This window comes from Panicum virgatum, chromosome 2N, assembly GCF_016808335.1.
Source record: "Panicum virgatum strain AP13 chromosome 2N, P.virgatum_v5, whole genome shotgun sequence".
Lineage (NCBI taxonomy): Eukaryota > Viridiplantae > Streptophyta > Magnoliopsida > Poales > Poaceae > Panicum > Panicum virgatum.
In genome coordinates, this window is record NC_053146.1 from 23,686,503 (window position 1) to 23,758,591 (window position 72,089).

The window sequence follows — 72,089 nt, forward strand, 5'->3', positions numbered from 1 at the left end:
TTCTATAACAAATGAATATGTTGATTTGCTCCCTCCATCACCAAAATAGTATAACTCTTGCTTACCGAGGAGTCAAAGAATTGAGGAGTTAAACAATTATAAATTTAATCAAATTTGTAAAAAAATTATGTTACTAATATTTATATTACAAAATAAATATTATTGTATTACTTACGTAATATATTTTCATACTAAATCTATTTGTAGATATAAATATTAATATTTTTATAATAAATTTGGTAAAGTTTGAAATATTTAGCTCCTCGTGAAACTTGAGTTGCATTTTCTTTATGGAGGGAGCAGCTTTCAAGAATCGAATTAAAAAGCCACGGGCACCGATATAAAGATCGAAAATAATTGAAAATATTTCTCAACCATATTGGACCCGCTGCACCCGGACACCCACCTGTCAGGGTTGAGAAGGTAGGAGCAAGTGTAGATTTGTAGAAATCGCAAATTGAGGGATGTTTCTACCCAAAATCTAATTTTTTTTTCAACAATCGTTGTCCTACCCGCCCACTTGCATGCGTCGCGGCATATCCTCCAGCCCTCCAAAGCCACTGAAGCCACGCAAGGCACAACCGTATCTACAGGTGCTTTGATTGGGTGAGCTGAAAAGAATAAATGTCTCACCGTGGTGGATATATGACGATGATGCATAGCAAATTGTGTTTGGACATGTGTTACTGTGAGGTAGCGTGCTTGGCAAGCTTTTGAGTACATGTGCTTATTTGGTTTAGTTGCTAGTTAAAAACTTATACATGAGTCACATCAATGTTTGGAGACATGCCAGGCGTATTAAAGTAGACGAAAAAAATTAGTTTTCACGGATTGACTGTAAATTGCGAGAAGAATTTAATGAGCCTAATTAGTCCGTGATTAGATAATAAATTGCTGCAGTAAATATGTGCTAATGATGAATTAATTAGTCTTAATAAATTCGTCTCGTACAGACGAGTTCTGTAATTAGTTTTGTGATTAGTCTATATTTAATACTTCAAATATGAAAAGAGTTCCTTTCAAAAATTTTACTAAATTTTACTGAGAGCAACTAAACATGATCTTAGTTATTTGTTACATACGGTAACTAATAGCTGAATGTGGATGGCATGTATCAGTCATCGGCTCCAATCCGTATTGAAATCAGCTTTAGTTCTTTTAATTCCAGGTTTAGATATATTTAGTACTATTATTCTATATAGATTCCTTCTCTTTTTTCAATTAACGTATGAATTTTTAGACCCTTTCGGCGAACGTAATGGTATCTCTAAGTGGGCCTCACGGTTTGGAACGCAATGCCACAGTGTAACGAGGCTAGGCAAGCGGGCAAGGCAGTCATGGCTAGGTGGGGCCGCCGTAGCCGATCAAGGCGGCGCGGCAGGACAGAGCCGCTGGCGTCGGGTGAGATGGCCTCAGGCGACCGGGGTGAGATGGCCTCAGGCGACCGGGGTGAGGTGGTGCGCGGAGCTGCGGGCGCCAAAAGAGACGGCTGTGATGGCGCGGATGAGCGGTTGAGCAAGGCGAGGCGGACTACTACAATTCTAGATTTTGCGAGACACTTGAAAAAGGCCTCTGGGGTGGGCACAAAAAGCAAACATCTCTGTTAATGCCCAGCATTAATAGTGGCAGTCGTTTTCTATTATCAGAAATGGTTATGAAAATCGCCTCAGAAAATTGATTAACAGAGGCGGTTACGTTATATATGTCAGCCTCAAGAAATACTTCTATTTTCTGAGACGGTTACATTATACATGTCCGTCTCAGTTAAGAGGTCGGGCCCAATAAAAATACAAAGAAGCCCGATTCACAAACCCTAACTATTTCTCTCAGCTCACTCTTTACTCTCTTCCTCACTCCCGCGCCGCTCTCTCTCCTCCCTCCATCCCCTCACGGCGCGCAGTTGGAGGGGCGGCTGCGCGGGGGATGGCCGGATCCGGGGGTGCCAAGCCCAGATCCGTTTGAGAGGCGCATCCGGTGGCCGCGCGCGTCCCGGAGCGACGGCGTGGCGCGGGCAAACGGCGGCGGCGGGCGGCCATCGGAGCGGCGGCGGCCATCGGCGCGGCGGCTCCCAACCGGATCTGGCAGCGGCGGCGGACCGCGGGCTGCGGCGCATCGGCCCAGGCTAGATCTGGCGGCGGCGGCACGGCCCGCGAGCGACCGCGAACCCTAGCGACGGCGGGGCCGAGCAGCAGCGGCGCGATGCGGCCCCGAGCAGCGGCAGCTCGACACGGCCCTCAGCGCGCGGCGGTGCGGTCCGGGCTCGAGAGTGCGGTGGGCGGCGGGCGGCATCGCGACAAGTGGCCGGCCGGCCGCTCAGATGGGCTTGCCGGGCCTAGATGGGCTCGGCAGGTTCGCCTATTTATTTATTTATTTATTTATTTTGATTAATAGAAACGGACCAAAAACGCTTCTGAAAATGTTGTATTAACACTGACTATAGCTCTGAGGCGTTTTAACGCCTCAGAAAATAAAAAATACACGTCTCTGAAAATAAAAAATGTAGTAGTGGCGGCGCGATATGCTAAGAAAGCCATCATTGAGCAAGGCTGCAGTGGCAGGGCTACGAAGCCGCCGCGGCGGGGCGAGGAGCCATCGGCTTGGCGCCGCGGCGGCGGCTTGGTCAAGTGGCCGGCGGTCGGGCGCGGCGGGTAAGGTGGCTAGAGGCTGAGCGGGGTCGTTGGTGACTGCTCGTCCTATGGATCCCGTCAGACATATGACGAAGGCGAACATGCGAGATAAGTACATTTTTAAAATTACATGTGTGTCGTATGTGCGTCTATGCTAAGAGCCGCATTATCGCACAACTAATCGCTCTCATGCAGAACGCACAACCCCTTCCTCCAGGGTGACAAGACCTGCAAGAGGTACGGTGGTGTGCAGGTCGCTTTCCAAAATGGCATCATCACTTTACGTGTGTAGTGGAAATTAGTTGCATTCTCTTCCAATGAACATTATTCTCTCATCAAGCATCTTTTTTAAATCTGTTTTCACCATTGTGTTCTCTGGAAAGAGATCTATAAAACAAGATCCACATTAAGTATGTTTTGAATATGTATTATACAACTGTCAACTTATGTTAATCTATAGTAGTAACTTATAACTATGTTGTATATTACTTATATTTTTGAACTAGTGACCTATGTGACAGCATGCTCTTTTTCTATAGCAACTTATGTGTATATCATCTAATTGTGGTGACAACTTATGTGTATAGCAACTTTTGTTTTGTGTCAACTTATGTGTATGAGTGTATGATTGATTTTTTTTTGTGTTAACCTATATTTTATACTAGATGATTCCTCGTCTGTTGCTGCGGGATCTGAGAGAGCTTTTCTATAAACTATGATAAAGAATATAATAATTTTTGAAATAAATGCTACGGAGAGCATGTAGTAAGACAAATAAGCACTTAGATCGAGTTTGCTCAAAAACAAAAAAAATGATAGATTTTTAACAAAGAAAAACTCGTATAAATGGTGCATTTGTGGAGATTATGTTGAAAGACATATAAGAACCTCTTGGATGAAAATAATAGATTATTGATTTTTTTTTGTTAGAGAAGAAAGAAACAAATACGACATGCATTTCATGGATAGAAAATATGCACAAAATTAATTCGATTTACATTTATGAAAGTGATGTGGCTGATTCAGAGAACAGAGACATAGTAATAAATCCTTATGGATCCCAATAGTGATGCACATGTTGACGTGGCAGATTGAAATAATTATATATTTTTTAATTATTTTTATAAATGAATAAACTGGTATAAATTAATGCTAGTGGATTGCATGACATGTTGATGTGGATAACAAAATGCTAGTATAGTAGGTTTTAATTGCATGTGATAGTGCATTGCTGAGGTGGACAACTTGCATGTTAAGAAAAATCTCTAGTGGGGACCAACTACATATATGCGACAACTAATGTGTATAGTAGATTCTATTCTGTGGCAATTTTTATTTAACATGTGTGAAAACCTTTATTTTTATGATAATTTGTATATTAACGTATACACTAGTAGTGATTTATGTGCAAATTTAGGTTTAACATTATTGAAGTAGTTGCTACAATATACACATATAAGTTTCAGCATGTAAGTATCAACTTACGTGTATAACATGTAAATACAAAAGTTATCATAAACTATAATCTATTATATAGGTAGCAACTTATATATGTATATCGTAGCAACTTCTTCTATAATATCGAAGCTCAAATTTATACATAAGTTGCTACTCATTTAAAACATCTTCAAAATATATGTAAGTGGGATCTAGTTTTTTTCGTCTCGTCACGTAGAACACAATGGTGCAATCGGTATTCAAAACGGAGCTCGTACGAGAAAGATAAAAACATTTTTATGGATAAACTTGATTCATAAACAAAGACATATTAGAAGAGGAAAGGAAGAGAATTGTTGGAGGCGGAGGACATGGAGATATTGGCCGCATGTATAGCAGGCCATCACTGGACGGTTGCACGGTCCTGTGTTGGCGCGATCCATCGCCAAATAAACTTCTTCTATACTAGTACTAGTGGAGATGCACGTGTCACAGACACGTATTTAAATTTAAATTATTTAAAAATATTTGGAATGCATAGAACTAGTATAAAAAATCTCATTAGTAAGTAACAAAGGTTGTTCCACCAAGATTTGAATGACTAACATATGTAAAACCCCTGTTGACATAGAATCGCGCCAACACACTCGAGTGCGCTAGAATGCACGAGAGATCGTCAAAACGATCAGAACCAGCGAAGCCCTGGCAGACCAATCTGGCCAGTTTCACCGACCGGTCTGATCGGTGTGGAGCAGGACACTGCGTAGACCTAGGAGAACGAGCTTGGGAGGGACCCCGTCGAAGCTTGCACAGCTAGGGTTGCCCTGATATTGGCAAGGCCACTCAAAACACCTTCAAACACCGTAGAGACGCAGGAAGAACATCAATTAGGGTTTGGAAAAGGCTAGGGTTTAAGAGAACAAAAGTAGATATAAATTATGTTGATTTGATTGAGAATAAGCTCAATCAGCCTTAGCCTTTATATTTATAGACCGGGAAAGTTATACCCCTTTCCAAGTCAGTTTCCACAAGAATTACAGAAATATAACGAAGCATACTCAGACTAGAACTGGACAGACCGGTCTGACCGGTCGGCCTCTGGGCCTGCCAATTTTGCCCGTCAACATATGCCCCCCTGCTTTTTGGTGAGTTTCACAAGCCAAAAAGCAAGAACTAGCCTGATATACTTTTTACACAGATTACATAGGCCTAAAAAATAAACTAAGGGCGATATCCAATACCGGCCATCTTCGTCTTCATGCACTTTGCCACACACTGGGATAATATTTCTTCAAGTATCTCCCATTGATAGCTCTTGGTAGACGCTCACCTTGCACCGTCTCCATCATATATGAATTCCCGGAGATAACCTTGATAATCCTGTACGGTCCTTCCCAACTTGGCGACCATTTGCCAAACTTATTGCTTTTCATCCCAAGATGCAAAATTGTCTTCCAAACCAGATCCCCAACCTGAAAAGATTTAATTTTTACATTCTTGTTGTAAGCTCTGGCCACCCAAAGCTTGTCCTTCTCAATTTTCTTTAAAGCCTCCATCTGCTTATCGGTCACCTCATCAATGTTATCCATCATCAAGTCATGGTAATCAACAGCGGAAAGGTCGTTTTGTTTAGCCAATCTATAAGCATCCAGATTTATCTCAACAGGTAAAATGGCCTCTTGACCATACACAAACTCAAAAGGAGTAACCTTAGTAGCACCATGCCGAGATATACGATGAGCTCATAATGCTTCGGATAACACTTCATGCCACCTCCTGAGATTTTCTTCTATCTTTTTCTTGATAAGCTTAATCAAAATCTTATTACTAGACTCGGCCTGTCCATTGGCCTGAGCATAGTATGGAGATGAATTGAGCAACTTAATCTTTTAAGATTCGGCAAAGGCACACACCTCCTTGGATATGAATGAAGAACCTTGATCCGCTGTCAAAGTTTGTGGAATGCCGAATCTATGAATAATATGCTTAGTAATAAACTCAATTACCTCCTTATGTGTCATATTTTTCAAAGGAACTCCTTCGGTCCACTTAGTAAAATAATCCGTAGCAACCAACACGAAGCGACACCCCTTTGAAGATGGAGGATTATTTGTCCAATGAAGTCTGACCCCCAACCTCGGAACGGCCATGGTTTAATAATAGGATGCATCAACGCAGTGGGCACCAATTGCAAATTACTAAACTGCTGACATTCTTCACACTCTTAATAATACTTGAAGCAATCGGACATCATGGTAGGTCAGTAAAAACCGGCTCTTCTAAGTAACCACTTCATCTTAGGAGACGATTGATGAGTATCACAAATGCCTTCATGAACCTCACCCATAGCAACTTTGGTCTGATCCGAGTCCAAACACTTGAGAAGCAAATCTTTGGCAGTTCGATGATAAAGCTCATCATCAATCAAAACAAATTCGAAAGCCAAACACCGAATATTTCTTTCTGCACCACGACCATGATCTCTAAAATAAGATATAAGAGGAATCCTCCAATACTGACCATCGGCCGTGACGATTAAATCACCTTTTAAGGCCGAATTGGGATCAATAGCAGCATCACCGTTCAGACCGGTGTCACTGACCAGTCGAACCAGTTCATCCAGAACCAGGAACTCGGCTTTCGTTTGCATCGGCTTGCAAATGTTAAATATTTTTTTCGTAACATTATAGCCAGATGCTTGCTGAGGTAGAGTATTTGCCTTTCCATTCTCTTCCCTCGGAATATGTTTTAAGATATTCATCGAAGGAAGAAATAATATCAAGGCATTTATCAAGATATGCATTTAGAGAACCATTATAGCATTGGCATACCTTGGATACTTACTGCACCACCAAAAGAGAATCTCCAAAGGCTTCAATATGTTTCACGCCCATGGATTGCATGAATTCCAAGCCAAATAGAAGTGCTTCTTACTCAACTTGGTTATTTGTGCATTCTTCTTCGAATCGGTTTGAAAACTCAAAAACGGCATCATTCGGAGAAGTAAGAATAGCACCAATTCCTTGACCATCATCACAGACCGATCCATCAAAGTACAACTTCTATAGTGTGCAAGTAATATAGCCGACTTCTGGATCATGCTTGTCATTAATCCGATGCTCAACAATAAAATCCGCTACAATTTGACCTCTCATAGATTTCAAGGGTTCACAAGCCAAATCATATTCAACCAAAGCATAAGCCCACTTGCCGATTCTACCACTCAAAATCGGCTTTTGCAACATATGCTTGATCACATCGGTTTGACATACCACTATGAAAGTACTAGATAGTAGATAATGCCTCAATTTGGTACAAGCATAATAAAGAGACAAACATAACTTATCAATGAAGGTATACCTTGTTTCCGCATCATTAAGTCATCGGCTTAAGTATGTAATAATGTACTCCTTGCCTTCGGTTTCTTGAGTCAAAACAGCCCCAATTACTTTGTCTTCAGCAGCCACATAAAGTCTAAAAGGTACTCCTCTCCTAGGCGCCTTGAGCACAGGTGGTGAAGACAAATAAACTTTGATTTTCTCAAACGCTTCTTGCTGTTTTGCCCCCAAGTAAATTTGGTCTCATCCTTTAACTGAAGAATAGGAGTAAAAGCATCAATCTTTCTGGACAAGTTGGATATAAACCTTCTCAAGAAATTTACCTTGTCCAAGAACTTCTGTAAGTCTTTCTTGCAAGCAGGAGCTTCAACCTTCTTCATGGCTTCAATTCTCTTGGGATCGATCTCTATACCTTTCTCATGAATAATGAAGCCAAGAAACTTCCCAGCCGATACACCAAAAGCACATTTGAGTGGATTCATCTTCAAACCATACCGGCGTATCCTTTCAAGAGCAAGTCTCAAATCGGCTAAATGATGATCTAAACCAGCCGATTTAATGACAATATCATCAATGTACACTTCCAAGATGATCCCAAGCAAATCATGGAAGATTAAATTCATAGCCCTTTGATAAGTTGCAACCGGATTTTTCAAAACAAAAGTCATAACAACCCACTCAAACAAGCCGACAAATCCAGGACATCTAAAGGCCGTTTTAGACGTATCTTCTTCGGCGATAAATATTTGATTGTAATCGGCATTACCATTAAGAAAGCTAATAACACGATGTCCGAAAGCTTCATTAATCAATATATCGGCTATGGGCATATGATATTCATCCTTGGGAGTAGCTTTATTAAAATCTCTAAAATCAATGCACACTCTAATTTTCCCCGAATTCTTTTTCTCAACAGGCACAATATTAGAGATCCAATCAGCATAACGACAAGACCGAATAAATCCAGCATCAAGTAAATGATTAATCTCAAGTTTGATTCGGTCATACATAACGGGATTGAAACGCCTACCTGGTTGCTTATAAGGTCTAAAACCGGCTTTGATCGGTAAATGATGTTCAACAAGATCACGATTTAAACCAGGCATTTCATGATACTCCCAAGCAAAGCAATCAACATATTCTTTCAATAAATTAATCAAATCGGCTTTATATTCAGCTGATAAATTTTTGTTTACAAATGTCGGCCTAGGAATAGTCCCATCACCAATGTCTACCTTTTCTAAAGGATCAGCCGACGTAAAACTTTGGCCCAGCTTGTCCAAATCATCAAAATCTTCAATGGCTTCACACATATCATTCGTACGCGCTCGATATTGATCTAGCCTCTGCTACAACCATTCTGAATCGGACCGGTCTGACCGGTCGGCTCTATGCGCCGATCTGAGTTAGACCGGTCTGACCAGTCGATGCGGGCGGTTTGACCAGTCGCTTCTAGTTTTTCTGCTGAACTCATTTGATTTACATTAAATGATTTAGTCGATTGTCCATCAACTTTAGTATAGCAGAAACAAAACCATCTTTAGTGCAACTGATCAAATCATAATCGGACAGATCTAGGCCCGATAAACACTTGACGTTGTCATGTGCACTAATAGAATCGGAATCAGCCAAAGTAACAAAAGATTAAGTGTCTCCATGGACTACCTCAACCTCATCGCCGATCCACTGAATAAGAAGTTGGTGCAAGGTAGAGGGAACACACTGATTTTCATGATTTGCATCGATTGATAACCGTACTAGCTTTATCGACCAACTGACTAGACGGGGGTAAGCCAGATAGGTAGTGAGATTAATGCCCAGGCAATGACCGAGTGACACACGGAGATGCTAAACCTTAGAGAGGTAGAGCTAGGAGGACAACGAGCGAGATAAGACGCCTGATACACTTCTGAACTATCGAGCTAGACTCTCTAGATCAGACTAAGCACCTAACTAGCTCTCTGGAAAGCAGAGCTTACTTCGGCGGCTGGAAGAGAAAGGACTTCAGAAAGGGATGAGAGGGGAGTCCAAAGGCAACCTGCACTACTGCTATGAAAACACCCGAACGTGGTGGACTACAAAGGACGGATAGGACTGTCACCACCTACCGACTACCACAACGGTTCCGTGGGGTGGAACACACTTTCTAGCTAACACTAAGGTCAGACACCACGTCTGCACTCGGTGTTAGGATTTCTCTCGAGGCCTTCGAGAGAAATCCCCCTCAACCTAGAGTACTAACTTGAGATACTCTAGTCCGGGCGAGAAAACCCGTAAGATAAGTTCCCGATTACTAAGAGAGATAACTTATCCTAAGCTAAAGGAAAACTTCCGTGCTCAAGCTAAACCTCAGACTTGAGTAAATAAAAGACTACGGAAAGTAAAGCTGAATTCAGAAAAGTAAAGAAGATAACTTATATTAATAAAGTCAAAAGAAATATACAAGAGCTATACCAGACTTCCGACGACTCCGGAGTCCCGAGCAAGCTCGACTCGACTATAACTCCCAAGCTACTAACCTACCCAAGAAATTACAAGTGGAAGAGAAGAGCTCCAAATGGTGTGTTTCTTAAGTGAGGGGTGGTGCCTCCATTTATAGCCTTCTGAGGTCGGTTCTGGCGGTTACTGTAGGTAGCGTCGGTTGGAAGCAGGTAATCTCGTTGAGCTTATCTTCCATGCCAAACTTCAGCCTGAGAAGCTTCCATGTGGGGCCGGCTGGCCTCCTCCAGGCCGGCCGGCCTGGGGATGCTGCCACGCATCCACCGCCTTTCAGACATTGGCTCAAATCTTCTCCTAGAGTCAGTTGACAGTTGGTTTCTATTGACGGTTGTGATTGCTAGGCCGGCCGGCCTGGGGGAGGCTGGCCGGCCTCCCTCTGGCCCATCTCGGCCTCTAACTTGGCCGAGGCCTTGCTCTGCTCTTGAACATCATCCAGGGAAGTGGGTTCCTGCAATCTTTGTGCTCTTGGGCGGCCTTGTGGATCTTTGGATGAGTGTTGAGGCTTTTCGGTGTTTCCAGTTGAACCAAGGCTTAACCCTCGACTTAGGGCCTCTTGATTGTGTCACATTGTCACTGGTTCAAAGCCAGGGCCTTGCCTGTGGAGGTGCCAGGCCGGCTGACCTAGGAGAGGTCGGTCGGCCTGGGATTTTCCCCTTTTCTGCTCAATTTTGGCACACTTAGTTCTGAAATCAAAACTCATCCAAAACTCGTGGAACTCGTTAGAATTAAACAAAATATGAATGGAACATAGTGCAAAGCTCATGTTATTTCTGAGAAGTTGACGGCTTAGAATGTGAATTTATGGCCGTCATCACCCCCAAGCTTAAACTTTTGCTCGTCCTCGAGCAAAGCTTAAACTGAGGCTCGGTGGATCAGGAGTTGCATCAATGTTTACCCCCTTGCAGGTACCTTGTGCACAACATATTACTCTTCCCATATGTACTTATGAAAAGTTGGCACATACCTAAGGTTTTGGAAGATGGGGCGTATTTGTTTTTCATCCCTCGGTCTTGAGCGGTTGTTGGACTGAACAACCTTCACCGGAATGTTCCCTGCTACCTGTTCAGGTTCCTAACTTAGATTTTTGCAAGAGTTTTCAAAAGAGGTTCAGGTTTCCTAATGGTACTCTCGAGTCGCTCAAAGTGTATGATCCTCACATATGGTCGAGGAATATGACCATCTTCTTCCTATCTCTATAGCTGATATATGGAGTTCATGGGTAGGAAGATGTATGCATACCTTGGTTACCTGTATTGCTGAGCCTAAGGGTGATCCAAGCCGGGGTCGATACTTTGCCAAATCCAGGTCTTATGGAACATGGGGTTTTTGGAGGGTATGGAGTGGATGGCATGAATGGCTTCCCATTTGAATTCATTTGAACTCTATAATTTGCAACTTGAAATGGAGAGTGGACTTCTCTTTTCTTTTCTTCTCTCTCTCTCTCTCTTTTTTAGAGAAGATAACTCCAGTCTCCTTTGCTGGAATATCTTGAATTTCTTTGGAGTTTTTGAATGGGGAAGCTTTTGTGGAATGAACTTGTGGTATATGAGATGGTGATTGCGGGGGTACATAACTGGCAAGAGTGGATGTCAATACTCGGAGTGAGTGACTGACAGGTTAGCTATGTTTGGGCTAGCAAATGGTGGATTTCTGTGGGATAAAGACCTGTAAGTGGAAAGTACCATTCCCGAAGTGGATGCACCATTCGACAAAGCTCAAAGTAACTTCAGATAGCTCAAATGGTTTATGCAATATAAGGCTCTGGATGGGTCATTTTTACCATGGGAAACCTTCTCCAAAATTTCAGTTTTAAAAGAATTCCGAGGGGTTCCCTACTAGAGCAGCAGTTTAAATTCCGGTTTGGGCTATCTCGAATCCTGCAACAACTTAGACATTTAGAAATTAAATTCATGCCTCCACTCAACCAAATTTTCAGTGGAACTATTATATGCCAACCAGTTCAGGTACTAGGAGAGTAAAAAGCTGTAAACGAGACACATACAGAGTTTAAACAGAGCAACTATTCATCATTTCCAAAGTGAGAGCTTACACTGATTTCCACTCATATATTTTATTCAAAGCATGTAAATATTTTTGGGATTTTTGTTAAGAGATTATCTATTCATTACTACTACTACTACTATTTTTATTTTTTTGGCATGGCTACTGAATGAAAGAACGGGTGTGATGACTTACCTGGCGGTATGACTCCCCCCCAAGCTTCGATGAAGCTCAGTCCTCCTCATCGGAGTCATGCTTTCCCTCGTCGGGGTCCTCATCATCGTCATCCTTGTTCTCCTCGTCGTTGTTGTTGTTGTTCTCCTCCTCGTTGTCGTTGTTCTCCTGCTAGTATGGCTGGTGCTGCTGGTACGGCTGGGACTATTGATAGCCCAGCCCAAGGTGGATGAAGATGTTCAAGACGTCGTATTGCAAGGCGGAGGTCAACCCCCAGCTCTCCTGGGTGAGCTGGGTGTTGTGTGTCATTGTGTCCTGCATCTCCTGCTGCTGCGTCCCAACCTTGCTGATGCGGTTCGAGAGATCCGCGATGCTCTGGAGGATCGGGTCCTCATAGTTGAAGCATGCTAAGGATGAGGGACCCATCTGTGGACCATAAGACGAATGCATACCTGCGGGGTGGTACGGTCCTTGTCCACCGGCGAATCTACTGCTCCCGGCCTGGTACGGGTCATAGTTGTAGTTCTCGTACGCCTCGTCGAAGCTCATGTTCTCCGTGGACGGCCCTGGCTGGGCTGAGGCATGTCGTGAAGGACATGCTTTAGCTTGTGCGTGCCGTGTCCTGCTCCTCGTCTGTGGACCTACAACACTCCATCGTGCGGGTTCTCTTTTCTCCATCTGCAATGTTAGACTTTTCATCGAGTAGAGAGAGAGTCTCGGGCATGGAAGCTCGATCTCCTTATCATACCCGGGGTAACACATAAAGATAGAATTTCCTGGCCCTTCCCGCATCATGTGCCCTTGCACAAAATGCTCAAGACCAACCTCGTATCTGTACGCCTCCATCTCTGGCAAGAAAGCGAGTTCGGCGCCCTCCATTGCTTTGACATACCTCTCCACACGGGTGACCAGTGGGGTTATGTCGATGGGGCCTTTGGCCGTAATCATCTTCTGCCAATGAGCAAGCATGATCCGGACGGGCGAGAAGTGAATCTTGTTCGCCATAGCATACAAACACTGCAACTCAGGTGAGCTGCAGAGGCGAAGGTCTGTGCGTGAGTGCACAACCATGGCGAGCCACTTTGCAAGAAACCTCAAAGTAGGATTATGAATTGAAACTATGCTGTTTTTACTACTCACGGGTTCATTAGAAATTTCACTCCACCAAGAGCTACAGTCATACTGATAGTGCTCAACAAGTGTGTTGGGATCTAGGATGCATCTTCTATTAAAGCCTAGTGCAACACTAAATTGTTGGAGAGTCATTTCAAATTGTTCGTCGAAGAACCGGAAATAAACTTTAGTTTCAGTGGTGATTTCTTCAACGGTAAGAGACATAAGAAATTCCATGGTCAAGAGGTACGAACCTGGCTCAACGATGTTGGCAAAGTTCTCCCATCCGATGGCGGTGAAGGCATGGTTCATGTCTTGCAGAAGCCCCGTCATGATGAGGAAGCAGGTTTCGAACCTCTTGGCATGGGCATAGGTCTGCCTCTTCAGTAGCTCGAGTGCTTGCCGCTCGTAGTTGTTCTTGTAGACGATCTACTCGACCATCGTCAAGATCCTGATGCGGAAGCGGCTGCGTGGGACTGCTGGAATTTCTTCTTCTTCCCGGGATACATGCGAGCGGTGACCGGAGTCGACCGACATGTTATCCCGAGAGGAAGATGAACTCCGCGAGCTTCTCGACCTTCTCGAGAACGCCTTCTTGACCTTCTCTTTTGCTTGGGTCAGCATGATGCCTGCAAAAGGTTAGCGTGAGCAATACCCAAAGGAAACAAGAGGTTAAGAGGAGGGTTAGCGTTAGTCGTTAGTCGTTAGGTGTTAGTCGTTCTTGTGGGGCGTTAAACCACCACAAACGTTCAATGTTCAGTGTGCCATGAATTTATTACGAAGGGAAATATTTTTGTGTTTTCTGGTTTATGAACTTCACTAATTACTACTCAAATTTTGTTTTAAGGCGAGCTAGCACTTGAGTTCTTCTCCTAATCAACTCAAAAGAGCTCAATTAGGCAAGAAACTCAAGGAAGGGAGAAGAGATTAAGGAGCTCGGGCTGGATCATGAGTACTTGAGCTTCTGGTGCACTGAGGAACGTCGGGCTCGCTGGGTTTTATAGCCGCGCGCAGAGGCCAGGCCGGCCGGTCGGCCCCCCTGAGCAGCGTCCATTGCTCCACGTCGATGCTCTAGCACTTAGGCATGCAGGTATGGTGCTCCCCGTCGGTGGTGATGGGACGTGGGTGGATGACAGAGGCCGACCGGCCCGGTTGAGGTCGCTCGGCGTACCACTGCACGTTCCCATGCTCCCCCCTTTTGCCTTTGTTTTGTTGTTAATCAAAGCCTCCATCCCCTGCTGGTTCTTGACAGAAGCAAAAGAGGTGGGGCCGGCCGGTCTAGAGCTCGGCCAAAAAATTTTGAAATTTTTTGTGAAGTTCTACTGATGCAAAACTTTCAAATTTTAAACGTGGGTTGGTTAAAATTCAAACATGATTACGCAAGTTGAAATGAAAATTATGCAAAGAGAAAATTAAACTATCCTATATGCAATGCAAATGATGGATAAGTACCACGTACCTCATGGCGAGGACTCGGGTTTTGAGTCCGGAGCCGGACTCTCCATTCCTTCAGTTCATTTGTCTTCGTAGGATGGAGTCTTGGGCGATGACACCTTCTTTCGCCACACCTTCTTGGGTGTGGGTTGTGCTTCGACCATTACTTCCTGTGATGCCAGAAATTTCTTACGCTGGATTCGACGTTTGGCATTCTTCTAATTGTGAAGCTTAATTTGCTTCGCATCCTCTTGAAGTTGTAGCTCCTCCTGAATCTGTAGATTCTCCACGAATGCAATGAGGGCTTCAATATTTGGAAGCGATGGTTTCTTTATCTCTTTCTCGGGTTTCTTCTTCCTTCGGACCTCTTTGACTTGGTTGCATTGTTCGACCTTCGGTTTGAAGGCGAACTTCTCCTGCTGGCCATTGATGTTGAGCTGGATTTCTCCGGCCCCGACATCAATATGGGCGTTTGTTGTACTCAAGAATGGCCTGCCTAGGATGAGCGGCGTCTTGGCGTCGACTTCCATGTCGAGTACGATGAAGTCGACGGGAATAAAGAAATTCTGGATTTTCATTGGGAGATTCTCTGCTATTCCCGCGGGATAGCGGACCGTTTGATCCGCTAGCTGCAAACACATGGCAGTAGGGGCAAGTGCATGATGGTTAAGTTTATCATAAACTACCTTGGGCATGACACTGATGCTTGCTCCCAAGTCGCAGAGGGCGTTGGAGAAATGTTGAGCCCCGATCGAGCAAGTGATGGTGGGGCAACCTGGGTCTTTCTTCTTCACCAGGAGAGGATCGAGTATAGCGGCGCTACACTCTTCCATTAACTGCACGACCTCAGTGGTGGGCAGCATCCGCTTGTTTCCAAGAATATCCTTGATATACTTGGCATATGTGGGTACCTGCATAGCATCAAGAAGTGGTATATTGACATATAACTTCTTGATTACCTCAACGAACTTGCCGAATTGTTCGTCGGCCACTGGCTTCCTTATCCGCTCCGGAAACGGTAAGGTAGTTGTGTCGTGATAGTCCTGCGAAGTTCTCGGGGGTTCCACGGGGTCTTCCTAGGTAGCAGTGTGTTGGAGTCGACGGCCTCTTCCTGCTCTTCGTCTTCAACATTGGTACCGCTAGCAGTTACGGTCTTCCGCTGCTTTCTTGCATCCTTTGGGAAAGGTGGTTCTTGCGTGGACTTACCACCACGCGTGGTCACCGCACTAACATTTTCCTTCGAGGGAACTTCTGGTTGCCCGGGCAGTTTCCCCGCGTTGGTGTTAGGGCATGAAGATGCAAGCTGAGCTACTTGAGTCTCTATCATCTTGTTAAAGCTCAGTTGATTCTTGATAGCAGAATTAAATCCCTCTAGTTGTGCAGCCATAGATTCTAAGATCTCGTCATTAGCAAGGAATTTCCTACTAATGTTATCATTGATTTGTTTCTGGCCGTACACTAGGTCTTTTAAAGTGGGCTGAAAACTATTATTGAAATTCGTACCTTGTTGTTGACCGAAGGGGAGGTTGGGCTTGGAGTTCCAACCCTGCTGAGGACGAAATCCTGAGTTGGGATTGTTGTTGCTCCCAACGAAGTTTGCATCCTCTTGAGTTAAGGGGCACGAAGTGCCCGAGTGCCCAGTCTCGCCACATGTTTCGCAAGTCATACGAGACTCCGAAACTTGATTAATGTAACACCCGGTTTATAAAAGAACATAAACCGAGCAATCATATACGTGCCAGGATCAAGTCACACGTATATACAACAGAATGAACAGTATATCACAGCACATATCACGTAAAAAGATATAATAAAGCGAATACGAATGTTATTTATTACATTAATGACAAAATGTCTGATACAGCGGAAGCGAAGTGCAAAATACGATAAACTCTCCGAAGCTGAGCAGGGCGCCACAGGGACGTCGACTGGGAGACGAACACCTAGAAGTCCTCGTAGTCCTGGTAGCGCTGAACGAACTCCCTCATGTCGGCAGGAACTGAGCAGCAGTAGCGTATCCAAGAGGAAAAAGTAGAGAAGAGGCAAGAGTGAGTACACAACTTGTACTCAACAAGTATAACACAAACTATGAGGCTCTAAGCTGGCTGACTGACTGCATTAGCTTTTAAGTCTTGGCAAATTTTTATTTAAGCTATTTACTACAAGTTGATGAATTACCCTTAACCCAGTTACATAGCAATTAATCAGAATTAATTAAGAAACTATTGAGAACCAAACCGAACCAAGCCACTCGAGGAAACCTGCCTCGTCAAAGGAAGATAACCCCACTAATCAAAAGGAGGATCTGGGCTGCTCATGACCGTGAGCACGGCTAGTATACCAGTTTTACACTCTGCAGAGGTTGCACATCTTTACCCACAAGTTGTGAGCTACGCTAGTTGTTCATCACACTTCCTTAGGTGAGATGGCTAGCAAACTCACTACGAGGCCTTTACAAAGAATCTCGTTGGTAGGGAGTAACCGCGAGGGTGGATCGGCGACTATGGAGCAGGTCTAGTGGGCATCAAGACACGAAGCACAGACGAGGCCACTCAGCACGAGGGCCATAGAAGCTTACCGCCCCTGCCCCGCAGGTAAGTTACTCCAAACCAAAAAGACCTAATTATTACGCCAAGACCGTCCCATTCCAGTCTTGTGGTAGCGCTGTTGTCCCAGGTTGTCGCTCTATGAACCGGTCCTTATGGAGAGTGGCCAACCAAGCACTAAGCACCGTGCTGGCCCCCTAAACCATGTTTCTAACAAAACCAATTTTAACGAGAAGTAAGCCACTCAAGCCACACAGAGTGCCACTCTCAGAATTAAGTTGCATATACCATTAATCAAATTAATTAAAAAGGACCATTATGTGTTATAGCGCGGCACCTAGCACAACTAACCAAAATGCAACCCCAAAGGATATATATAAAGGATATAAAGTGGCTAGGAAATCCTTATAGCCATACAGTATTAAATGCAGTATGAAAATGTATTTAAAAGTGATAGGTTGTTCATGTTATACTTGCCTTCCTCGTACTGCTCCTACTACTGCTCAAAGTGGTCAGAAGATGGCTGCTCCGGGTACTGGTACTGGGGCTCCTCAACTGGATTAGCGTCTACTCACGAACACATGGCCAAAACAATGCACAACAATAAGCATACAAGCAAACACTAGTAAAGGCTAAGAAACAGTACATCAACATATAAAAACAGCACACTAAAAGAGTCTAAAACTATTCTACACGTTACAACGATCGCGTGGACATAAAGAACGCCTAAAACGGAGCTAAAACGCATATTCTAGGCTAAAAACAAGTTCCAGGGACCTAATTGTAAGAAAACTGAAGTTCCAGGGGGTTTCTGGGCAAAACCGAGGACTAAAACATAATTAAACCTTAGTTTCAGGGGCTAACCTGCAAAAATGTTAAGTGTGGACTGCGGGTTCTATTCTGTGAAAAGCCAGAGGGTTATCTGCTAAAAGCTGGGCCCAACTGTAAATATTTTTGAACGCGCTTGGACTGCGGGTTGAATAGCAAATATTCCAGGGACTCTTTAACAAAAAGGCCAGGCGAAGGGGTACGTTTAGATCTCGGCCGTAGGATTTGGATCTGAGGGTTAGGAATCGATGGGTTATGGATCTAATCGTGGCCGTCCATCCGAGATCGGGCGGCCAAGGCGGTTCGGAAGCGTGGGGGCGGCGGCGGGCGGCCGGAGAAGGGGAACTGGGGGCTGCCGGACTCGGTTTGGGCCCCGGTTTGGCCGTGGGGCATGAGGCATGCGTAATCCACTGGAGTGGAAACCGTGGTGCTGCGGGGGACGGAGCAGGGTGCACGGCGTGGAGGCGGCTCGGCGCGGCGGCATCGCCGGCGGGAGGTGTTCGGGCCGTGCCGGCGCTGGGTTCAGCGGGAAAAAGGGTCTGCGCACACGCGCAAGACGCGACACGCCCTAAGATACGCCTTGCGGGGCCTAATGCGCAGCGCAGAGGGGCTCGCCATGGCGCGGCGGCGCTAGGTCGCCGGCGCGCGGGGTCTGGGCCAAAAGGGTGCACCGCGGCCTACTCTATCGTGCCAAAAAGGACGAGCGGGCGGAGTAGGTCCTCACCGAGCTTTGGATTGAAGAGAAGGCCGCGCAGAGTGCTCGGCGACGGAGACCGGCGGCGGAGGTGGGAAGAAGCTCGTGGAGGAGTTGACGCAGCGATGCTCCGGGCTCCGGATCTCCTCGGATCGATGCGGGGTCGCGTTGCGAACGAGAACCTGGGGTCAGGACAGTACGGGGCTCACCGGCGGCAATGAATTGACCGAGGTCGGTTCTTACCGGAGTTTGGGGGCTCAGCGCGATTCGGCTGCTGCAGAGGTTGGGGATCGGAAACGGTGCTTCGGGAGGCTCCCTGGGGTCGATTAGAAACCGAACAGAGGCTGGTGGGGGGCTGGGATGCCACAGGGCGGCGTGGCCGCAGCGGAGCAGCGACTCTGCATCGGCGGCACGATGGGGCGTGGCATCTTAGGGTTAGGGGCGGCGATAGTGTGGAGGATGGGGTGCAGGGGGCCGTGGGGAGCCAATTAAAGGCCGGCGGGGATCCTGGGGAGGCGTGCCCAGGGGATGGTCGCGTGCGGGGATTGCGGGCGTGATTACGGCAGGGAAAGCGGATCACTGCAACGACCATTGCTCGATCCCGGGGTTCGGGTCGGGAAAGGTTCTGGAGGAGGGGGCTCCGGTGAGGCTGGCCGGTGGGACCTGCGTGAGCGCGGGGTGGAGCGGGGCTACGGTTTAGCGAGGGACCGCGGCGAGCGCAGAACAGGGGAGTGCGGCGCGGGGAAGGGGACGGGACTGCCAGGTGGGGACGGCGTGGCAGTGAGCTCGGGTGAGCGGCGACGAGAAGCAGTGCGGCTGGGCTGCGGGGCTAGCGCGCGCGGTGACAGGCCGAACGGGAGAGGAGAGGAGCTGGGCCCAGGAACGCGGGGTGAGGCTGGGCCGGCACAGGGAAAGGGAGAGGGGAGAGGGGGAAGCCGGGTTGGGCCGCTGTGCGCCAGACAGGCCAAGAGGGGAGCTGGGCTGGGTTGGGAAAAGGGGAGGTTGGGCTGGGCCTGAGTTGAGTTAGGAGAGGGGTTGGGCTGGGTCTGGTTTTCCTTTTCTATTTCTATTCCTCTCTCTTTTCTATTTCTAATTCAAACAAAGTTTGAATTCAAATACAAATTTGAATTCAAACCACACTCAAATAATTAAAACTATGAACCAGCATGAATGCAACATCAAAATTTAAACCTATGATAAAATTTTAATTACTTGAACAAAACTTTAGATTAAATGCAAGTCTAACACAATAAACCTTAGAAAATTAAATAAAGCCAATTAAATTTATTATTAAATGCTGAAATTTAAATTAGGGTGTTACAATTAACCTCCTGATGCGGAGATTCCAGCTTCTTCATCAGAAGTTCCAATTTGGCAGCTAACATATCGAGCGTGTCGATTTGGTGCATGCCCCTGGGATGGGCTGGCTGCCATTCTCCTTTCCAACTTTAGTTGGAAGCTATCTTGTCAATCAGCGCCTTTTTCTCCCGCAACATCGAGAGAAAGGAAAGAACCACCCGCAGCTGCGTCAATGTGGTCCTGGGCTTGCTGATTCAGGCCATGGAAGAAGTTCTGAATGATCAGCCATTCTTATATGCCGTGATGTGGGCATGCTTGTATGTACTCCTGGAGACGCTCCCAGACTTCCAGGATGGTCTCATCCGGCAATTGCTGGATTCCGGTGATCCTGTTCCTGAGGGCATTGGTCTTGCCCACTGGAAAGTACTTGGTTAGGAATGCATTTGAACAAGCTTCCCATGTCGTGAAAGATTCCTTGTTGGAGTAGAACCACGTCTTGGCTTTCCCGAGCAGTGAGAACGGGAACAGGCGAAGACGGACATCATCCAGAGTAGTTCCTCTAGGGTTGATGGTGTTACTCACCTCCAGGAAGTTCTGGAGATGGGCGTTGGCATCCTCGGATGCCTTTCCACAGAATGGACTTGCTTGGACCAGGTTCACGAGTCCAGTCTTCAGCTCAAAGCCGTCATTGCCGGCTTGGTTGACATTCAGTCCAGTAGGAATGTGGCTGCTGGACGGGGCAGAAAACTGACAAAGAGTCTTTGCCATGGATAAGGATTCTGAGGTGGAAGGTGAACTGATAGGCCAAGTGAGTCTCTTCTGAGGTGGGATGACACGGCGTCTCACAACTCTCCCAATTCTTTCTGGATTTGGGTAGAAATTACTTGGTAGGTTGAAACCGGTCATGCACTGCTCTGCATCGATCAAAAGATAGAGAGAGCAATGGTAAGACTGCTAGGGTTAGCGGCGACAAACTAGTGTGGTTTATAAAACTATCTACAATATCTTTAGCCAATTGCTTCCCCGGTAACGGAGCCAGAAATGCTTGTTGGCGCTTCTTATGCCCAATTAGAATAGATATTCTGCAAGCGCATAGAATCACCGCTGTAGCACTTCACCTTGGAGTATTCAAGGGTATCGTATTTTATCCTCAGGGAAGCACTATGGTAAAGAGTATTGTAAATCGATTGATAACCGTACTAGCTTTATCGACCGACTGACTAGACGGGGGTATGCCAGATAGGTAGTGCGATAAATGGCCAGGCAATGACCGAGTGACACACGGAGATTCTAAACCTTAGAGAGGTAGAGCTAGGAGGACAACGAGCGAGATAAGACACCTAATACACTTCTGAACTATCGAGCTAGACTTTCTAGATCAGACCAAGTACCTAACTAGCTCTCGGGAAAGCAGAGCTTACTTCGGTGGCTGGAAGAGAAAGGACTTCAGAAAGGGATGAGAGGGGAGTCCAAAGGCAACCTACACTACTGCTATGAAAACACCCGAACGTGGTGGACTACAAAGGACGGATAGGACTGTCACCACCTACCGACTACCACAACGGTTCCGTGGGGTGGAACACACTTTCTAGCTAACACTAAGGTCAGACACCACGTCTGCACTCGGTGTTAGGATTTCTCTCGAGGCCTTCGAGAGAAATCCCCCTCAACCTAGAGTACTAACTTGAGATACTCTAGTCCGGGCGAGAAAACCCGTAAGATAAGTTCCCGATTACTAAGAGAGATAACTTAGCCTAAGCTAAAGGAAAACTTCCGTGCTCAAGCTAAGCCTCAGACTTGAGTAAATAAAAGACTACAGAAAGTAAAGCTGAACTCAGAAAAGTAAAGAAGATAACTTATATTAATAAAGTCAAAAGAAAGATACAAGAGCTATACCAAACTTCCGACGACTCCGGAGTCCCGAGCAAGCTCGACTCGACTATAACTCCCAAGCTACTAACCTACCCTAGAAAGTACAAGTGGAAGAGAAGAGCTCCAAATGGTGTGTGTCTTAAGTGAGGGGTGGAGCCTCCTTTTATAGCCTTCTGAGGTCGGTTCTGGCGGTTACTGCAGGTAGCATCGGTTGGAAGCAGGTAATCTCGTTGAGCTTAACTTCCACGCCAAACTTCAGCCTGAGAAGCTTCCACGTGGGGCCGGCAGGCCTCCCCTAGGCCGGCCGGCCTGGGGATGCTGCCACGCATCCACCACCTTTCAGACATTGGCTCAGATCTTCTCCTGGAGTCGGTTGACAGTTGGTTTCTATTGACGGTTGTGATTCCTAGGCCGGTCGGCCTCCCTCTTGCCCATCTTGGCCTCTAACTTGGCCGAGGCCTTGCTCTGCTCTTGAACATCATCCAGGGAAGTGGGTTCCTACAATCTTTGTGCTCTTGGGCTGTCGTGTGGATCTTTGGATGGGTGTTGAGGCTTTTTGGTGTTTCCAGTTGAACCAAGGCTTAACCCTCAACTTAGGGCCTCTTGATTGTGTCACATTGTCTCTGGTTCGATGCCGGGGTCATGCCTGTGGAGGTACCAGGCCAGCCGGCCTAGGAGAGGCCGGTCGGCCAGGGATTTTCCCCTGTTCTGCTCAATTTTGGCTCACTTAGTCCTGAAATCAAAACTCATCCAAAACTTGTGGAACTCGTTAGAATTAAACAAAATATGAATGGAACATAGTGCAAAGCTCATGTTATTTCCGAGAAGTTAATGGCTTAGAGTGTGAATTTATGGCCGTCGTCATCCACTAATTCCTCTTCTTCTGTTACCGGAGGAACTGCTGGAGCTTCATCAACAGAAGAAACCAAAAAAGGCGCTGCTCATTCGGCTACTGGCTCTACACTGGGCTCAGCCGGTCTAACCGGTTGGTCAGAGCGGTCAGACCGGTCTAGCTCACTGGTCTGACCGATCGGAAGCGGCGGTCCGACCAGTCCTGCTGGCTGATCAGCTATTTTGATCTGCCAAACCTTGCCTTGAGGGATCACTGGTCTATACTTGTTGAAGTGCTCATCCCTCAACTTCTCTGCCTCCTGTTCCTTCTTTTCCTTGTTGTGAAACCACTGCAGCTTCCTCTTTTGTGTGTGAGTCAAGCCTGAAGGACACCACCTAGGCTGGTGGTACTTGTCTGCTGCGCTCTTGCTGCTACCGGCCTCATGATAATTGGCCATGACCGGCTTTTGCACATGAAGATCAACCTATTTCTCAATATCCATCGGTTCTTTACCTGCATCCTTGATAGCCACCTTGATATTGCCGATCCGAATAACAGCATCGGCTTTACTCTTCTCTGCATCAGGCTTTGACTCCTCTTTCTTCCCCTTGATGCGGTACTCCATCCTCGGAATAGGAGCTTTGCCCGGCCTCTGGTCTGATCGGTGCTGTCGGCTGCATTGGACCCGATTGGTATGGTCCCAATCGGTCATGTACTGGCCTCCTGGAACTTTCCCCTTGATAATTTGGAGGATAAGGCATTGGGAAACACTGCATCCAGATCCCCTCATGCTCCAACGTCGGATTTGTAGCATTTGACACTTGCAGCACCCATGGCATGGTAGCATACACCTTCTGGGGAGGAAACAATGTAACAATATCACCCCTACGCCTGCTGGATTCCCTCCTCGGGGATACTGGATGATCTTGGAGCGGCAGTGACCGTAGTCTCTTTTTTAACGACCGATCCTTCTGAACAGCCTTTGTGTACGTGTTCAACAAATGGTTGAAGGTAGGCTTCTGATTAGCAGCTCTTCTCTGCACCTTCACCTCATTAGTCTTCTAAGTACCCACTTCCGGACGCTTCGACTTGAAAGTCCGGGGTCGGTCACTAGACCGGTCTGACCGGTTGGAGACACCGGTCTGACCAGTTGGAGACACCGGTCTGACCAGTCGTGCCTGAGAAGTAGACCGATTTTCTGGTGGAGAGCTTCCTTGCCCCCCGAGTCTTGAAGTTCTGATGGTGATCTTCAGAGTGTCTTTGCCGTCATCAGTTTTCTCCTTGACAACTTCTCTGACCAGAATCTTGTCATTAACATTCATCGGCCTTGGATCACCAATGAAAACGTTCTTCCCCTTAGCTCCTTCGGCTTGATCCGACCGAATGAGCACATTCGGATTGTTCAATTCCACCGTATGAACAGAGAAAGGAGCCTTGCCAATTTGCATCTCAGAAAGTACCAATCGTCCTTCATTAATGGTTGATTGTACCTATCGACGGAAAACATTACAATCATTAGTAACATGAGATGTAGAGTTATGCCACTTACAATATGCATGTCGTTTAAGCTCCTCGGGCGATGGCATAGCATGTGATAATCGTATGTTCCCATTTTTAAGCAATTCATCAAAGATCTGATCACATTTAGAGACATCAAAAGTAAATTTCAGCTCCTCCTGTCGATTCTTTTGAAACGGCTTAAGAGATGGAACTGAATCAGGTTTGGCCTTTGATGGCCAAACAAATTCAGCGGCGTACACTTCCTTGCTCTCATCGTTCGAACTATCGGAATCATGATCAAGAATATGAGTATTGGACAGATGAGGCTTGTAAGTGTCTTTGGCATTTTTAAGCTTAAATTCCAAACCTATGACTTTAATTTGCAAATAATTAATTGTATGATACTCAAAGCCCTCGAGTTTCTCTTTCAAATAAGAACGCAAGCCATTAAATGCCAAATCCGCCAAATCTTTTTCAGAAATTGTCAAACTGAAGCATCAGTTTTTAATTTCTTTAAATCTCTTAAAATAATCAGAAGCAGGCTCATCTCGGCCTTGCCTAACCGATGTCAAATCCGACAATTTTGCTTCAGTTTCCCCACTAAAGAAGTGATCATGAAACTTATGCTCCAACTGATTCCAATTGCGAATAGAATTTGGAGTAAGCGAGGAAAACTAAGAGAAAGCCGTTCCAGTTAAAGATAGAGAAAACAAATGCACACACAAAGCATCATTGAAACCGGCTTCTCCCAACTGTAAGATATATTGACTCACATGTTCCAAAGTTGTACGAGAATCATCACCATTAAATTTAGTGAACTCAGGAACACGCCAACCAGCAGGATAAGAAATAAAGTCAAACTCAGCAGGATAAGACTTTTGATACAAATGTGAAGTACCCATATCCATCCCAAGTTTACTCTTAATTGCATTAGCCAGATCTTCTTTGACCTTACGAGATCAGCCTGGTAGTGCTGGCTGGTATAAAACTCAGAATATTGACGATGTGCATTAGAATTTCTATGTGTCATCGTCTGTCTAGAAGTTGGGAACGGTCCTTGGTTAGGTCCAGATCCTCGTGATCCACCTGCTACAGTAGTAGTGCGAGGTAAAGTGTATATAGACAACTCATTGGTTCGGCCAAGGGCAGCCAAACCTGGGATTGTCTCTAGAGGCGTCGGTGACGGCACTGTCCCTTAGTAACTGGTCTGGCCGGTTGTGTAACCAGTTTGACCGGTCGGACCAGTCTGACCGGTTGGTGAGGCCTGTCCAGCTGGTGCCGTGTACACGGACGACAGTAGTGGGGTTTGCCCTGGAAATGAGTTCGGTGGCATACCATAAAATTGTTCAGATGTAAACTCAAGAGTAGCCGAACTCGGATCTGATGAGTTTGGATCTACCACAGGTTTTTTACCCTTAAGTGCATCAATATCACTACTCATCTTAGATAAAACATCGCCTGCGACAGTTTGTGCAGCAATAAGTTTCTGATCTACCATGAGTGACATCTTCTCAAACATGTCAGAGGGAGAGGGGCTTACATTGGGGATCTCTTCAATCTTATCCTTGTTAAGCTTGAGAGATGGCAGCACGAACTCCACGACCCTCTTGACGAGTGTTGACGGTCCTTAAGTCAGAAATAAAGCCGTCAACTCCTGCATCTTTTCATAACTTTCAAACACCAAAAGTAGTTATAGGACTTATTTCTAACCATTTCCACGAGTTTTGGTGATTCTTGGATTGCAGGCACCCATATACGGAATAAGGCAAAAACAGACAAAAGACGCAACACAATTGCACAGAATATCCAACGCTGCGTCATACCTACAAAGAGGGCCCACAAACCAGACCAAACCGACCAACCAAGCCCCGGCACCGACTATCTGATGTTAGGACCCACCTAGCAGTGTACCAGAGAAAGGCGGTGGCCAGAGATGACACAAGGGGGTCGGCCGACCCCACTTGGAAGCCAGTCACGATGATTTTTGGCGGGAAGGCTGATCTTATCCTCTAGAAGGCGGTTGTCAATGTTCCCATATTTGTTGAGGGTGGGAACCGACCTTTGGAGCTATAAAATGAGCCTCCACACACCCTCTCAAGTATTCAACCATTCACAACAACTTTCATTCATTCCACAAGGAGAAGGAGTAGTAGTAGGACTCCACTTGTATCATTAGAGTAGAGGGAGTGTGCGAGGTGGAGGATCGGAGAAGAGCCGGACGTGTCGGCCTCTCTTCGTCTTGTACCTCGACGGGTACGAATCACTTAAGTATCCGGAGTTCATCATCTATTAAGTTTTTGGTTCGGTATTCTTAAGTTATTCATTTGTTTACGGGTTCATCGTCCGTTCTCGTAACAGTTGCTCTGGTAGAGGGCCCCTGATAAAGACAGGTAACCCTGCGCAACGCTAGAGTAAGTAGTCAAAGGCTTAAGCATGGTGCTTAGGTCCCAGATTGCCTTTGTTTGCCTCGTGCTCTACAGTATTGTGGGGTAGACCGCAGGTGGTGACAGCCCTGTCGGTTCGCTATGAAGCTGCTTCGTGGTTAGTGCACCCCCCCCCCCCTGTCCGAGTATGGCGTAGAGCCACAAGCCGGAGGTCCCTAACAGTACCTCGGTCAGACTGGTGCCCGAAGTAAATGAGTGACGAGCCTAAGTTTACCTTGCCTTGATCCTTAACCTTAGATAAACCACACTACCCAAAGCTCTCCTACTTCTTGTTCTCCTGGGTTAAACTAGCTAGAAGGTCGTTACACCTCCGTTCCCTATGAAATCTTGATACCCTGAATACTCTCTGGGTGAAGTGCTAAAACGGTATCTTCTGTGCGCTTGCGGATTAGTCTGTGATCGTTAAGAAATACCACCAAGCATTTCTGGAGCCGTTGCCGGGGAACGGTTGCTGTAGTTATCTTCGAACCTAGTTTACCGGTGTATCTTCTCTTTTACCTTTTCTTTTTCTTTTCTTTTACCATGGAAAACCTTTCTATCCAAAACCTTTCTGCTCCCAAGGGCGAGTTCATAGAGCCACCACAATCGTCAAAGCCAATCACAGCTTGCAGCTTTGAACTCCGTCCTGGCTTTATAGCCATGGTGCGAGAACAAACCTTCTCGGGATATGATAATGAAAATCCCTGTCACCACCTATGAGAGTTCGAGCAGTTGTGCTCATGCCTGTCAATCGTAGGCATGGCACAAGAAACACTTCGGTGGAAGTTGTTTCCCTTCTCTCTCAATGAGAGGGCGAGGCAATGGTATGCCCACAATGTAGGAAAGGTAAACGGAGAATGGGAAGAACTACGGGATAGATTCTGTCTCGTGTTCTTCCCCATTTCTCGCATCGCTTCCCTACGAAAAGAAATCCTCAACTTTCATCAGGATGAGAAGGAATCCTTAGGTGTAGCTTGGGCTAGGTTTTCACAACTTACGCATGCTGGTCCAGACTTGTCTATCCCTGACCACGTGTTGCTTCAACACTTCTGGTTAGGGCTTAGCAAGGAATCTGCCTTGCAGCTTGACATCTCTGCCGGAGGTTTGTTCACCCATAAAACCACAGTCGAAGGAGAAGCTCTCCTGGATCGTATCCTAGAGAACACATCCTTCACAGAAACCCTTCCGGCAGCGGAAACCTCAAGCCATGAGGAAGTTACGATGGTTGATTCTACAAAATCACCACTAAATCGCATAGAACCAACCACCAAATCTTCCCCCGAACCAGAAACAATGGAGGAAGAAGAAATTCAAACTCCAGAGTTTCCCTTCAACATCGAGGAGGATGTTTTCCAAAATTATGGAAACACCTCGATGTATCCCCGTGAAAAGATACCTCCAGTTCCCAGGGACCCAGTAACTCCTCCAGATAAGGCTTCCTTACAAGAAGCAGTTAAGGGAGTGACAGTTGTCATGAACAGTGAGTGGGTATACGAAGGGGAAATGTCACTCGAAGCAATTAGAATTCAAACCCCTTATTATACCCTTCCTTGTGTCATCCAAGGAATTGCTGTCTCAGCTCATTATAGCCCCACGGTCGGAGCAAATATCATGTCAGCATCCTTTGCGCTTAGCCACCTAAGCGACAACCCATTGCTCCCGACCTCGAGATCCCTCTGGAGTGGACCTCGCTCCACTATGGAAGGGATCAAAATCTTGCATGACGTACCTGTTTGGTACGATAAGACTGAACTTGCCCTAGATTTTCATATTTTCAAAGTCCAAGACTTCAATATTTTGATCAGGCATCCAGTCGACAAGATGTTCCAAAACATTTCCCCTTTAGGAACACTCGACGTAACTCTTGGGGTAAGGACATCAGCTTGCCAATTCTCCGGTCAAAAGACTCCATGACCAAACCTACGCCCCAAGAAGAAACAGTCGGCGAGGTTGAAGCCATCCTTCCTGTAGAAACTCCTGAATCCTCTTTAGAAAACGATGCCAAACTATTTTCCGAAGAAGAGGACGATCAGGATGAAACATTTGAGTTACCTACTCATGAACAACCTCCTCGTCAACACATAGAACTAAAGCTTCTTCCTTCTGGACTCCGCTATGCTTTTCTAAATGATAACACCGAAACCCCCATCATTGTTAGCGACAAGCTATCTGACGAGGAATCAGCAAAATTAATTGTTGTTCTAGAAAAGCATAGGGTCGTGTTCGGCTACTCACTCCAAGACCTTAAGGGAATCAGCCCTACCCTCTGCACACATCGTATTCTGATAAATCCTACAAAAACACCTTCTAGGGAGCCTCAGCATAGGCTCAACAATACGATCCGAGAGGTTGTCAGAAATAAGAGAGAAATAGCTCATGAAAGGAGTTCATATATCATCCACAAAAATTCTACACACTTACACATCTTGATCAAGGTTTATGACTTGTTTCTCCTAAAGGATCCGGTCTTTGACTTAGCAACACAAGAGGAACATGTATGCCTTCAACTTTTCCCTACCCTGAGCTCCACATAAGCCTTTCTAGGGGTAGGAGAAAAAAAGAGAGGAAGGCATGATCTGCCTTTGTGAGGAATTCAAAAAGCAAAAAGAGAGATCCAAGAGTACAAGCTGATGAGCTGCGATGTGTTTTGACTTTGAAAATTCATAAAACCTAAGTATCTGAGCTCGGGAGACTAAGGAACCTGAAGTTTAAACCATTCCAAGTTTCAATTATCAAGATAAGCATGGTAGACACTTAAAAAGTTCACAAGTCTGGGAGAAAACTTGGAATAACTTGTATGCAGGTTTCTTCAAAGGAGTTGCATCCACCTTAGTCTTTGCCTCTTTACTCGAGGATGAGCAAAGGCTAAGTGTGGGGGTGTTGTTGACGGTCCTTAAGTCAGAAATAAAGCCATCAACTCCTTCGTCTTTTCATAACTTCCAAACACCGAAAGTAGTTATAGGACTTATTTCTAACCATTTCCACGAGTTTTGGTGATTCTTGGATTGCAGGCACCAATACACGGAATAAGGCAAAAATAGACAAAAGACGCAACACAATTGCATAGAATATCCAATGCTGTATCATACCTACAAAGAGGGCCCACAAACCAGACCAAACCGACCAACCAAGCCCCGGCATCGACTATCTGACGTTAGGACCCACCTAGCAGTGTACTAGAGAAAGGCGGTGGCCAGAGGCGGCACAGGGGGGTCGGACGACCCCACCTATGTGGCAGAACCACCTGAATTATTCCGGCTCAAGTGCGCTGGCCATCACCATAAAGGCAACACCAGCTCAAACGCACTTCAAACGGAACAATTCTTGGTCTGTCGGGTAATGTCCCAATACAACCACTCTCGGATCGAACAAGCATACCCCGCACGAAGGCGAGTCCAGAGATATTACAACCATATATTTTATAACACGGGCATAGTAGTTATTACAACAAGTTTAAAGTATTATTATAGGTCTAAACTCAGTAAAATGTTATACAAGACATAAGTTTGAAGTTCAGAGTTAAAGCAGCGAAAAGATAACACAACGGCTACAACACGTCACAAAAGGATACCAAGCTAGCCCAAGCAAGGTATCATTCGCCGGGGTCATTGCCGGCCGGGGACGGATCCCACTCTACGGACCAGCCAGGGGGCAAAGAGCAGGGCCAAGTCAGACTAGCAGTCAGGTCCTCAAAACTCATACCTGAAACAGGATTCAACAGCAAGGATGAGTATACTAATACTCAGCAAAACTTAACCGTCAACGGATATACTTAGTCCACTTAACTAGACTATGCAGGGTTCTGTAAGGCTCGGGTTTTCCTTTTTGCTGAAAAGCAACAAAGAGTAGGTCCTTAATTTCACATTTTAGCTATCAATATTCTAGTTGATTAACCATTCTATGTAAGCAACTAATTCTAATCAACCATGGTAGAACTTTAGTCAAACATCAAGATTGTTCATAATAACATTACTCTTATTACTCTGTGTGGCAAAGGGATCAAGTAATCTCAATATCTGTGAGAAACAGACGATTCGAATCAGATTTCCAACCTTGCAAGGTAAACCTAACACACACATTTGGAACACCGTCGGGTCATTCCCAAACAACCGTTGACCTTTCTTTCCGGCTTGTGGATAGGGTCACTCTCCCCGACTACAGGACACCAACTTCCTCCCTGCACCCCGTGGTGTTGCGCAACATAAACATAAATAAAAATCTATCTCTAAGAGAGAGTGAAAGGTATATCCACTCACCGGGCCGATCAGCTACTAGGCTTACCGCGTACCATATTTATGGCATGTGGCTAGTACGTTCAAATACTTAACCACCGCTACCACACACTGCGGCCTTATCAAGTTCATTAACACAGACGGACTTCAACAAATCCGCCCATGATCCTTATAGTGATTGCAGGAAGTAAACAATCAACTCCTATAAGCTCGCGAGTGACAGGCAATCACTCGACTTTTACCTGTCCTATTAGCATAGCATCTAATTCGGACTCAAATCTAGTGTTCAATTAGTAGGAACCTAGAATTATGCAACTAGGGTTTTCAATCAATTCCAATAACTTAAATGCACAAGTAAATAATAACGATAAGTTGCATAATTTGAAATATTGGGTTTATGTCCGGAGCTTGCCTTCGCGGTAGTCACTAGCTAATTCAGCCTTGGGCTCTTCCGGACTTTGGCCCGGGTCTTCAGTCAGTGTAGCGGCGTTCACCTGGGCTTCTTGATCACCTCCTTCGGACTCCGGAATCAGCTCGTACGTCCCGTCAGCTAGAACAGTCGTATCTATATGTGATGCAAGAAACGGTATTACAATCATACACACTTCGCGATAAAGTTGTAGTCTAAAAATTAGCAAACATAACTTATCATATGGGAAATTGTTTATAGAATAGTTCTAATCTTAACTTTACTACAGAAAATGAACTGGGTGGCAGTTTTTAAAAGCGAATTAAAATGCATGAAGTAATTTGACTATTTTAATTCATAAGTTAAGAACAGATTCTGCAGCTACAAAATTTATACAAGATAGTACATCTAATCAGCAACTTGCAATAAAAAGTATAGCTAAAAACAGTAAGGCATGAATACATGAAAAATACTCAAAACAGATTATATTTAAACGAAGATAAATTTCCACAGAACAAACTACAACACTTATGAAGCTCAAAATTTCGCAGAACAGGCTTCACATGCTTATGAACGTCCTATAAATTTTTCAGAATTTATCAAGGCATAAAACAGAAGTAATAATTTTGACAAAATTAAACCACATATGGTAAAACTAATTAGTATAGAAAGTTCTATATTGAATCTGGATCTCAAATTTTACAGACATGAATATATAACCAAAATGGAGTTCCACAAATATTCTCAGATTTTTCTAAGTAAGGAAACTATTTACCATAATTAAAGCCTACTTAACAAGCATTAAATCAAAGATATAGTAAAACAGGTCTAAAATTTCCCAAATTTTCGCAATAGTGTTGGCGCCTACCAACGTCACCAGCGATGACGTCCACAAACGCCAATTTGGGGTGGCAGTATTTCATGAACACGAATAAGTCCGCAAGCGCACAGAATACCGCTGTAGCATTTTACCCGGGAGTATACCGGGGTGTCATTTATATTTCCGTAGGGAAGGCGGTAATGAGAGAATATATAGATTAGTGGGTGAACTCTATCTAGATTGGGTATTCTCATGCATAAACTGGGGTAAGATAATAACATGGTAGGAAGTAGTGTGACACACACACAAACTACCCTCTCGGATAAATAAAAGATAAAGTTTGCTTTAGGCCGGGAGCAAGGTAAAAGTCAGAGCTCGAGTCAGCTGTGCTAGGCTAGTTATATCTACACATTCTCATTAGTTAGCTCGTCAGAGATTAAACTACACAACAGGGAGATCGCTATTGAAGCGACGGGAGGAGCCCGTACACCCCGGCGACTTTATGTACCTCCTATCCCCCATACCGAACGTGGAGGATTACTAAAAGGCTCAGACAGGGCTGTCACCACCTGCCGGGTACCTCTACAAACCATGGGTATAGTTGATATCCAGCAACTCTTAGCTAATCTAGACACCATGTCTACACTAGTAAGGGATACTCTAGTGTCCCGCGCGGAGCCCCCACCCTCAGGATGGACAGACATCACACTAGAGCAATCATACGAATACTGGAGCAGTTGATAGAGTTCTAAGAACAAAAGACTAACCATCTCCAGCACAGGGCGATCATACAATGCAAGCATAGAATGATAACAAAACCATATCGAGAAGCATATATCCGATAACTCAGAACATATTTCAAGCAGATATCGGTAACCATAGTCTAATTCTATTACAAACAACTGAATATTACAAGAGAGAACTAGAGATGAACCCATACTAGACTCTCGAGCAACACCAGCGACTCGATGACTCCTAGACTTCTCCTAAACTCCACTAAGCCTAAAGACTATGCAAGGAATGCAAGAGAGGAGAGGTGAGTGGTGAGTGGTGTGTGTGTGTGTGTCCTATTCTCTACCCCCTCCCTTGTATTTATAGGAGGGAGCCACGGGGTTTATGTAGCTAATCCTCTGCAAACCGACATAGGGGACCAATGCCATGCCGCCACGTAGCAAGCTTAAGGCGGTGGGGCCCACGGGCTGGTCGGCCGACCAAGGGGTCAGCCGGCCTGCCAGTGGTTCCAACCGCCCCCAACTGCTGGGTATTGGGCTTGTCTGGGCCTAGCCTGGTCTGAACACCGAGGTAGAGCTTGTCTTGAGTGATCTTGCTTCAGTTCTTGGGCTACACTTGGTCCATTTGAGCCTGAATCGGTACTCTGATATTTTCTGTGTTTTTCTGTTGGGCCAAAGTGTGCTTGCAACCTTCATATTAGCTCAAAAGCACAACTTGCATATTCTAGAAGGTAAAGTGTTGTTTAGGGACTTTATTGAAAATAAGTACGTGTAAGAAATGCAAACTCTCATGATTTTCTGATCAAGTTGACACCTAGAAATGATCATTAGTGAGCATCAACAAGATCCCCCAAACTATCCTTTGCTTGTCCCGAGCAAAGTAGGACAAATCAGGTTGTCGATCAGAAAATCACTTTGACTCGTACCTTACCTGTCATGTCATAGTCTGAAGCAAAGGGATTCATCTATAAGCTTAAATAAGTCGGTTAGCATACCTTGCTCAATTACCTTACTCCTTCATAGGGCTTTTTAGCTATCTCCTTGTCTTGGGCTGTTGAAAGTCAGAACGGTGCATAGAGTGATACTTGTTCATAGATCCGCTATCCATCTGGAGATACTTTTTTGAATGAATTTTGAAAACATGGCAAAGCTCCCAGGATAACTCTCTCGAGGCACTCATCTTGTATTTCCTTACCAGGGCAGTATCTGCCTTTGATCTTCCCTACTACTACAAGCCTTTATGGAGCTCAAAGTAGGATAAGAACAGGGCACACTTGTATTCTATTTATTGTATAGTCAAAGAGAGGATCCATGGAGAAACAAGTCATGCAATCTCTATTAAAAGGTGCAAGTGTATGAGTGGATGGATGGATGGATATGACTTACTCCTTGAGGTAATGGCTTTTCTGTCTCGAATCATCCCTATGTCTCTTCTCTCTTTTTTTTGAGACATGGCTACCCCTTTTTCTCTCTCTTTTTTTTGGGTCATGCTTCTTTCGCATGCCATCTTTTCTCTTTTTGGGGCAACCATAATCTGACTTTATATTATTTCAGGGATGTTCTACGAGAGAGATCACCAAGACATGGAGCATTTATTATGTGGAATGAATAGATGGTGGTGCCAATTCCCAGTGTAGGAATGTAGCAATTGGATGGGACGTGTACGTGCTTATGATCGAGAAAGCATGAAAAGCATCTCTCTAGGGTCACACAATTTGACAAAACTCAATAGAATATCAAGCAGCATATGTGTAAAGGGTTTTCATAGAATATGACATATGGCTTTGGTAGGATATTGCATATCGCTGGGGAACTTGCCTTTTTTTAGAATTTTTGAAAACAACTCCAGACTTCAAGCATCACTAGAACAAGCTTGCATAACCTTATTTACCATTTATGAACTCGCAATAACTTAGACTTGAATCAAGCATATGCAACCCACGAAACTTTCAAGTTCATTGACAAGATATTTGCATAACCAGCAGATTTAACTCAAGAGAACTCTTATTTTCAAACTAGGCACAACAGACATGATAGAGCAAAGCAAAACTCATCCTTTCAACTTATCAAAAGGAGTTAAAACATTCTTACCGCGCATCATGAAAAAGGGAAATAAAGCAGTAAATTTTTATTTTGTTTTTGAAAGTTTTTTATCAAATTTTATTGAAAGCAAATAAAGGGATACAGTTGACTTAGGGAAGGGAACCTCCCCCAAGCTAGCTCTGGGATAGGATCGAAAAGCGGGACCTTTCTCCATACCTGATCAGGTTGAGGTCATTTCATCCGTACCTGGAGAAGTAGTAGCAGTCGATGACGTCTTGTTCTTCTTGCGCCACACCTTCTTGGTCTTCTTTGGTGGCATAGGCGGCGCAGGAATAGGATCCTCGGATGCAGGATAGACAATTTCCAGATCTTCTCGTACTGTGTTGGTGATGAAGTCGGGGATCTTCTGGTCGTCTTCCACTGGCTCGGTTGGTGGAGTATGAATTTCCCAATCCTCCCAAGCTGGCTTGGAAGGGGGATGATAATCTTGACCATCCCAACCTGGCTCTACCCATAGCCCTTGTTTTTCACTATCCTCATGAATCAGGAATACCTCCCTTTTCTTCTGGAACTTGAATTTCATGGTCTTTCCCATGATACGAAGGCTGATTCTTCCTGTCCCCACATCAATTCTGGCGTTTGTATCCTTGAGGAATGGTCGCCCAAGTATGAGCGGAATTCCAAGATCCCCTTCCATATCAAGGACTACAAAGTCCACTAATATGTAGGTATTCTTGACCTTTACCATTAACCTTTCCACAGCTCCTTCTGGATATCTTATCGTGGAGTCTGCCAGCTAAACACACATAGTGGTAGGGGAAATTGATGGATAGCCTAACTTCTCGAAAGTCACCTTGGGCATGATGTTGACGCTGGCTCCAAGGTCACAAAGGGCAGTGATCAAATTCATAATCAAAGATTGAGCAGCTGATCACTGGGGTTCCGGGATCTTCTCGTATTGTGGCTGCTAACTCGCCCCACACACCTCTTCTTGGGCGTGTGAGCTTCTCTGCATAGCTGAGGGATGTCCTGCTAAGGGGCTCTTTCCACATAGCATTAATGACATTCACGCTTTCTAGAGTAGACTTGGGTTGCCCCGGGATCTTCCCTAGTTTAGCAGCAGGTGTAGCAGCAGCTAATTGAGCCAATTGAGTTTCTAGCGCCTTATTGAAACTCAGCTGATTCTTCATAGCCGTGGAGAATCCGTCCATCTTGGCATGGATAGTCTCCATAGAGTTGTCTATAACGGCCAACTTCTTCTGAAGGGACTCACTGATCTTTGCTTGGCCGTAGACAAGATCTCTCAAGGTAGGCTGGTTAGGACTGAAAGAATTCGAATTCCCATTATCTCCTTAGTAGTATGGGCGTGGTTGATTCCACCCCTGACCTTCTTGTGGACGAAACCCATTGTTGCCATTGAGGAATAGAGCTTCTTTTTGGGTTTCTGGGCAATTATCGCCCGAATGTCAAACATTCCCGCAGACCTCGCACGTCATGCGAGTCTCCAAGGCTTGAAGTGTTTGCAATTGAGCCTTATCTTGGGAATAATCCTAAAATTTCTTGAGGAGGAGATCAATCTTCATAGTGAGCATGTCGGCCTCCTTAACGGAGTGCATACCTCACTAGCGCGGTTGGAGGCGATCATCGCTCCAACTTTGGTTGGAAACCATCTTCTCGATCAATGATGTAGCTCTTTCAATGGTTAGCGAGAAGAAAGCTCCACCTGCAGTGGCATCCACATGATCACGGGATGACTGTGTCAACCTGTTGTAGAAGTTCTGTAGAATGAGCCAATTATCCATTCCATGGTGCGGACATGCTAGAATGTACTCTTGAAGCCTCTCCCAAGCTTCCGGAATTGACTCATTAGATGCCTGCTGGAAGTTCGAAATCCGACCACGAAGAGCATTGGTTTTGCCCGTCAGGAAGAACTTCGAGAGGAACGCCTTGGCACATTTGTCCCAAGTATCCACAGTAGCCTTGTTAGCATAAAACTATTGCTTTGCCCTCCCCAAGAGAGAAAACGGAAACAGACGGAGCCGGATAGAATCTTGTGATACACACTTGATAACAAAAGTACTGCAGAGCTCCAGGAACTGCTGGAGATAAGCGCTGGCATCCTCATTGGCCTTGTCACAGAATGGGCTAGCCTGCACCATCATAATGAGACCCATCTTGATCTCGAAATTTTCTCCTCCAGTGTTAACCTCGGGCCCGGTAGGGACCTGGTTAGCAGACGGAGCAGAGTAATCACGGAGTGTCTTCTAGGACATAGCTCTAGGAGCTGACGATGATGCGATGACTGGATCGACTACCGAGAGTGATCTCCGAGGTGATACGAGACGAGCTCGCGCCCTCCTCAAAAGTGACTCTGGATCAGAATGAAAGTTTTACGGCAAATCAAAACCGGTCATACACTACCCTGTTTTCATATCAACAAAGACAAGAAAACAAAGCCAAGTTAGCCTGTTTAGAAAGCGAATACCAACTTCGATTTTGTTCACAACTTTTATCTATATATTTCACTCTGTGCCTTTCCCGGCAACAGCGCCAAAAATGCTTGTTGGCGCCTACCAACGTCACCAGCGATGACGCCCGCAGACGCCAATTTGGGGTGGCAGTATTTCATGAACCACGAATAAATCCGCAAGCGCACGGAATACCGCTGTAGCATTTTACCCGGGAGTATACCGGGGTGTCATTTATATTTCCGGGGTGAAGGCGGTGAGTGAGAGAATATATAGATTAGTGGGTGAACTCTATCTAGATTGGATATTCTCATGCATAAACAGGGGTAAGATAATAACATGGTAGGAGGTAGTGTGACACACACACAAACTACCCTCTCAGATAAATAAAAGATAAAGATTGCTTTAGGCCGGGAGCAAGGTAAAAGTTAGAGCTCGAGTCAGCTATGCTAGGCTAGCTATATCTACACTTTCTCATTAGTTAGCTTGTCAGAGATTAAACTACACAACAGGGAGATCGCTATCGTAGCGACGGGAGGAGCCCGTACACCCCAGCGACTTTATGTACCTCCTACCCCCCATACCGAACGTGGAAGATTACTAAAAGGCTCGGACAGGGCTGTCACCATCTGCCGGCTACCTCTACAAACCGTGGGTATAGTTGACATCCAGCAACTCTTAGATAATCTATACACCATGTCTACACTAGTAAGGGATACTCTAGTGTCCTGCGCGGAGCCCCCACCCTCCGGATGGATAGACATCACACTAGAGCAATCATACGAATACTGGAGCAGTTGATAGAGTTCTAAGAACAAAAGACTAACCATCTCCAGCACAGGACGATCATACAATGCAAGCATAGAATTATAACGCAACCATATCAAGAAGCATATATCCGATAACTCAGAACATACCTCAAGCAGATATCGGTAACCATAGCTAATTCTATTACAAACAACCGAATATTTCAAGAGAGAACTAGAGATGAACCCATACCAGACTCTCGAGCAACACCGGCGACTCGATGACTCCTAGACTTCTCCTAAACTCCACTAAGCCTAAAGACTATGCAAGGAATGCAAGAGAGGAGAGGTGAGTGGTGTGTGTGTGTTTGTGTCCTATTCTCTACCCCCTCACTTGTATTTATAGGAGGGAGCCACGGGGTTTCTACAGCTAATCCTCCGCAAACCGACGTAGGGACCAATGTCATGCTGCCATGTAGCAAGCTTAAGGCGGTGGGGCCCACGGGCCGGTCGGCCGACCAAGGGTTCGGCCGGCCTGCCAGTGGTGCCAACCGCCCCCAACTGCTGGGTATTGGGCTTGTCTGGGCCTGGCCTGGTCTGAACACTGAGGTAGAGCTTGTCTTGAGTGATCTTGCTTCAGTTCTTGGGCTACACTTGGTCCATTTGAGCCTGAATCGGTACTCTGATATTTTCTGTGTTTTCCTGTTGGGCCAAAGTGTGCTTGCAACCTGCATATTAGCTCAAAAGCACAACTTGCATATTCTAGAAGGTAAAGTGTTGTTTAGGGACTTTATTGAATATAAGTACGTGTAAGAAATGCAAACTCTCATGGTTTTCTGATCAAGTTGACTCCTAGAAATGATCGTTAGTGAGCGTCAACAGTGAGCTCAAGCTCGCCGGCGTTCGGGCAGGCGGTGGTGGCGTTCTGGAGGTTCGGGGCGGGGAACTGGCGAGGGAATGAGGGGAAAGGGATGTGGGGGTTCCCCTAGTGCTGAAGCGCACGAGAGGAAGGGAGCCAGGGCTCTTCCCCGAGCTTGCCACGGTGGCGGCGATGTGGCGGCCGCGCAGACGGCGGCGGCAGCGTGGCGAGGGAAAGAGGGCTCCAGCGCGGGTGGGAGTGGGGCCAGGGGGTTGCGGGGGTGCCGCGTGTAGCGGTGGAGCAGCAGGAGGTGGCCTCCCGGCCTTCTTGAGCGGCCGCGGTGCCGCTCTGCGCCGGCGACAGAGGAAGCAGAGAGAGAGGGGAGGAAGACGACAGGCTGGACTTGTTTGCAAATTCAGAAAAGTTTAGGGGTCCTACTATAAAACAAAAATAACTCCTAAATTAGGGCTCAAATGAAAAAGTGTCCAACATGAAAGTTGTTCAACTTTTCAAGATCTACAACTTTGATGTTGTGTAAACCTTGATTTGACCAAAGGTTGAAAAGTTATTTTGAAATCATAGAAAGGATTTTGAATTTAATGGACTTTCGTCTTTTCCAAAACGAATTCACCTTAATTTTAGACTGAAAAGTAAAATTTCCTGCCATGTAATGATTACACTGAATTTTACAAAGAAACCCTCCACAAAAGCAACATTCACCCATCTTATTCAAATTAAATTATAGGAAGGACCTTGCATCAAATCATATTTCCACAATTAACCTTATATTTTTAAAATAAGACCCTTGTTCAAGCAATTTAAGCACATGATGCATAAAATAAATGCAGTTCTACTGTGTAGACACCTAGGGTGTCACAGCCTTCCCCCCTAAAAGGAATCTCGCCCCGAGATTATAGGAAGAATAAGGACGGAAAGATTTGGTACCTGGATTGGTTCTAAGGAATCTCCCAAGTGGCTTCTTCCTCAGTATGGTGATTCCACTGGATTTTGTACATCTTAACCTTCTCCCTTCTGGTACTTTTTTCTTTGGTGTCAAGAACTCTAATTGGATACTCAGCATAAGATAGATCGGGTTCAATTTCGATATCTTGTGGTCTAATGATCTCAGTGGGCACTTTGATGCACTTCTTGAGTTGAGAGATATGGAAGACATCATGAATGGCGGCCAACTAAGAAGGAAGACGGATTCGGTAGGCAACTGGACCACAAGCTTTGATGATTTCAAATGGTCCAACGTATCGGGGTGCCAATTTCCCTTTTGTGTCGAAGCGTTGCACACCTCTAGTAGGAGATACTCGCAGATATACAGAATCCCCTACATTGAACTGTAAAGTTTTTATTCTTTTGTCTGCATAACTTTTCTGTCTTGATTGGGCTTCTTTAAGATTAGTCTGGATAACTTTGACTTTCTCTTCTACCTCAGTGACTAGATCTGGCCCAAAGACTTTGCGTTCTCTGGCTTGTGACCAACTCAAAGGAGTTCGACACCTACGACCGTATAACGCTTCAAATGGTGCCATTTGAAAGCTGGATTGATAACTGTTATTATATGAGAACTCTGCCAGTGCTAGGCACTTATCCCAGTTCTTGCCATATTGAATAGCATATGCCCTCAACATATCTTCACGGATTTGATTGATTCGTTTGGTTTTCCCATCTGTTTGTGGATGATAGGCTGAACTACAAATCAATTTGGTTCCAAGGGATTCTTGCAATTGCTCCCAAAAATGTGCAATGAACTGCGCCCCACGATCAGAAATGATCGTTTTTGGAACTCCATGCAGACGGACAATCTGGTCGAGATAGATCTTTGCATATTTCTTGGCAGAATAAGTTGTATGTACAGGAATAAAATGAGCGGTCTTGGTGAGTCTATCAACGATTACCCAAACAGAATCATGCTTCTGAGAAGTGTTGGGTAAGCCAACGATAAAATCCATACTAACGTCCTCCCATTTCTAGAATGGAATGCGTAAATGTTGGAGAGTACCAGCTACTTTCAAGTGACTAGCCTTAACTCTTTGACAGACATCACACTCAGAAACATATTTGGCGATCTCTCTCTTCAATCGAGTCCACCAGAAATTCTGTTTAAGATCCTGGTACATCTTGGTACTACCGGGATGAATAGAAAACTTCGATAGATGTGCCTCATCAAGGATTTGTTTTCTAAGCTGGTGATTCTTGGGTACAACAATATGAAATTCAAACCAAAGAACTCCTTTATGATCCACATGGAAACACTTGTACTTTGCTTCTCCCTGGGATAGCTTTTCCTTGATGATTTTGATACCTTCATCATGTAATTGTGCCATGATGATGCTATCATAAAGTGTAGGCTCGACAGCTATGTGGTTCAAACTTCCTTGAGGTACCATTTCTAGGTTTAGTTTCATCATTTCCTAGCATAGAGTTCCATTGAATGGCTCTACAGATAGACAATGGCATTGTGACTTGCGGCTGAGTGCATCCGCAACCACATTAGCCTTTCCTTGATGATAGTGCACTTCTAGATCATAGTCCTTTATCAATTCTAGCCAGCGTCTCTGTCTCATGTTGAGATCAGCTTGGGTGAAGATATACTTGAGGCTCTTATGGTCAGTATAAATGTTACAATGAGTTCCCATAAAATGATGTCTCCAGAGCTTAAGAGCATGTATGACAGCTGCTAACTCCAGATCATGTGTTGGATAATTCTTCTCATGATTCCGGAGAGCTCTTGATGCATAAGCGATCACCTGGTTGTCTTGCATAAGTACACAACCAAGTCCCGTACCAGAAGCATCACAATAGACATCAAAAGGTTTGGTACTGCCCGGTGTAGCCAGCACTAGAGTAGTAGTCAGTCGCGCTTTGAGAGTTTGAAAGGCTTCTTCACATTTATCATCCCAAACAAATTTTACTCCTTTCTTTAATAACTCCATCATAGGCTTGGCTATTCTGGAGAAATCAGGAATGAATCGACGATTGTATCTAGCTAAACCGAGAAAACTGCGAATCTGATGGACTAAAGTAGGAGGTTTCCAATCCATCACTTCTTGCTCTTTAGCTGGATCAACAGATATACCTTCACTGGAGATAGTATGGCCCAAAAATTTCACACTATCCAGCCAGAATTCACACTTAGAGAATTTGGCATAAAGGTGATAACCTCGTAATCGCTGAAAAACAATGCGTAAATGCTGAGCATGATCTTTTTCATTCTTGGAGTAGATCAAAATGTCGTCGATGAACACCACGATGAATTTATCAAGCTCCGGCATGAAGACTGAATTCATCATGTACATAAAGTATGACGGGGCATTGGTAAGACCAAAAGACATAACCAGATACTCATAGAGTCCATATCTGGTCGAGAAAGCTGTTTTCTGAATATCACAGGGCTTGATCTTTATTTGATGATAGCCAGAACAAAGATCGATCTTAGAGAAAACCTTGGCTCCAGCTAACTGATCAAACAGGATATCAATGCGGGGAAGAGGATACTTGTTTTTCATAGTGACCGCATTGAGTGGTCGATAGTCAACACATAGCCTCAAACTGTTGTCCTTCTTCTTCACAAACAAGGCTGGGCATCCCCATGGTGAAGCACTTGGGCGAATAAAACCCTTATCAAGAAGGTCTTGAAGTTGGATTTTCAATTCTGCCAATTCATTTGGAGGCATTCGGTACGGCCTCTTAGAAATAGGGACGGTTGTTGATGCTCCTTAGCGCCCCGATTTATATACCGCAAGCGCACGGTTCATGTAGCTTTTCCCTTAGAGTATTCCCCCAAGGTTTATCAATCCGTGGATCGACAATGAACTACCTAAGGTTTTCTGTCTAATCTAACGTATCTATCCTAACATGAAGCATTGATTGCATAAAAAAGAGTAAACCTTTGATAGATATGAATGATCTACAAAGGTTGATCTCATCCATGAACATCGGTAAGGATAAAGCATGACCGAAGGCATGACTAAACCTATCACACGCATTCTAGTTGTAGTTCTAGCTAAATGAGTAAGCACAACATGCATCTCATCCAAAGCCTCTTTAAATCAAAACCTCCAATCCAACCCCTCGGGAACCCCCCCTACTCAGGCCACGCCCTGTCACGACACTCCCTTTTGACATGGGCACCCAGAAGCACGCTAGTGTCGAACCCCCTTGGGTAGATCCGATATGAACTCCTAGCCACTATAGCTACAAGAACACCCCATGCAATCTATCTTGAAAATAAATCTTGGAATAAGCGCACCCAAGGCAAGAACGAACTCAAAGAGGAGAGACATGATCGCTAAATAGATCGGATGACATGAAGACATTACTCACATAATAGATTCGTTTGGATCATCACCACCGCGTATACACCATTGACGACTCCAACTAGCTCATGAACTCCACCATGACACAACCACGCAGGGAGGCCATGGCGGCTAGGGGTAGCCTAAGCCATCTCCTAGACAACTTCGAAGACTTACGGTGGCTGTTGTCTCCCTCCGGTCTTAGTCCTAGGTTTTCGTCGAGTTCTGGGTGGATGGATGCTGCGAGTTGAATAAGGTGCGAGCTATTTATAAGTCGAGGAAGCCACCGGTCGAAGGGGAGGCCGAACCGCCTCAGAAACGGGCTAGGCCGGCCGGCCCCATGGGCCTAGGCCGGCTGGCCTACCCTCTTTCGGGCTCACCTCAGTCTCATCTTTCGCGTGTAGACTCGCATCTTCTAGAGTTTATGTCCTTCACGATTGCACCCCTTTGGACGTCGTTATCTTAGAGATATCTTCGAGGAAAGGATGGCATAGGGAATCCTTCCTTAAATCTTCATTTGCTTTGCTTAATCCCGAAGTATATTGATCTCATCTTCATGGGCTTGGTCCTTTGGGCTCTCTTGGAGGATGGATGTGCGTGAATGGGCTTCGAATCAACATGGGCTTTGGTCCTCCCTTTGGGCTTTGGCCTTCGTCTTTCTCCGTGTTCCTCCAAAATATATGTGCAAGTGTGAAAATGACCAATAATTAGGCCGGGGTTAGGACGGTTAGTGATTTTGATATTAAATTCATGCCATTATCAAGGATAAACAGGGGATAAAATGGGTACTTAAGGAGCGCCAACATTCCCCCCATACTTAAACCTTGCTCGTCCTTGAGTAAGTCCAGGAGCTTTGCTTATAAAGAAATCAGCATTGCCCCTCAATGTCCTCTCTGCATTTAGTCATACATAACAAGACATTGCTCTCTCAAGTATTTAGCATTTAAGTTCATGTTGTGACCGGCTACTTTTTTCATTATGGAAGATAGACTAGCAATTAAAGAACAAGCCACAATAATAAATAAATGCAATGCTCTCAAACTTAAGCGAACTTCAAACATTTACCTTGTTTCATCGTGAAGAGTTTTCAAAAGAATGCATATCAAACATAAGTGAGGTTCTCTTGCAAAAGATCATGGAAATACTCATCTCATCAAGTCGCTCAAGCCTACATTAGATTGTCTTCAACCTATTCTACTTATATATAAAAGTGGAAGGCTTATGTGGAGCTTGGTAGGTAAAAAAATCATAGCAAAACATTATACTTGAAATATTATCAAACTAAGAGAGATCTAATGGAATTACCGAGACTAGTCAAAAAGGCCATTGGAAAATAATGTTGGAGAGAGAGAAAGATGAAACACACACATTTAGATAGGTGGACATATGCAAGTGGAAAATAGATGATCCCGAGACACAAATGAAGTTCTCGTTATCGGATTGCACATGGTTGGAAGATTTGAGTATGGAATAGTGCTTCAAAGTAACTTGGAAAATTAATGAAGCCAAAAAGAGCTGAGAAGCATTTTATTCTTCTCCTTTTTTTCATTTTTCTCCCCTTTTTTTATTTTTCTCTTTCTTTCTTTTTTTTCTTTCTTTTTGCTCCTTAGAACTTTTGATAACATAGAATACTTACCCAGCCATCCCCCCATGCTTGAACGAAAGCTCGTCCTCGAGTATGAATAGTGGGAGAACCAACTAGCTAGGGTAAGTATCTCAAATTCACCTTCTTCTTTTTAGAACCTCTTGAATCTCCGGGGAGCCTTGTCTCCCAAAACTTTTCTTTATATGGTGCCCTTGATTCTTTTGATTCCGTCGAAATGATAATCCATACTCAAATTGGGTTGTGGTCAAGGAGGTAATCACAAAAAGACATTTTTGGTTTAGGGTGGATATCCAGCGAGGTTTGCAAAATTTCCGAAGTAGAAACTCACAATGAATGGATAAATAGGCTAGCAGAAAGAAGGTTACACAAAAAAACGGAATGACCAGATTCTTAGTCTCATACCAAAAAAATCAATCTTAATCCAACTCATCAAAATATAAGTTTGCAATCTAAAGGTTTCATCATGAAAGAATATGTATGTATAGGCTTTGGTAGGTAGAACTTTACAAGAGATTCACAAATATAGATAGCATAGGAATTAAGTTTTCAAATTAAACAACACAAGGTGTAAGGTCATCGGTAGGCTTAAGTCAAAAAGCAACATATAATATGTGGGTCTAGAATTAGTCATTTAACCTCCACAAATAAAGAGCTGGTATTTAATCATTTTAATTTCATTTAATTGAGAGCAAATGGTCAAGTCATATACAACATAGCGTAGGTAAAACAAAGCAGCAACTTTCATCATTTTTCCATAAGCAAAAGGCATTGCCAAAATGTATCAATGTGGTGAGCACAAATTATGATGATCCTACACTTATTGAAAACAAAAACAAAACTAGGCTGTCCTCCTAGAAGCCATGTGATAGGTTGAGAGATATATACAAAGGTTGCATCTATGGTTGAAGGCATATATGTACAAGCATTTAAAAAAAAGAGAGTTGAGGAAGAATTACCGTCCTTCTCGATGCTCGTAATGAAGTGTAGCGTGGCCTCCCCCATACTTAAGCATTGTGCTAAGCATGGAAGAAGAATCAAGAGCATCTTGTGGCAACTGTGATTATCTTACTCCATGAGATCTTTCTTCCTTGTCCACGAAATCCTCCCCCATGCTTAGCATGATGCTAGGCGTGGAAGGAGAAGATGGATCATCTTGCAATTCTTGAAGTCCTTCCCTCATGTGTATGAATATCATCTTCAATGTATCTTCACCTTTGTTGTCTCAATTTTCCTTCAACATCTTCTTGTACAAAGTCATGGTCCCAATCATTGCTTCACGTCGTCGTCGCATTCTTCAATTCCTCGTTGTCCCATTGCTACCTCATCTTCATGAATTTTTCTTTCAATTTCTAGAACAGAACATGTACTGAAACATTGCTCCATTGCAAAGTGCACGAATTTTTCTTTCCAACGAGTCCTTATTTTCCCAAAATTGATTCCGAACAAGAGATTTATGTCCATTTTATCTCAGTGCTGCAATCTGTCCCGACTAATTTCAGAACGCGCAACGTTCAATGTTCTTGTCATATCTCCTTGTACGGGTCTTCAAATTCATTGATCTTAGATGCGTTGGAATGGGAATTTTATGGAGCTTCTGGATATCAACTTTTTCTTCCTTGTATGTCTCTGTCCATGCGCAAAATTTGATGAAAACAGAGGGGCTTGCTCTCGAACTTTGGAGATGTTGACGAATTTGATTTCTTCTTTGATCACGAATTCATGGGAACGCTTTGTCATGCCTGCAAAACAATTCAAGTGCACAATCTACCCCCAAGGTGATGGTCGGGAGTAGAAACAAATGCCAACAAACCCACCATTCCTAAGATCTCAATTTGTGGTATAGCTAGCTTAGCGAAACTAGTGAGTGTACGTGTGTGCTAGTGTAAATGCAAATGAGAGGAAGGCATATAAACAAAGACAATGTTTACACCTAGTTCTAAACACCATGTTTACAACTAGGTTGCCGAACTTCTCCATAGCCAAAAATACTTATTTAACCAAGGTCAAAACACCATGTCTATCCCAAGATCAATAGGCCTTAATAGCACAAGAAAAAATAAAGCGCATTGCAAAGCTTATAAACCAACCAAATGCAACCTCATAGCTTGGTAACTAAATGATGATGGTCTTCAATCATGTCTAAACACCATGTTTACACAAGATTGCAAAAAGACAAATGCTCACGTGAAGCATTAACATGGATATGAAAGCTTTTATCAATAAAGTTGAGACCAAGCTAGCAAAATGAGTGCATGAACAATGGAATGGATGCAAAGTGCAAATGCAAAGTTAGCAAAAACAAGTGTTAGCAAGGTTGAAAGGACCTTTCGATGTTGTTCCGCAACTAGCTTATTCAAAAACAATTGCTAAGAGTGACAAAAAGCCTTCGCGACACTTCATAAGAAGTGAGGCTTTTGTCAATGAAAAGGTTATTTATCGAAAAAGGACCAAGCGACCGATCTAACAAAGTTTTAGAAGTAGGTTTATGGGTTTCCTATATTTTTGGCTTAAAACTAAAATTTTGAAGAGAGAGTGTTGGGTATAGAAATTCTATCTAAGGTGGTTTTTTAAAAAAAAACTAGAGAGAAACAAAAGTTAGATTTTTTTTGAAAGAAAAACATAACCTATGGTTTTTAGGATTACTCTATGAGTGGTTTTCCTAAGGGTTTTAAGATCTCAAAAGCGAGGCTAGTCAATGTTTTTAGAAAAAAGTTTTTTTAATGCAACGTGCAATGCAATGCAAGGGTGAGACGAACAACATGGTATGCAATGCAACACGGGGTGGGTGAACAAAATGATATGACATGATGAGGTGGTCTAAAACAAAACAAAAAGTTAGCCTAAGTTAACTAGCCACAAGTTTAGAATCAAAGGGTGGTGCAATGCTTCATAAATCTCTCTAAAAAGACACAAAGAAAAAGACACAAAACGCTAATAGGCACACAAAAAGGTCTACAAGTTTCCCAAGATCAAATAACAAGGTGCTCCCTCAATAACATTTAGAATGAACAACATGAAGTTGTGGTTTTTGTTAGAGCAATGGTACAATGTTACTTGATATTCCGATTAAAGAGTGCAATGTAGACGGTCATATTAATATATATATAAATAAAATGAACGGGTTGCCTCCCGCAAAGCGCTTCATTTAAAGTTATAGAGCTTGACTTTCTCACATACCTTCTCATTGATATGAAGCCATGGTCCTTCGTGCGAGAATCCGAAGTGTCCATGCAGCTTGATGTCGCCTCTTGTAATCCATCGTGGTTTGCTTGCAACATCTTCACTTGTCGAAAGTCGACCGCTTGTGTCTTCATTTGCCAATGTCATTAGGGTTCTTCCTCTGCTCCAAGCCACTGAATTTTATCATGTACGCTTGATGAAAGCATCGCCCAAGCTCCCCTTCATTGTTGTCATCGTCATCTTCTCTATCTTGTTCTCATCGCGTTGCTCCTGCCTCTTCTTTGTGGAATCTCTCCTGTATACTCAACAGAACATATACCAAAATATAGATCTATTGAAATGTTTATGAAATTACCTTTCCAACGAGTGGTCATTCATCTTAAACCAAATCCAAACGAGGGAGTTATGCCCGTTTCACTTTTGGCGCTGCGTGCTGTCCAGAAATTTTCAGAGTGCACAACCTTCAATGTTTTGGCCATATCCGCTTGTAGGAATCTTTGATTGACTTTGTTCTTTATTCGTTGGAACGGGAACTTCGTGAAGCTTTTGAATATCCAAAAATATGCTGCTATTTGCTTCTGAGGTCGAGCTGGACATTGATGAGAACAATATCTTCTTGTGAATTCATCCAAAGATGTCAATGATCTCGATCATGTGGTCTTTGGAGCGTAGTGTCGTGCGTCCCTAGGCTTCAAGGTCATCACCATTTATTACCAGCAAATATAATGGCTTCAATAATGTGTCTTCTCCATTGTTCTTGCTTTACCCAAGGTGTCGGGATTGGAAGATGCTCCTGTGCTTCGTGTTGATGATCCGAACGGTTTCCTTCCTTGATAGCATCACTCGATTAGAAGTATATCGAGCATCCCACTGGAGAAGATAGGTGCTGTCGTGGTTCTTATAATCTTGTTGCCTCCAGCTTTGGTCAACTTCAAATCATCATCTTTTGTGTACACAGCCTTCCAAACATCCTTTGACATCATCATCACCTTCTTCGTCGGTTGCTACTGCCTCTGTCCTCGTTGAATTCCCCTTCATCTAGTGTAGAGCATGCACCAAACTTCTGCTCCATTGTAAGGTGCATCAAATTATCTTTCCAACAAGTAGTTATTCGCCCCAATTGGACTCCGGATAAAGGAGTTATGCTTGTTTTATTACGGCGCTGCAATCTGTCCAGAGGGATTTCAGAACGCGCAGCGTTGAAAAATTTTACCATAACTCTTCACACCGATCTCCAAAGTTGACGGTTCTTGATCCATTGGAAAGAAGACTTGATGGAGCTTCAAAATAATCTATTATTTTCTCATGGTACTTCTCTAATCTTGGACAAAAAACTCATCACAACAGTAACACTTCATAGATGATGATGATCGCACGATTTTCTTCGCGGGCATGCTTCATACCTATTGCTTGAACAAACAATTCTTCCCAAAAACATCAGTCTTTAAAATCAATTGACACGGCGGAGTACCTTATTTATCATCTTTTGCTTTGGGGAGTGGGGACTCGATAGCGGATGCTGGGCCACTAACAAAAGTTAGCACCTACCACTAAAGAGCGAATCTTGATGTTGTTGCCGTCATGCCGATGTGGACGTTGTCGATGTTCCATGTCGAGGTTCCTCGATCATCTTGTTGCCGATTGTTGAAATTTGTTGAAGTGGACTATGGACTTCTCGAAGTACAAGTTTCGTGTCTAGCTTTTTCCACCTGCTTTCAAGGACACAAGCAAGAAAACAAGGGTATATGCAATAATAAACATTAGGGTTAGTCCAAAAAAACTAGATAGATCGCCCTAGGGTTCGAGTTGCCGATCCCCGGCAATGGCGCCAGAAAAGCTTGTTGAAGCTCCTTAGCGCCCCGATTTATATACCGCAAGCGCACGGTTCGTGTAGCTTTTCCCTTAGAGTATTCCCCCAAGGTTTATCAATCCGTGGATCGACAATGAACTACCTGAGGTTTTTCATCTAATCTAATGGATCTATCCAAACATGAAGCATTGATTGCATATAAAAAGGTAAACCTTTGATAGATATGAATGATGTACAAAGGTTGATCTCATCCATGAACATCGGTAAGGATAAAGCATGACCGAAGGCATGACTAAACCTATCACACGCATTCTAGTTGTAGTTCTAGCTAAATGAGTAAGCACAACATGCATCTCATCCAAAGCCTCTTTAAATCAAAACCTCCAATCCAACCCCTCGGGAACCCCCCTACTCAGGCCACGCCATGTCACGACACTCCCTTTGGACAAGGGCACCCAGAAGCAATCTAGTGTCGAACCCCCTTGGGTAGATCCGGTATGAACTCCTAGCCACCATAGCTACAAGAACACCCCATGCAATCTATCTCGAAAATAGATCTAGGAATAAGCACACCCAAGGCAAGAACGAAATCAAAGAGGAGAGACATGATCGCTAAATAGATCGGATGACATGAAGACATTACTCACATAAAAGATTCGTTTGGATCATCACCACCGCGTATACACCATTGACGACTCCAACTAGCTCATGAACTCCACCATGACACAACCACGCAGGGAGGCCATGGCAGCTAGGGGTAGCCTAAGCCATCTCCTAGACAACTTCGAAGACTTGCGGCGGCCGTCGTCTCCCTCCGGTCTTAGTCCTAGGTTTTCGTCGAGTTCTGGGTGGATGGATGCTGCGAGTTGAATAAGGTGCGAGCTATTTATAAGTCGAGGAAGCCACCGGTCGAAGGAGAGGCCGAACCACCTCAGAAACGGGTTAGGCTGGCCGGCCCCATGGGCCTAGGCCAGCTGGCCTACCCTCTTTCGGGCTCGCCTCGGTCTCATCTTTCACGTGTTGACTCCTCGCATCTTCTAGAGTTTATGTCCTTCACGATTGCACCCCTTTGGATGTCGTTATCTTGGAGATATCTTCGAGGAAAGGATGGGATAGGGAATCCTTCCTTAAATCTTCATTTGCTTTGCTTAATCCCGAAGTATCTTGATCTCATCTTCATGGGTTTTGTCCTTTGGGCTCTCTTGGAGGATGGATGTGCGTGAATGGGCTTTGAATCAACATGGGCTTTGGTCCTCCTTTTGGGCTTTGGCCTTCATCTTTCTCCGTGTTAGCGCTTGATCACGGGCCTCGTCATTTCATGCTCCAAAATAGGCCAAAAACCTGCAAAAACAAAGTTCCTCCAAAATATATGTGCAAGTGTGAAAATGACCAATATTTAGGCCGGGGTTAGGACGGTTAGTGATTTTGATATTAAATTCATGCCATTATCAAGGATAAATAGGGGATAAAATGGGTACTTAAGGAGCGCCAATAGCAGTACCGGGTTGAAGCTCGATAACGAATTTGATATCTCTATCAGAGGGCATTCCAGGCAAGTCATCTGGAAATACATCCACATACTCACACACAATAAGAATATCTTCTATTTTAATTTCTTTTATGGCATAGGCACAAGAGTTGAAGCACTCTCGTTGTGGCAGATAGAGTATGATGGCTCCTTGATAAGGTGAATCTATCTCAATAGCTCGGGAAGAGATATCTAACAGTACTTTATGTCTAGTCATCCAATCCATGCCCAAAATAACATCCATGCCTTCTAAGTTCAACAAGATCAAATCTGTCTTTATCAATTTGCTACCCAACTTAATTGGCACATGTCTAATGATTTGATTGGAAGCTATCTTCCCACCAGGGGTTGCTATCATGTAAGATCTCTTGGTATGACAAAAATCCAATCCTACCCTTGCTCCAAATTTGGCACTTATAAAACAATGAGTTGCACCAGAATCAAATAATACGACTGCGGGTTTATTGTGGATAGAAAAAGTACCCGACATGACTGGTGCTCCTCCGGGAAGCTCTGCAAGAGTAGTGAAATTAACTCGCCCCTGTCGGACTTGCACCATTTGTTTCTTGCCCTTGCCCTTGTTGTTCTGGTTGAAGTTCTGCCCCGGATAAGATTTCTTGGGTTGCGGGCAATTCTTGGCAAAATGGGAAGTACTGCCGCAATTGAAACATCGATTGTCGCCGTTCCCATGATTGAACTATGGGGCATTTGGCGTTGGGGCAAACTGCTGCTGCTGCTGAAGGACTGTTGGTCTGAATCCTCCCTTTTGCTGAGGTGGCCTAAAAACAAACCTGCCCGTTGGGGCATTTCTCTGTGGAGCTCTTGGTGGAGTATTCTGCACCAGACGATACCTCGGTGGTTGAGCACTCGAGGGTCCCATTGGTGCCTTTCGCTTCTTCTCGGCGCGGTGCGCGATGATGCAATCTTCTTGAGTAATGGCCATGTTGACCAGCTCATTATAAGTATCTGCCTGAACAAGGTTCAGGCATTCTTTGGGCTTGGTGTTGAGGCCACGACGAAAACGGTCGCACTTCTTGGCGTCAGTATCCGCATGATGGCCCGCGTACTGGAACGGGTTATTGAAGGCCTGTGCATTCTGAAGAACGGTGCGGGTCCCTTGATTCAAAGCTAAGAATTCATTCAACTTCCTCTCAATCAGTCCCTCGGGGATATGATGTGTCCTAAAGGCATTCCGGAATTCCTTCCAAGAGATAACATGTCCAGCAGGCTGAATAGCACAATAGTGATCCCACCAAATGCGAGCGGTGCAACGAAGCTGCTGGGCGGCGAACTGAGCCTTGTTCGCATCAGCACAAGGTACTGCTAGCAAGGCAAACTTGGACTCAATAGTACGGAGCCAAGCATCGGCGTCCAATGGTTCAACAGTCCGGCTGAATAGCGGGGGTTGGGTACCAAAGAATTCCTGGTAACCCGCTGGTTGCTCATCATGTCCTCCACGCTGCTGCTGGCGTGGCGAATTCTGCTGCCCTTGCACCAGCTGACGAAGCATTTCAGTTTGCATGGCCATTAGCTCGGCCAGATTCGGCGGTGGTGGCGGTGGCTGCTGAGATCCACTGCCAGTTTCACGGCCAAAGCCTTCAGGCGATCCACGGGTATGACCAACCATCTGTAATTATGGAAGACATCCATTAGATACATTGTCCTTGCTCCCAAAATCAATGGTATGTTCAATGATCATACATTGGATAGCAAAACAAAATCAGCAGAATTCAACAAAATGCGGTGTAACACAATATGCATAACACACATTTTGCTCAACCAACACAACTCGAAGTTTGTTAGTTGCTAACATATTTCAATCTTTAGCACTTTGGCGTATATCAATGGCTCAAAGATGTAAAGATAAAAGGATAGAGAATTTGTTAAGATGAACAGCTCAACGGAATATGAAAACAAAATGTTGTTGATTACAAAAACATGCATATCTCACATTCTGCTCAGCCAAAATAGCTCAAAATTGGTCAGCTGTTAGATAACTTCATGCTCTACCATTTCGGTATTCAACTCCAGAAACAAAACAGTAAGAAAGGTAACCTAAAAATTCACTTTTCGTCATTCTGTGCTATGCTGCTTTTCAACAAGGATCATGGTAGTGTTTTGACTATAAATATAGCTACACAGATCCAAATAGGCTAAAATTTGGTGAGCACCCAGGTTACAAAATTTGCAACAACTTTGGTATTCATCAAACAGCCTAAAAATGCACAGATGAAGAGATAAAAAATTCGGCAAACAAAAAGGTCATGATTTTCAAACTAGTAGTCACTACTTATATTACATCCAAGGTAGTCTTTATATTACAAACCTAGCATCACACTTCCTTACCACATATGCTACAACAAGTGGTACTCGTTCCTAGGGCTATTTTACAACATTTCATTTCCCTATTTACATATACTACAACAAGGAAGATCACATGCTATCTAGGACAATCCTAAGATGCCTAGAAGTCGTCGAGGTTGCCCACAAAGGAAGCACTGCCGGAGGAAGAGTCGTCCGGCTGAGGGTTAGGCTCGGCAGGCGCATGCTCGGAATCTATCTCTGAGACTCCCTCAATCTCCTCTGGGTCTTCTTCTTCTGCTGCAGGCTCGGCTGGGACAGCTGGGGGCATTGGCTGCTCATGGAGCATACCAATATTCTCTATAGCATCACCCAGCTCCATTCGGAGCTCGTGAACCTGCTCCTGAAGAAAAGCAATCACTGTGTTGCACTGCACTATTTCAGTACCATGCTCCAGAACCTGAAGCTCGTATTGTGCAATGGCGTTATCTCTCCCAGCAATAGCCTCATTAAGCCCCTGAATCTGAGTGTCTCTCAGGCTAAGACTTCGCGGAAAAGTCTGGGCCAAGTCCATCACCTGATTCATATGCCTCTGCTGAAGGGCCTGATAGCGGTACTGGGCATTCATATACCTAATCACCGCCTGGATAGTCTCATCAGCCACATCTCCAGATAAGTGACCAAAGTGGGTGGTCCTGAAGAGCCACTCTGCACTGCCAGCATTGACTGCCGAAAACAAGCCAATAGGATAAGCGGCCACTTCATTCGGATGGTGCTCACAGAAGGTGGTAATAGCTTTGAGGGCTGCTATCTCAAAAGCGTCCACAAGGCGATACCCAACTACCTCAATCTCAATAGGCGGCCAAGCCAAAGTGGGGTACTGAGGAATGGTCATGGTGGCACTGCACTTCTGAACTCCATCCTCAGAAAACTGTCGTCCCTTGTACCGGGGTGGTTCTGGGTAGTGGAAAATACAAAGCGTATCCCACAAAATCCTAGGAAAGCCCTCCCAGTACAGACAATTAGTATGAGCATATCCATCATCATCCCAGAAGATACTCGGAAGGTCCGCCATCTGAATCAAAAATATTCAAATGTGAGTTATATGATTATCTCAAGACTTCTCAAATAAAGCTTTTAAGAAGACTGCGGAAAAATGTGATTCTGATTCAAAAGATTATATGGTCTCACAAGACTCAGGAAGTAAACAAACCACAATTGGTACTGGTTCATCTGTTGAGATTCTATGGAACGAAAAGGTCATTATGACATCAAGATGGGGCTAAGGATGAAGGCATGACTCAATTCCATCTTTTACATCCAAGAAAGTCTAAGTGTTTCAACAAACTTGCTCCTAATATCAAGTTTTAACTCAACTTATTGTTTAATCATACTAAGACATATTCATGAGGATCCATGCTAGAAATTCCTTAAAAAGACTCATGTAACAAATTCAAATCCTAGGAATCAAATCAAACATCATCAAACTATGCATGCACGTTCTATTCGCCCTCACAAGATAAACAATTGCCAACTATTGTTTGGCTTACGCGGTTAGTACGGTGGCATAACATAGATATGTCTCTCCCTATAATATCAAGTCAATAAATTCTAACCGTTCTTAACTTATCGAATCGTGGTTAGTGTACCTGCAGAAGATTGACAGAGCATATATATGCATTGAACCTTTCATGCCAGCACTCATGAAAGCGTTCCCATACATTACCACTCACTATAGAAGCGGCAACGTATTTACGGGGTACTTTTACTCCCAACACTGCATGGACAGTGCTCATACGCTACCGAGACAACGTATTTACGGGGTACTGTTACTCCCAATATAATCGACCGATGGTCGGTATATTGGCAGCAGCTCAAGTAGGCCACTGCTTGAGCGCAGTGTTCGGTTCGTATCACCGATAGGAAGCTCAGACCCCCTCAGCTGACTAAGTATACATTACACCCAACATAGTCAACTAATAGTTGGTATATTGGCAGCACCTCAAGTAAGCCACTGCTAGAGGGCAGCGTTCGGCTCGCATCACCGACGGGAAGGTCAAGCTCTCTTAGTTGACTGAGGATTCTTACCATCTTTCCTTCGCGTAGGTGCGTCGTTACAGAATGTAAAGTACTGAAAGAAAAGTGCTGGAAGTCAGTTATAAATAAACCATAAGTTAGATAGCCACCTAGTAACTCCCATACATTTCCCTAGGGATTTACATTCTAAACACAATCCTTAACGAAACCAACGTAGTTTTATAAATACTTTGTTGGTCCAATTTTATACGAAAATCAATTTTTAAGGTTCCAACACCTCTGGTGTACAGTTGCAGCTCTGATACCAGCTGTGGCAGAACCACCTAAATTATTCCAGCTCAAGTACGCTGGCCATCACCATAAAGGCAACACCGGCTCAAACGCACTTCAAACGGAACAATTCTTGGTCTGTCGGGTAACGTTCCGATACAACCACCGGATCTCGGATCAAACAAGCATACCCCGCATGAAGGCGGGTCCAGAGATATTACAACCATATATTTTATAACACAGGCATAGTAGTTATTACAACAAGTTTAAAGTATTATTACAGGTCCAAACTCAGTAAAACGTTATACAAGACATAAGTTTGAAGTTCAGAGTTAAAGCAGCGGAAAGATAACACGACGGCTACAACACGTCACAAAAGGATACCAAGCTAGCCCAAGCAAGGTATCATTCGCTGAGGTCATTGCCGGCCGGGGACGGATCCCACTCTACGGACCAGCCAGGGGGCAAAGAGCAAGGCCAAGTCAGACTAGCGGTCTAGTCCTCAAAACTCATACCTGAAACAGGATTCAACAGCAAGACTAAGTATACTGATACTCAGCAAGACTTAACCGTCAACGGATATACTTAGTCCACTTAACTAGACTATGTAGGGTTCTGTAAGGCTCTTGTTTTCCTTTTTGCTGAAAAGCAACAAAGAGTAGGTCCTTAATTTCACATTTTAGCTATCAATATTCTAGTTGATTAACCATTCTATGTAAGCAACTAATTCTAATCAACCATGGTAGAACTTTAGTCAAACATCAAGATTGATCATAATAACATTACTCTTATTACTCTGTGTGGCAAAGGGATCAAGTAGTCTCAATATCCGTGAGAAACGGACGATTCGAATCGGATTTCCAACCTTGCAAGGTAAACCTAACACACACGTTTGGAACACCATCGGGTTGTTCACAAACAACCGTTGACCTTTCATTCTGGCTTGTGGATAGGGTCACTCTCCCCGACTACAGGGCACCAACTTCCTCCCTGCACCCGTGGTGTTGCGCAACATAAACATAAATAAAAACATATCTCTAAGAGAGAGTGAAAGGTGTATCCACTCACCGGGCCGATCAGCTACTAGGCTTACCGCGTACCATATTTACGGCATGTGGCTAGTATGTTCATACACTTAACCACCGCTACCACACACTGCGGCCTAATCAAGTTCATTAACACAGACAGACTTCAACAAATCCGCCCATGATCCTTATAGTGATTACAGGAAGTAAACAATCAACTCCTATAAGCTCGCGAGTGACAGACAATCACTCGACTTTTACCGGTCCTATTAGCATAGCATCTAACGCGGACTCAAATCTAGTGTTCAATCAGTAGGAACCTAGAATTATGCAACTAGGGTTTTCAATCAATTCCAATAACTTAAATGCACAAGTAAATAATAACGATAAGTTGCATAATTTGAAATACTGGGTTTATGTCCGGGGCTTGCCTTCGCGGTAGTCACTAGCTAATTCAGCCTTGGGCTCTTCCGGATTTTGGCCCGAGTCTTCAGTCAGTGTAGTGGCGTTCACCTGGGCTTCTTGATCACCTCCTTCGGACTCCGGAATCAGCTCGTACGTCCCGTCAGCTAGAACAGTCGTATCTATATGTAATGCAAGAAACGGTATTACAATCATACACACTTCGCGATAAAGTTGCAGTCTAAAAATTAGCAAACATAACTTATCATATGGGCAATTATTTATACAGTAGTTCTAATCTTAACTTTACTTCATAAAATGAACTGGGTGGCAGTTTTTAAAAGCGAATTAAAATGCATGAAGTAATTTGACTATTTTAATTCATAAGTTAAGAATAGATTCTGCAGTTACAAAATTTATACAAGATAGTACATCTAATCAGAAACTTGCAATAAAAAGTTTAGCTAAAAATAGTAAGGCATGAATACATAAAAATACTCAAAATAGATTATGTTTAAACGAAGATTAATTTCCACAGAATAAACTACAAGACTTATGAAGCTCAAAATTTCGCAGAACAGGCTTCACATGCCTATGAACGTCCTATAAAATTTTCAGAATTTATCTAGGCACAAAATAGAAGTAATAATTTTGACAAAATTAAACCACATATGGTAAAACTAATTAGTACAGAAATTTCTATAGTGTTTCTGGATCTCAAATTTTACAGACATGAAAATATGAATAAAACAGAATTCCACAAATATTCTCAGAGTTTTCTAAGCAAGGAACCTATTTACCATAATTAAAGCCTACTTAAAAAGCATTAAATCAAAGATATAGTTAAACAGATCTAAAATTTCCCAAATTTTCGCAATAGCAAGGTTTTTCTGACATGCATCCATGGAAAAATTTCAGACACAGGACTTTAATATTTCTACCAGCATAAATACATTAGCAAAACTAGTAGATCTAGGAATCTTGAAACTTTGACCTAGTTAATGGTGTTAAAAGGTGTTCAACTTTTTATCATGTACTAGTGACACTGCAAGATACATTCTAGCCAAAAATCACATGAAGTTATTGAGTACAACTCCTAGAAAAATTTATCTCCATTTATTCTTCCATTTATCCTAGAGAATAAAATATCCAGAATTTGTCAAGGGGTCTATGGACAAACTTGTAGATCTTGCCACAAGGATTCCAAAACATTTTGATTTATATTTTTATGATTTTTTATGAATTTTTAGGTATTTTTGAAGTTCACTGGTTTGAATGCTATTGTTCATGTACATTTTTCGATCTAGCCCCTGGAACTTTCTTTTCTTTTCAATGGAGGTCCCTGGCTGGAGCAGGGGAGGCACGGCGTGGCTAATCCCGGCGAGGATGGTCGCCGGAGGTGGGGGCTAGGTAGGGAAATAGCTAGAGGACGTCGACGTGCACCTTTTGGTGCCCGAGATTAAAGCCGGGATGGTCGGGAAGGTGGTCGCCGGCGTGGATGGCGGCGGTTTGGCGTAGGTCGTCGGCGGTGAGGTTGGTCCGGTGGTCGGGGGTGGGAGAGGAGTGGCCGGTGAGCTGCGTGAGAGCGAGGTGGAGTTGGGGGTGGGGTCTGCGCGGGCGGAGCGGTCGTGGAGGAGCGGGGCGACGGTGAGCTCAAGCTCGCCAGCGTTCGGGCAGGCGGTGGTGGCGTTCTGGAGGTTCGGGGCGGGGAACTGGCGAGGGAATGAGGGGAAAGGGATGTGGGGGTTCCCCTGGTGCTAAAGCGCACTAGAGGAAGGGAGCTGGGGCTCTTCCCCGAGCTTGCCACGGCGGCGGCGATGTGGCAGCCGCGCAGACGGCCGCGGCAGCGTGGCGAGGGAAAGAGGGCTCCAGAGCAGGTGGGAGTGGGGCCAGGGGGTTGCGGGGGTGCCGCGTGTGGTGGTGGAGCAGCAGGAGGTGGCCTCCCGACCATCCTGAGCGGCAGCGGCGCCGCTCTGCGTCGGCGATAGAGGAAGCAGAGAGAGAGGAGGAAGACGACAGGCTGGACTTGTTTGCAAATTCAAAAAAATTTAGGGGTCCTACTGTAAAACAAAAATAACTCCTAAACTAGGGCTCAAATGAAAAAGTGCCCAACGTGAAAATTGTTCAACTTTTCAAGATCTACAACTTTGATGTTGTACAAAACTTGATTTGACCAAAGGTTAAAAAGTTATTTTGAAAACATAGAAAGGATTTTGAATTTAATGGACTTTCGTCTTTTCCAAAATGAATTCACCTTAATTTTAGACTGAAAAGTAAAATTTCCTACCATGTAATGATTACACTAAATTTTACAAAGAAACCCTCCACAAAAGCAACATTCACCCATCTTATTCAAATTAAATTATAGGAAGGACCTTACATCAAATCATATTTCCACAATTAACCTTATGTTTTTAAAATAAGACCCTTGTTCAAGAAATTTAAGCACATGATGCATAAAATAAATACTGTTCTACTGTGCAGACACCTAGGGTGTCACAACCTGGAAGCCAGTCACGATGATTTTTGGCGGGAAGGCTGATCTTATCCTCTAGAAGGCGGTTGTCAATGTTCCCATATTTGTTGAGGGCAGGAACCGACCTTTGGAGCTATAAAAGGAGCCTCCACACACCCTCTCAAGCATTCAACCATTCACAACAACTTTCATTCATTCCACAAGGAGAAGGAGTAGTAGTAGGACTCCACTTGTATCATTAGAGTAGAGGGAGTGTGCGAGGTGGAGGATCGGAGAAGAGCCGGACGTGTCGGCCTCTCTTCGTCTTGTACCTCGACGGGTACAAATCACTTGAGTAAGTATCCGGAGTTCATCTTTTGTTAAGTTCTTGGTTCAGTATTCTTAAGTTATTCATTTATTTACGGGTTCATCGTCCGTTCTCGTAACGATTGCTCTGGTAGAGGGCCCCTGATAAAGACGGGTAACCCTGCGCAACGCTAGAGTAAGTAGTCAAAGGCTTAAGCGTGGTGCTTAGGTCCTAGATTGCCTTTGTTTGCCCCGTGCTCCACAGTATTGCAAGGTAGACCGCAGGTGGTGACAGACCTGTCGGTCCGCTACGAAGCTGCTTCGCGGTTAGTGCACTCCCCGCTGTCCGAGTACGGCATAAAGCCACAAGCCGGAGGTCCCTAACAGTACCTGGGTCAGACCGATGCCCGAAGTAAACGAGTGACGAGCCTAAGTTTACCTTGCCTTGATCCTTAACCTTAGATAAACCACACTACCCAAAGCTCTCCTACTTCTTATTCTCCTGGGTTAAACTAGCTAGAAGGTCATTACACCTCCGTTCCCTGTGAAATCTCGATACCCTGAATACTCTCCGGGTGAAGTGCTACAATGGTATCTTCCATGCGCTTGCGGATTAGTCAGTGATCGTTAAGAAATACCAACAACGAGGCCACCATGATCCTTCTTGAAGCCCTTCAAGAATTGAGCCTTGACATGCTCCTCAGCAAGAAGGTAGGCCTTGCGCTCCTCCTCAGTGAGGTCCTCCAATGAGGTAGTGATGATGTTGTCCTTGTTGATGTCTGAAGAGCTCATCTCCTTCGAGAACTAGATTAGATCGGTTTTAAAACTAGATTAATCTATCCCCAGTGGAGTCATCAAAAAAGTATGTAGACACAGAATTTTGCCAACACGCTCGAGTGCGCTAGAACGCACGAGAGATCATCAAAACGATCAGAACCAGCGAAGCCCTGGCGGACCGATTTGACTGGTTCCACTGACTGGTATGAACGGTGTGGATCAGGACGCTGCGTAGACCTAGGGGAATGAGCTCGGGAGGAACCCCGTCGGAGCTCGCGCAGCTAGGGTTGCCCTGAGATCGGCAAGGCCACACAGAACGCCTTCTAACGCCGTCGAGACGCAGGAAGAATAGTAATTAGGGTTTGAAAAGGCTAGAGTTTGAGAGAATAAAAGTATATGTAAATTATGAAGATTCAACTTGGAATAACCAAACTCTTTTCGCCTGGGTCGCCCCCCGGGCGGGCGACTATGGCGAAACCTAGCGCTGCACCGCCCCGCCCCCTCCCCTCCCTCCTCCACCTCGCCGCCGCTGGAGACGAGCCGACGGAGCCGTGCGCACTCCCGAGGAAGGTGGCGGCGAGGCTTTCGCCGGGAGGGGGCTGCGGGTGACCTGCGCGGTGAGGTGCTCGGCAGCCATCACGGCGGCGTCACGGTGGGGCGCGGCGGTGACACGGCGGGGCCGCGGACGAGGAGCCTGGGAGGTGGCAGCTTCATCCGGTGGCGGTGGGATCTGGTGGCGCGGTGGCGCTGCCGGGACCCGTCGGAGAAGGGCTTGGGGCGCTAGATCCGCTGCCCTATGGGCCGATCTAGTTTCACTGAGCCCGGATCTGCTGGCTGCGGCAACGCGCGGCAGCGCGGCACCGTGCTGGTGGCGCAGGGCGGGACGCCGGCTTCGCGTTCTGGCCGTGCTGCAGCGGCTACGGAAAAACGCCCTGTAAAAGTTCAGGAGCCTCCCGTTTACACCATTTCCAGAGGGATACAGAGCCTCCGCAATCACATGCTGGCCCACCTCGCCGTTGCTTCTGCGCGCGCCCGACGGCTTCCCTCCGCGTGCCAGCCGGTCACCTCCTCCACGCCGCTCTCCAGCCGGCCACCTCCGCCCTGCAGCGTAGGCCGCGTCGGAGAGCACGTCTCGCCCGCCATGGCCACCGGGAGGGAGGCCCGCGCGCCCCGGCCACCCTACTCCGGCCGCACTGGCCGTCCGCGCCACCGCGCAGGCCTCTGCTAGCCTAGGCGCCGCGCGCTGCCGTGGCCTGGACGCCGGCGGTCGAACTCGAGCACGAGCGCCTCCGTCGTCCTAGTCCGCGCTCCCTCGTCCCAGTCCACTCGCGCCGCCACCATTGTCGTCCCCAACCACGTCGGCTTCGCGGCGCGGCGTAGCTGCTCGTCCCGGCCCCGCACGCCGCCGACACAGCCGCTCGCCAGCGCCACGCGCGCATGCCCGACTGCGCCGCGCGCCCGCTCGCCCTCGCCGCCCGTGTGCGCACGCCGCCGACGCGGCCACTCGCCCGTCGCGCAGGCCGCTTCGCCGCGAAGGCCGCCTCGCGGCGCGCCGGAGCTGGACGAGGACCAGGACGGGGACGGCGCGGCGGAGCTCGACAGGCACCAGGACGGGGATGGCGCGGCGGAGCTCGACAGGCACCAGGACGGGGACGGCGCGGCGGAGCTCGAGGGAGAGGGCTTGCCGGTCGAGCATGTCGCGCCGCCGCCCCTGCTCTTCCCTCCTGAGGCTGCCGCGAGGAGCCTCTGCTCCTCCCTCCCGCGGCCGCCGCGAGGAGGCCCGCCATCGGTGAGGAGTCGCCGCCGCCCCTCGTGCGGGCCGCTCGAGGCCACGGCGAGCAGAACCTTGGGAAGCGCGGCGGAGGAGCGCCCTGCTCGATCCGGCGCGGAGGAGGTGAGCGAGGAGGAGAGGGGGCGGCGCGGTCGATGCGGCCGGAGAAGAGCCTCCGCGGGGAGCAGGGAGTGGGGGAGAGAGAGAATGGGGCGGGGTGTTTAAAAGATTAAAAAATCTGATGTGTGGGCCCATCTGCTGGTAGTTGGTATAGAGTAGAGATATAGAGGATGAACGAGTGCAGCGAAACTGAATGTAAAAAAGAGAATCTCAATGACCAGGTAAGAATATGTAAAGAAGAGAATCTCAATGACCAGTCAAGAATATTCCTTTTAGAGGAGAGATTTAGATTACAATGAGTGCGGATAGCCTCAATAGCATATGTTGCTGACGCGGCACCATTGCTTCCCATGCCGGCCTTGTGTACACGAGTGCCCAGCACATGAGCAAGTGGCAGAGAGCGGTGGCGCCAGAGCTCGCCGTGATGGCGGTGACGCTTTGCATTTGAAGCAAGCGGACGTTGAACTTTTAATGGTGCATGGCACAAAACATTTGAAATTTTATTTCAATCAAAGAGCAATCCAATTAATCTCATATTTAAACCTAGTGCTAAGCATTAAAATAGATAATAGAGTGCACGTGTGACACGCACGTATTTTTCACAAACTAAATAAATTAGACTATATATACACACACATATATATATATATAACACCAGAGTGTTGAATAACATTCAACACCCCCGCCGGCGCCGTCCAACTCTGGCGAGTAAAAGCCACCCAGGTTATTACTCCGTCACCACTCCCATGTGACCCGCAACATCAATGCAATTAAAAGTGCGTATTGGCTTCTAATTTACGGTGCACTGTAAAGCTTATTACGGCACCGGCCGGCCACCCCCTCTCATCCCCAAATACAGCCCCCCCCCCCCCCCCCCCCCCCCCCACGATGCGATTCGACTGATTCTCCACAAGCCCTCGACGCGGCTGCATTCACCGCTGTGATGGCCGATGCGGCGGCCGCCGCAACCGCGGCCGGGGGGATTTCACCGGCGCCATCGGCCGAGGCAGCGCCACTGTCGCCCTCCAGGTCACCAATCGTGTTCTGCGTTTTTTTGTTCTTTCCTCCAATTCCTAGGGCCTTCGACGAACCTGCTGGAGACATGATGTTGGATCCTCCGCTCCCCACATCCAACGCTTCATCAAGTTGTGATCTGGGCTACCGCCTACCGCCACAGTCGTCGACTGGGCATAGCCCCGACTAGGTGTACTCCCCCTGGTGGGGCTCGACCACCGCTGCTGCCGCCGCCCAGTTGGAGCCATTTGTCATCGGTCATCGGCTCAACCTCTGGCAGAAACCAGCAACGCAATCGGCGAAGGCACGACCGTGCGTGTATACCAGGTGAGTTCAACCACACCTACATGCTTGTTCGACCCACCAGTCATCTTCAGTACTCGAGACGCAATCAACGGTTAATTAGAACAATCGCATGGTATGCTCGCGCAGAAGCCACCTGATTCACCTGATCCACGGTAGACTGCAATTAGCAGGCTGTGCTTTTGTTTCCAACGGTTGTGCAGATAACCCTGCTTAGCTTATGTTATGCAGGGGTAGATGCATCCACGGGTGATTACTTCTTTGAATATTACTCCTATTAATTTTAAATTTTTTTGAAAATTACTTCTTTGAATATTACTCCTCTTAATTTTATTAAAACATCATGTAGCATTTTTTTCATAATTTAGAGTAGTATTTTTATTCATATCCAATAGTATAATTTTACAATTTATAGTAGTATGGGCTTCTGGTAGTTGAGTTGTAAGCTAGAAGGATTTAGGGTTCATGGGGTGATTACTTCTTTGAATATTACTCCTCTTAAATTTCAAAAATGTCATGTAGTATTTTTCAGTATTTTGAGAAGTATTTTTGTTCATATTCAGGCAGTAATTTCACAACTTATAGTAGTATGTGCTTCTATTACATAAGCCACAAGCTAGAAGGATTCTGGGGCAGATGCGTGCAGGCGGAGATTACTTCTTTGAATATTACTCCTCATATTTTTAAGCAACTTTTGTAATTCCTTGAATATTAATTACTACTCTTAATTACAGACATTTTTATTATTCAGAGTAGTATTTTTGTTCATATTCAGACAGTAATTTCACAATTTAGAGCAGTATGTGCTTCACGACTCAGAGTAGTATTTTTTAAAATCTTCCATATTCAATAATTTATACAGTACAATAAATATTTATTAGTAGTGCAAACGGTCAGGAGAGGCATATGATTGTCGCAGATGTGCTCTTGAGAGCAGTGCTACAGGGGTACATGTTGGACAATGAGCATGTGCGATAGTATGACCACATGGTGGCGAATGTTGTGGCATTGCCTCTATGATTTTTGTGTGATTTCAAGGTCAGAAGCGATGCCTCCATAAAGATGGAAAAAAATTCCTCAATGGTTGTGTCAGTTGGGGCAATTTTCAGAATATTAGTAGTACAAACAATACTATAGTAGTAATTTTCAAAGCATAAAAAGTTATAATTATGCTTCCACTTTGCGAAATACATGCATGCTAGGGTAGTATTTTTCATAATCCAGAGTAGTATTATGTACATATCCAGAGTAGTATTATGCTTCCGGAAGTTATAATTGTATATGTTCATGATCCGGAAGTTATAATTATGCTTCCACTTTGCGAAATACATTGGATTCTTTTTTTTTTTTTTGTGCTGCAGGAGGGGGAGGAGGCTGATGACAGCGACGAGGTCACCAGCAACATGAATTGAGACCGAGCCACGGGATCTGCTGCTTGAGCTTATGTGATAACATTTTCAATATTTTAGGGTCCTCAGCGTCACACCTGACACTACTCAAGTCTTTTTTGTACCGCACGCATCTCACGTGTATACCAAATGACCACCTAAGAAATAAGAAACAAGATGTCCTTATTATCATAAGTTCTATATACTTATATTTACTCTTCCATGCTTTAATGTATACTTACCGTGACTACGGACAAATGGATGCCGAAATACGTGCCCATACCAAAATAACGTACTTCCCTTCAGTCATTCAAATAAAATAAAAACAAACCAGCAATTTTTTACTTCCAACTCTTCACTTTTTTACTTCCAACTATTTCCTATCATGCCATATGCCCGTACATGATAACACCTCACTTTCTATTTTCAACGGCCAAACAGAATGTTTTTGAGTCACTAACCATTCAAACCTGCTTAAATACAATAATGGAGACCATCCGCGTCAATCATGGGTCGCTGTCACCACTTATTCCATTCAATATACACTGTAACGGGATTTTACTACCGTGTAGACAAGGCACCGTAATTTCATCTGCTTTTGCTGCACTCGCTAGATATATCAAAATAGCTCGCTATTAGCTTTTTAGGAGACCTACCGCTACGCTATACAACATTTGTCCGCTAAAGATGATTTTATAGGATTTAGCAGTAATAAATGTCTGCTATGTCTGCTAAAGATTTATTCAAAAAAAATAAAGAACAATATAACTAGAGTAGATCATAAACAAAATAGTGGAGACATAGTTTGACAATCAAGATATGTGTTAAGTCTATTTTTAGAGTGTTAGACCAATGATTCTTCTAAATTTATATGTAATTATTGATTATTTTATTATTCCGCTAAATGATTTAGCTTCCGCTATAGCTCTTTTAGCTTTTTAGAAGGACTTCCGCTAAATATCTTAGCCCGTTATTTCTTACTTTGATATATATATAGCTGCTATTCTACACCAGCGTGTTGATTAATATTTAACACCTCGCCAGCGCCGCCCAAAGCTCCGGCAAGCCAAAAATAAAAACGCTCCGAAATTGCCAGTCTATAATTACTTACTCCCACAATAGTAAAGGCGTAACAATGACGGACTAGAATATTATACACCATGGAGTTGTGGTAGGTGTTATCCTGTCCATTGATTTGTGTACTATTGCTGTACCGAGATGCGAGCCATATGTCAGAATGAATAGATTTATATTTCATCATGTATTTGTACAGTGTGATCTACGTACATATACAGAATCTATACATAATAAATATTATTATCCTGAACAGATCTGGCTGGGGCTGCATTTCAAAATCATTTGAAACCTCCGCCCTCTCTCTTCGTCTCCCATCTGCCCTCTCTCCTCGCAGACCGGCCGCCGTCGTAGATCTGCACCAGGTCCGGCGCCCTATGCATCGCGGGTCAGCGCGGAGGACGGGGCTCGGAGCGGCGGCGCGCAGGTCGGGGCACGGCACAGTGGCCCCGGCGTCGCGGTCCAGCGGCTTGGAGGTCGGGGCACGGCGCAGCGGCCCCGCTTTTGCGTTCCGGCGGCGTGGAGGCCGGGGCACGGGGCGCCAACCCCGGTAGCGCGTTCCGGCAGCACGGAGGCCGGGGCACAGCACGGCGTGGCGACTCCGACACTCACGGGTCCAGGTCCAGCGCCGACGAGGGTGGATCTGGCGACGGTGCGGCGAGATCCGGCGCTTGCCGCGGCCCTGGCAGCGCAGAGGGCAGGGCACGGCCCCGGCGGCGTGGAGGGCAGGGTGCGGTGGCGAGCTCGCGGCCGCGGCCGGCGGAGTTGCCGTCAGCGACGGGCCCAACACCGTCCGGCAGAGACGCGCGCGGCGGCGCGGCGCGGCCGCAGTATGCAGAGCCGCGCGCGGCCGCAGTATGCAGAGCCGCGCGCGGCGGCGACGCGGTGGTCATGCGTGCGCTCGCCCCGCCGACACGTCTGGCGGCGACGCAGGCTGACGCGTCCGGCGCCCCCGACAACGAGCTGCGCTTTCCAGCCATCAGCCATGGCGGTGGGCCGAGTTCCGGCGGCGCTTGCCTCCCGGGCCTAGATCCGGTGCTGGCTAGGCCGAATCCGGCGCTTGCCATGGCCGACCCGTGCAGAGGCCAATGGCTCCCGGTGGCACGAAGCCTGCGGCGAGCCACCCCCCGCGCCAAGCACGAGTTCGCCGAGCGCCGCCTCCTCCAGGACTGCTGGACTGCTGCGCTCGCCGGCGACCGGTTCGCACGGGGCGGCGTTGGAGTTGTCCTTGAAGTAGTCCTCCGCGAGGGTGGACAGGGACGGGGTCTTGCGGGGCACGGACGCCGGGGGGCGACGCCGCGGGCGAGGACTCCGCGCCGGACTCGTACCCAGGGGTCACCGGTGCTCCTCCCGCTCGCTCGTCCGCCAACAGAGCTTCCCGGCGCGGGGTCGGGGGCGGTGGAGCTCGCCAGGGGCGGGCCCACCTCAATTCAAGGGTATTCAACTGAATACCCATTATTTTGGTAAGAAAAATTTGTACATGTAGTATATAACATGTGTATATATTCAAAAATCGAAAAAAGACATGTAATAGCAGCCCAATCAACCTCCTTCTCTCCTTCGGCCCAAAAATGATACTATCCCACCTTCCCTTACCCCTAACCGATGGCCCAATGGCCCAATTCTACCCCACGATCAACTCCAGCGCTCCCAGCGCAGTGCGCGGCCAGTGGAGTCCGAGCAACTCCAGCACGTCCACGCACTAGGCCCCACCACCACCAGGGCTCCGCGCCTCCGCGGTGGGTGGCAAGCTGGCAGCAGCCGAGTGTGGAGAGCTTCATGGCGCACGCGTGCGCAGCCAGCAAGGGGATTCACACCTCTTTGGGCCGGCGGCAGCAAAGCAGCACGTGCTAGGCTCGCAGGGGCTACGCACCTCCGCAGGGCTAGCGGCAGCCGAGTGGAGAGCGCGCGCTAGGCCCGTGGGGGCTCTGCAGCTCCGCGGTGGTCGGCGGCACCAAAGCCACGAGCTGCGAGTGAGCCAGGTAGCCAGCAAGATAATTCAAGTCGTTCTCTTTCTCTTATTATTAAGTAGCTTATTAGTCAGTTCTTCATGATTGTGGTCCACCTTGGTTGCAAGTTTTTTGTTTGGTTTTCTAGTAGTTTTGCAAGGCAGGGGCGAAGCTAGATCACGAGAGCACCAGGGTCGTATGTAGAAGAGGATGGGTCATTAACAGCTAGCTACAGTAATTTGCACTGATTTCCTCAAAATTTGTGGGGGTCGGCGGACCCCGATAACAAGCCGTAGCTCCGCCGCTGTTGCAAGGGCAGGGTTATCTTCGTGAAAAGAAAACAAAAGAAATGATTAATAAGATTTGCTCTTCTTCATTTCTTCCTTTTTATGTTTGTTGTCATTGTAAAATTTAGATATGATTCTCGACTCGTTTATTGGTCAACACAGCAGAAGAAAAAACTTTATGGATATAATTGGTAGTAGTTTCATATATTATATAATTACTCAATTTGAACTATTCGATGCTATAATAAATTATGCAGGCTAATATTTTTTTAGTGGATACCGGCCAAAAATAAAGGTTTAGGTTGCAAAAAAAATCTTTTACCCATTGAGATTTTGAATACCCATGTTCAAAATTCTGGGCCCGCCCCTGGAGCTCGCGGCTCCAGCTCGCATGGCGGCAGCGGAGTTCTTGAGCTCCTCGTGGACGAGGGACGGCACTATCAGTGGCGGCCGTCACTGGCGCTATCAACAAGAGACGGCACCGACGACGAGGGGATTCTCAGCCACGGGGAGCAGGTGAGGCTTGACCACTTGAGGCTTCTGGAGTTCTTGTTGTTGCTTTGGTGGAATCTGTTAAGGCCACACATTTGAAGCTATATTTTCATTCTCAATTCATACTGGGTGAGCGGCTCGTGTTATTTTTTTGGTGGGAGACTATTTTCTGCAAATATTTTTCAAGCAGAAAAATGTAAATTTAAATGATCCTTGAGCAATTCCTGATGCACAGGACGAATTTATATTATTGATGTCAATATAGGAGTATTTATATTGTGGCTCGTGTTTTATGTGGCATGTATATTAATTGTGCCTGTTGTACATGCGTGAACTTCAATCAAGGTGAGACTCGAAAGATCATTTATGTGTGTTCAAAGAGTTGTTCAAGGATTATTTATGTGCGGTACCACATGTTTATTAAAAAATGTACCACAATGTATATTAAAAAAAAAGATTCTTCATATGTGGTACCATGGTGTATATCGAAATTGGTTCCTTGATGTATATTCAAACATACATGTACTCACTCAAATTAAAAAAATTAGAAGACGATCGTGTGCAACATTAAGGATTCTTCATATGTGGTACCATGGTATATATCGAAAATGGTTCCTCGGTGTATATTCAAACAGACGTGTTCTCATTCAAATTAAAAAAATTAGAAGATGACTGTTTGCAACAGTATTTTTTTTTTGAAATGAGTGGCTCACGGGCGGAAATGGAGTGGTGATGCGGGTACAGGTGGGTCAGCTTTACGCAGGCTCACATAGGCCCTGTTTAATTTCCACCCCATAAATCCCGTAAACAAAAAAAAACTGTCACATTGAATATTTCGATACATGCATAGAGTACTAAATGAAGTCTATTTACAAAACTTTTTGCATATAGGAGCCGGACCTCTACCAAACGGGCCCGAAATCCACCGAGAACAGCTGGTGCAAGCTTGACTCCAAGCTCATGGGCGACTTCAAACTTTTTTCCAACTTTTATTCTTTTTTCTATTTCTGTTGTACCCACTTTTTTCCCTAAAAATGATAGTGAATATTATGCATAAAGCTAATATATCCAGTTGAGCAAGCCGGTACATGAAACTCTTTTTATTTCTCTTGATATTGTTTTTTTATGAGCAAGATGTATAAATGTTCTTCATATGGTGTACCACTTCATATGGTGTACCACGGTGTGCAAAAAAGAGTACCTTGCGGTACCCGATTTGATTAGTGTGTTTATAATTTATTTTTATGTATCTAGTATTTTATTATGTAAGATAGCATACCACTGTGTGTATATGCAGTACCGTGGTACATATGGTACCTTGATTTATGTTCAAATAAATAGATCGTCAGTCAAATTAAAAACTATGGTTGCTTGGTGTGTATTTAAATAATTGAGTGATCAGTCATATTAAAAAATAAGAAGGTGGTTGTGTCTTTGTGCAACAGTAACTTTTTAAATGAGTGGTACAGAGTGAGTCAGCTTTTTGCATGGCCTAACTTTATGTGCTCATCCGTCAGTCCAAGATTCCCTCGATGGCAGTAAAGGTGGAGTATACAGCATAAAAAAAATAAAATACAGCCCGTATACGTCATGTGGGGACAGGATCTCACACGTTGGCTTCACAATGGACGTTCAAGATAAGATCTATCACAACTGCATGGTGTACCAATCATTTTTCGAACAATGACCGCATGTACAACGATAGTGTAAAAAGATCTCGTGGTTTTTACAGCCTGGTTTGAATAGACTACAGGAACAGTTCAAACCATCGGGAATCACGCCATCAATAGCTTCCCGTTGTAAATGCCCCGACGGATTTTCCTCCAGCTGATTATATCCTAGTTAAATGTCATCTTCTCTCTCCCTCATCACCTAGGGGCTCTTGCGAACTCGCCAGAGACACTCGACGCCGTATCCCAACACTACTACAGAACAGGTCTTTGTTCCAGGCCATTTGTCCCGGCAGCCTTTGGGCCCGGAACAATATGTGACTTTTGTCCCGGGTCCAACGACTAGCCGGGCCAGCATGGGGGACATGGGCTTTTTGTCCCGGTTGGAGACACCAACCGGGACAAAATGGGGGCCTTTTGTCCCGGTTGGTGGTTCCAACCGGGACAAAAGGCCCGCGTAGCCTTTTGTCCCGGTTGGTGTCTCCAACCGGGACAAAAGGGCTTGGGCCCCTTATCCCCTTCCCTCTCCCTCCGCCCGAGCCATTCAGCTCACTTGTTTTATTACTGTTTTTGGCTCGGGATAGAGGAGTTCTTGCTCATTTCTTCACCACATTTGTGAAGATCTTTAATTCCCCGTCCATCCATCGGCGCTAAAGGTTTGGGGCTTGTTTTTCTCTTCTTCCTTGGCTTGTATAGCTCATTTCATGCTTTAGAAATAGAGAAAATGTGTAGCTAGCTCATTTCTTGGACATTTAGCTAGCTAGATTGCATATGTAGGTGTGATTTTCTTTTAGATTTAGATGAGTATGTGGATAGTAGAAATTTTTTGAATGAGTGTAGACACTTCATGTGATGTACTTGTATATTTGACCATATTGTGGATAGTTGATTTTTTTATTCATGAATGAATTAATGAAATGAGTATATTATAGAATTTTTTGTATTATGAATGGATTATTTTGACACTCTAGTGATGTATTTAATCAGGCTCACATTGAAACCATCTAGAAGCTAAAAAAATCTTTATTTCGAAACAAGTATACGTCGTTCAGCTCCATCCAACGGTGATGGCACTACCTTTCAGGGATACAC

The 72,089-nt window shown here is 45.3% G+C and overlaps 2 non-coding genes across 2 annotated transcripts; both read left to right on the forward strand.

Annotated features, from left to right (window-relative positions):
* Positions 1–20,285: 20,285 nt before the first annotated feature.
* On the forward strand, positions 20,286–20,392 carry LOC120663233. The gene has a single exon (XR_005670450.1). It is a non-coding gene; the product is annotated as a small nucleolar RNA R71 (small nucleolar RNA).
* A 16,260-nt stretch (positions 20,393–36,652) lies between these two features.
* On the forward strand, positions 36,653–36,759 carry LOC120663115. The gene has a single exon (XR_005670338.1). It is a non-coding gene; the product is annotated as a small nucleolar RNA R71 (small nucleolar RNA).
* Positions 36,760–72,089: the final 35,330 nt, after the last annotated feature.